The 72089-nt window shown below is 40.1% G+C and overlaps 1 protein-coding gene across 1 annotated transcript; it reads left to right on the plus strand.

Moving 5' to 3' along the window:
- Positions 1-8152: 8152 nt before the first annotated feature.
- On the plus strand, positions 8153-51465 carry LOC127142800 (transmembrane protein 132C). Its single transcript, XM_051072861.1, has 3 exons — positions 8153-8621; positions 9161-9413; positions 50546-51465. The coding sequence occupies exons 2-3, from the start codon at positions 9365-9367 to the stop codon at positions 50932-50934; spliced, it is 438 nt and encodes a 145-aa protein (XP_050928818.1). The 5' UTR covers positions 8153-8621; positions 9161-9364; the 3' UTR covers positions 50935-51465.
- Positions 51466-72089: the final 20624 nt, after the last annotated feature.

The following is a 72089-nucleotide window of genomic DNA, read 5'->3' on the forward strand; positions in this document are numbered from 1 at the left end:
TTATTTCTATACCGTCAGAACCTACAGTTCTGTAAATAAGCATTCAGCCATGTTATGAACTGTCTGCATGAATTTCACAACAGCAAGTGAAGTAAAACATGTAGTGCAAGACCTGTACCATGTTGCATGACTACATCAGAGACACTGGGATTCTACCTGCTTTTAACATGATTGCTCTTGCCAATATACAAGGTCAATCAGAGGCAGGAGCCCTGTGTTTAACTTTTGTTGTATCTGATTCCCTAACAAGCATTGGTATGCTAGTGGAGCAGTCATTACAAACTCATACTGCACAGCCAAACACTGTTTAAACTCGTGCCACTTTACCCAAAATTCCAGTGGTTTTTACGAAGTCTCCAAACATACTAACTATGTCAGGCTGAATTTTGGGGAAATGCACAAATGAAGTACCGCACATCTTGAATATTTCTATAAACAAGGCTATAAACAAGACTAAGAGTCTATAGCAACGCTAGCAGGTCTGTGAAACTGTAATTAGACATAGTGGTGCTTTAAGCTAAATGCTAACATGCTGTGCAGGCTGTCTTATCTTCATCAATTCAATCAGCACTGACCCATTTTATGACCATGTGCAAGTGGTTTGGTTGAGTTGTGACTGACTGAACACTGTGGATGGGTATCCTCCTCCATCCCCTTTTGATGCCCAAATTGCTGAAGGCTATGGCTAAATAATGGGCTGCGAATCCTTTGCATCCAATCTCCACTGGGAGACACCTCGCTCTCCATCCAGCCTACTGACAGTTGCTGATCAGTCCTGCATACTTGGAGAGCTCCTTTTCAAAGATTTCATCCCATGGGACTGTCAGCCCCAGCAGCAATGGTGGTAGCTGCAATATGGTTGGAGAACTTCAGCTGCTGTTTGAAGTCCACCAACAGCTGCCCGTCCCTTGCTGAAATCAGGATCCCTACAGATGTTCTGTTGGTGGGTATTAGCTGCTCCCCAGCTCTGACAAAGGTGATGGCCTCCTTCACTCAGCTGCTGCACTGAAGGCTCCAGCAATAGTCTTTAAGGCCTGATCATCATTATGTTGCTGCACATTAGATCTACTGGCTGTATCACTGGTCATGAACTTTGCAAGTAGAACTTACCATATGAAATTGGCCAGTCACTTGTTATTACCCGCTCTTCAGCATATAATGGCAGCTGATGACAGTTTGGCCTTGATCCACGCTCTTTCCCTGACTGCCTGTTGTTGGTAATGGCTGAGGAAGCGGTGCAATGGGCAAGTAAAGACCATGGCAGGTTACACATCATTCTCTCCTTGTGGGGGAAAGGTCTCTCTTGGAGACTGATAAATGTTAATTACTCTACCCTGACATCAGCCGAGAATGCAGCCCAGGCAGCAAGATGAGGGCCTGGTGATGGAGAGTGGGAAATTACTGAATGAGCTTTTCTTTGCACTTTTTTTACACTGCAGTTTGTATGTTTTTGATTTTGATTGTTTTCTGAGTCTTGAATAAGAACTGACTGCCGGACCAGTGATGTATTTCCTTGTATCTCGCTATCTGGTCATTAGTCTGTTTAAGTGCTTATCCCAGTTTTTTTTTTTTTTTTTTTTTTTAACAATCATGGTTTTTCTTCTGTCAATTTTCCTCACAGTATTTTATCTCCAAGTTGTGGTTTGTCATCCTTAATGTGTCCCATTAAAAGACTGATAATAAAAGAAGTGCCGGGTGTGTGTGTGTATGTGTGTGTGTGTGTGTGTGTGTGTGTGTGTGAAGAGATCAACAAAGGAAATGTGAAGGGGACAACAAAAGGACTATTTATTTGACATAGCAGCATATCCTCCATACATTTGTTCTCATTAATCAATATAGATCAGCTAACAGCCTCACTCCAAGTCTGCCCCGATGGCAGCTGCAAGGATGTAATACAGCTAATCAATACTTCAGTGATTTTGCCTGGAAGAGAACACATGCTCTGTGTGTGAACCAGCTGATGTATCCTCAAGAAATACTAATCAGAGTTAAGCTAGCATCACAAGAGGAGAAATCTTTTCTTCAAATTATCTTGTAGTCTGATGCAGCCAGCCGTGTGCATGTGTGTGTGTGAGAGAGAGAGAGCAAAAAAGACACAATTAGAGTGGTAGAGACAGACAGATTGACAAGAAGATGAGTCATTACCAGAGACATACAAATATAAACTGATCTGATATTGAGAACCACTTTGGTAAAATGTGTTTACAGTGCCAATCAGGTTGTCATCAGCAATTTCCTAATGCCTCTTTTCATAATATATGTAAGTTATGATACACAAAAAGTGTACTGATGTATGAAAATAACAGATGAGTTGGAGGTGCAAAATGTCACAATGTGAAGTTAAGTAGAGTTTTCACCATAGAGTCAGTTATTTATTTTATATTAGGACATTGTGTTATCAGTGATAAATGTGCAATTAAAAAGCTGTTTGTTTGCCACCTACATCTTTTTTGAGTATGGGTTACCAGGAAATTGATTTTGTTCAACATCATCAACAACCCCAACATGTGCCTGTGTAACTGAGTTGCAGGATTCAGCTCAGTTCTCAGCTCTGTCCTACAAAATAAATTGCACGTATGCACTAATAGAAAGCCTTGCAGTGAGCTAAATCACCATGCTTGACAACATGTTTACTTCACTAATGGTTCCCTCCAACTGTTCTCATTTCTCAGTGAATTTCAGTGACACTCTGTCTCTGACCTCTTTGGTCCTCTGTGTGCGTTGATGAATATCTAAAAGGTGCTATCACATTGTGAAGGAAGATGTCTTTCACAGCAGCAACTGATCTTTTATTCATAACATATTGCTGTCATTGCACATCTGCTTTTCAACTCTCATTCATCACTGCATTATGATACTGTTTTGTTTGTACTGCCTCTGCTGTAAGACAGGCGTAAAACACATTTCTTTTTAGATCCTTAATCAGGTCAGCCTCTGGTAATGACCCTTAATTAACACGTGTGTGTGTCTGTGAAAGAGATAGAAAAAGATTTATGATATCAGTGGTGCGTCTACTGACTCATTCCTCTGCTTTCTCCAGGTAGGTGAGTTCAGTATCTACTGCATTATGGAGAAAACAGTTTAACTGCTAAATCCTTTGTTGTAAAAACTTAACGGTGCAGCTGGGCCTCCAGCTAACCTGCTGCATTTTAACATTTATAGAGAGCAATGTGATTAATACTTCACTGAGCCTTTACACTTCAGTCCTTAAGATTCAGTCCACATCACACTTGTGGTGCTGTGTTATGATGTATGGGGTCGCTGAATGGCAGAGATGTTTCTGTTCATCCCAGTGCTGCATAAGTGACCAGACAACACCATTTAGTGAACTTCACCCAAGGAAATACCATGGTGGCTGTTTACCAATAGATGTCTACACACAGACTCTCAAGTTGTAATCCTGGCAGTATACAGCAAACAGATCGAACATGGTGTGTTATCCAAGGCTGTCGGAATGCTGTCAGATACAGCGCTGCAAGCAAATTCTTGTATGCACACTACGACATGACTGTTCAATTTAATGCTGTCCACGCCAGATGGGGAAGCTTGTAAAGTAGCGATGGGAGCAGACTGAAGAGTCACATTTACCAGACTTGAGTCGCAAGCTACTCAGAATGAAACATAAACCAGAAGAAAGCATCCCAAATAACTTATAAAAACTACATTTTATCACGTGACAGCTGCAGGTGTGGGTGTAGGGGTTGGAGGGTGTTGAACAAGCTATGCAGACTTAGACAAGTTTCACTGGCCAGCCTGTGCACACTGCTGATCAAAGCCCACTTCCTTCTGGTCACAAACCTGTGAGAAGAATCCCAAATTTGACTTTATTTGCAGTTTCCTGGTCTTAGATAATAGTGATGGAGCAACAACAAGCACAGACAAAGTAACTTACACCAAACAATGCAGGGTCACCCAGCAAAAAAGTTGAGACAAAAGATAAAATAGTTCATATCATTATTGTCATGAGTAATACAAATCATTGTGTAGTGTTTCGGTGTTTGATAAGCCTTTAAATGCATCAATCTGTTACTCCAACTGGACTTCCAGAATCATATTATTATTATTAATATTATTAATTATCTCACTGGTATTACACCAACACAGCCCCCGGTGCTGTTTTAACGCTAGGCTTTTGTTCCAAATCCCCACTTAAGTAGCAGCTGTGTGCTGCTCTTTATCAGAAGTGGGAAAGTTAAGCAGACAGCAGACACAGTTAGTCCTCATCCTTGAATTCTTGGGGGGGGGGGGGGGGGGTTTGAAAACACTTCTGATGAAGCATAAATCTCACCTTTGTGCTGCTTGTCAAAGTTTGAGTTTGAATGTGGAATGAGCCCATTGTGGCTGTTGCTGGAAAAAAAAAACTTGCTCTCTCCGACTGGCAATAATGAACTAACTGGTGCACGAGAACAAGGTGAACAAGACGCAGAACTCAAATGCTTGTCTAACTTCCACACCTCTGATAAAGAGCAGTGTGCACCTGCTTCCTCAAGCTTTTCTATGGTAACCATACATAACTGTCTCCATGCGGTGGGTGGCAAGGGTCTAACTTGCACCTTAAGAAAAAGACAAGGATTATACTGGAGATGCAAAACAAAAGACCATGACAGACACTTGACAAAGAAGGAAACATTAATATGCCATGTCACCATCATACAAAAGTCACTGACATTACTGAATATCCAAAAAGCAAAGAATATGGGAGCAACTTAATGTACCCCTTGCTAACTAGGGGTTTGCAGCCCTAAACATAGAAAGAACTTCAGGAACAAGGTACAAGACAGATGTGAAAATAGTCTCAACTATAGACAACCAACAAGGAAAAAATCTATTTGAAGGAGGCATGACACTTTCAACAACTCAGACATTAGTGATGTACATTTTAACTGCTTAACATAGACTTAGAAGCATACCATTAAAATGGCAAGACAGCAGCTCAGGAAAGATATATTTTTTTTAACTTAAAAAGTTCTATGTTTGATTTCCTGCACAAGACTTAGGAATGCAGAACTGCAGTATCTGAGAGCCAAGACATCAGCTTAACTTGCTGCCTCTGTAGCTTGTTTGAAGTAAGAAAAACCTGATGTAATCTCAGACTCTTGGTGCGTGTGAATTAGATCAGATGAACCACAGACACAGTATAAAACGGTCATGTCTCATCGCCACCTTTACATCGTACTCTAACTCCTGTCTTGACCCTCCTGTCAACACGTGACTCAACAGCTGGCAACCCACTTATGCTGTTTAGTGGGCACTTTTGCCGAATGTGACACCATGTTTAGAGTTCAGCTCTCTGGTCACGACTTTTGTAGGACACTGAGCATCACAATCTAAAGGGGCTGCCCCCTTAAGGGAAGACAGGAATGAGAGATTTTTTTTTTTTTAACATGCAAGAGAATTCTACAAAGTCAGCTCATTCTATAAACTTCTCACCATTTTGCAAGCTGAGCAGCTGCCAAGAAGCACGCAGCCAAAGAAACCTGTCCCAGAAAGTAAGCTGGAGATGCTTTGCACCAACAAGTGACATCCCATGGGACTCTTCTCACCGGGAGGTAGACGCCAGTTAACATTTTGCAGCCGGGATGCGTGTGTCTATGCCGGGTCAAGTGCAAAGTCTCCCCCCTCCCCCTTTCCTCTGACACTGCCATCAGATAATCTGTTTTAAGTCTATTTTTGCCTCTTTCATCAGTCGCTTATTAAACACTCACTGTGGGAACCGCTGGGTGAACCAGGCTACAGCATGACTTCAGCCCTGTGAAATCCACTGCAGCTCCTTGGACGTAATGTACAGTATGCTCAGGTCTTTAATTTAAGCACTTTAAGTTAAGTCTGAATTGAATAGTTCAAGACAGGTAATTCAATACGACTTACATAATGCTACAAAGTGCAAAGTACACACAGATATGTACAGGGTGTCTTCCTGACTGCAGTATCAAAGAAAAAGTGAGAAAGAAACATGAAGGAGAAAAAGCTGAATGATAGCCTTCTCTGTTGCTCAAGACGGACATTAAAACATTTTGTATTTTAGGCACGCAGCTAATGTCCTCATCAGTGGAATTTATACCGACTGCAATAAACTTTAATTCTTAGATCACTAACATTACAAGCAGGCAGTAAGGATTGTAAAGGTCAGAGCCACGGTGTCCTCAGAATATTTCTGTCTGTAAAATGAGAGCAAGAAGAAATAGAAATAAAGAAAGGGAGGAAAAAAATCACTTTTCAGGCAAGTTAAGTTTGGCAGAAGCAGAGATGATATCCTAATGAGAGCCTGATGTAAGACACCATTTAAACTAATATATTTTCAGCTGGCAACCATCTTCTGTCTCTTACTGCTCTGCTGAGCATTAATTTAGAATTATTCAACTTTTAAGTAATAACATATTGCAAGCCACATAGTGATTTCCCGTAATAACATTCAGGAAAAATAATAATTATATGTTTGGAGTTTTAGCTTGAAAATGCGCCATGCCAAGATGGAGAAAGCAGCTCAAGCCAGAAGACATCATGGAAGTCAGTATATAAAACAGTAACAATAAAAATGCACCATTCATATTTTATGTCAACTCTGAAAGTCGGCCTTATGGGAAGCTGTCCCAGAGCGCCTCCATTTGAATATGGAGAAATTCAGAATTTGCTTCTTTCTTTGATATCTCATTCTACTTGAGTGGCGCTGGCGGAACAAAGAAAGCAGGAAGTTTAGGAGAGGATGAGGGAGGGAGCTCCTCTCCTCCAAACCCATGGGGTCCCTCCACTTCTCTGCTGATGGCCTGTAATTGGCGTTTAGCACTGTTGTGGAGAGGCCTCAGCTGCAGGGTGGCTCCTCTGGCTGCCTTTCAACGTGTCACTGGTTTGTGTGTCCCATTATGGCTTGTTCACTCTTCTCTTGAGGGTTAGTGAGTGTGTACACTGGCAACTTGGGCTTTTCACCCAGCAGGGTACAGAGAAAGGAAAAGTACTGCTGACAGCTGTGCCCCATTGTGCTTTAAGATAGATAGATAGATAGATAGATAGATAGATAGATAGATAGATAGATAGATAGAACTTATGGCATTTAATATTTTCTTAACACTACTTTAAGTTGTACCTTTGTTTACTCCTAATTTATCTCATATTTTAATTTACTGCCACATCTGTTTCTAATTCATATAACAACAACAACAATAACATCAAAAACAATTTTATGTACAAAAGTCACACTGTGGCAAGACTTTAGAATAAAACTACATTTTCTGAACCCACTCTTGGTGATTACTCCACTCCACTCTGCGGCTGGCACTTACACTAAGGTGTGACTGCTGCTCCTTTATGTACGTCACTATGTTCAGCCTGCGGTTGTTCTGAGGAAGACTCAGATTTATGCAGCACTTCCCTGATGTCTGAGTCATGAAGCCTAGGGAGGGCAGCTGCTTGCAGTCAGAGGTGCCCTATAGGGGGCACTGTTGGTTCTCACGAGCCACCCAAATGGCACAACAGGTTGCACCGCTCCTTGTACTCCACTCACTGACTGGTCACTAATGATCCATCCGGGATGTAGGAGCAGTAAAATGAGAATGTATTGTGTGTTGTTTTGTGTCATTTTAAACCACTATAACATGAGTTTGGGCAATTTGGGCAATTTTTTGATGAAAATGTGCCTTTTAGTTCATTACATATAACAAACCTCAGATTTGCATTTTGTACATTGTGCGTTGTACTGGGGGAGTATATGACAGGGGGATCCAATGCCAACAATCTCTTTATGTATAGTTAAAACATTCATGACTACATCTGATAAAAAATGCAAATTTGCAGTATGCATTTTTCATTGTTTTGAGCTGTAATTATTGTCCAGCAGATTCCCAGTCGTATGCTCATTTTCACCACCCAACCTAAGATACAGTTAAACCTTCGTGAGGAGTGGAGCTCCTTTCTAATTTGTCGTCAACTTTGAACTTTTTCTTTTTTTCAACGGTGGGCATCAGGACTTTGAAAAAATGGGGAGGAAAAAAAAATTCACAATTCCCATGTGATATGAGTCGGAAATTGGATGGCACAATACTTGCTGACGTGACGCCCCCCCCCCGCCCCCTTTCTAATTTGCCAATCCAGCCCGGAGTGCGCGTCCTGAGCACCCCCCCACCCCGTCCCTCCCTCCTCCTCATCCTCCTCACCCCCCTCGGTTTCTGCACCAGCAGACTCCTCCGGTCCACCACAGCCACAGGGTGCAGGGGCTGCTGCTCGGTGCAACAGCTCGGAGGGATCCACTTCTTCTTCTTCTTCTTCTTAACACCGCCGTCTCCGAATATCTGTGCTTCTCAGTCGCGTGGAAAAGTTGGGAGGACTATTCGTTCGTTAAATACTGCAATCCTCAACTACAGGGTCGCTCGCCTCACGGATCCAGGTGATTTGGACTGCTGTGAATCCATCACTCTATGGGAAAGAAGAAGAAGAAAATACAACAGCTGCGCGTGGCTTGAGATCTCTTTGGGGGGGAAAGAACTAATTGTTGAGGAGTTTCTTTTTTGCTCTGATCCTTGATGATAATATCGCAGTCTGGGAAGAAGAGACGGCTTTATTTTCTTGTCACATGCCAATATTGGACGTGACCGCGACGCGACCGTGTATCCTGAGCAATAAGAGAAATGGTAAGAAGCAAAGAAACAACCCCAACACTGCATCAGTTTCTCAGACTTACTCCCAGTTAAGGACGTTTAGGTCGCTTTTTTTGTAGCCTCCTGACTGATTCTACTTTACAGCTGTTTATTTTTGGGAGCCTAAATAGAGCGCATTAATTAACCCCCTGACACGTTCAGCACACATTTGTCAAATATTAAACACCCCGCATGGGGGCTGTAGGGCGCGACTGGTGGCAGACGGTTTGTTTTCACGCACCCCGAGGCACCTGTTTCATCCCCAGAAATTAAGAGTTAACCCAACATGTACTGCGAGGAATCAGCGCAGCAGCAGCAGCAACGGCAATGATGTGAGAAGTTGATTCACCGAATCTGCTTTGCGTGTTCACAATTCTGGGAGTGAAAACAACAAACGTGGACTTGACCCCCGCCCCCTTCTTTTTTTCTTTCTTTTTTTTTTTTTTTTGCCTTCTTTAGGGATCAGAATCCACTGTTAACTGTTATTTATGGGGGATAATACTGACCGTGTTTTTCCATGTCTGTGATGGCAGGTGGTGTCGCACGGAATACAACAGTTTTGTTTCAAATGAGGGACCGCTCAGAGTGGATAGGTTGCGTGCCAAGTTGTGCGGCTTTCTGCTGAGGGAGTTATTCCGCGGCTTCCCGCCACCACCCCTCACCTCCCCCTACCCTCACGCCGAATAAACACACACACACACACAGAGAGAGAGAGAGAGAGACAGAGGGAGAGAGAGATGGGGCCGCTCCAGCGCGTGGGACTCGCCGTGCTTCTCTTGTACACAGGTAAGATCCCCCCGACCGCCCACCCAACCTCGAGAAACCTCAGCTAATGCCACTGAGCACTTGTGTGCATTAACAAGAATTATGGAAATGAAAGGTAACGGTCACATAACAAGAACCGCTGTAAATGCATCGACCTTTATTGAGTGACTTTATTCAGTGTTGAACATTTAATGAAATGCAAATTATTTCCTTTCAGCCAAGTGGACATATATAATTTATGAGACATATAATTAGCTGTAAGCTGTTGTGGCAGAATACAAAATGACTTGTAATATTAACACGAATGAACTGTGACAGTTGCCTAGAGAGTGTGTGGGTTTTTTGGGGTGTTGTAGAAGCACTGAAATGGGATGCAGTCAGTATGTATGTGTGTGTGTGTGAGAGAGAGAGAGACACACACACACACACACACACACACAGAGAGCGAGGCACTGCAGAGCATCAGGAATAACAACAGGCTGCAGACACAACCCAGAAGAAAAGAGGAAAAAAGTGCATCTTTTCACTAAGTTTGTGCAGTTGCACTTGGAATAAACATTACGTGGGTGAATGTGCATTTATGCATTTGTGAGTGTGTGCTCATGTTTTTGGTGGTGCCCAAGTGTATATATTGTGTATATACTGTGACAGTGGATGTTTGGGTGCTATGTGTGTTTTTGTCTGTCGTGTGGGTGTATGCGGACCTATAATTATAAAATGCATATGTAGGAAAAACTGAATCATGTGTTTCCATCCTCACTGTGTACCTGTCAATCAAAGGTGTATATAAAACAACCTCTCTCACTTGGCTATGGGCTAGCAGAAAGATAAGTCATTTTTTAACCCCCAAATCACAATTAGATGATGGGGGAAATAAATTGTTGACTGTATGTATTTATAGGAAAATTAGATATTCTTAGAAGATGGTTTTTTATTTTTGTAGTTTTGTCCATCCTTCCATTTAATTATGACAACTTGTCATTTAAAAATGTCATTTCTGAGATCTGCGGATGCTGCAACGTCGCTAGACACTCCATAAACCTGGCTCTATTAGTAACAAAAGCAATCAGATGGGCTGACAGACTGAAAACAAATGCCCAGCTTAACGTTTTTTGTTTTTTGTTTTTTTTAGGTGGGCAGAGGAGCCAAAAACTAAACTCAAGTATAAGAACAGTTGTGAAAACAGAGGTCAGTGTGTTAAAATAAATACCTAAACTTTCTGCGGTAAACACGCCTCAGATTGATTAGAGTTACTTCCTGGTTGAACTTTGGATTACCATACTTACCAGAGCTGCATGAGCAACATAGTTTTAATGTTGAATTGGTTTTAACCAGCCTGCCTTGATCATTTGACTGCTCATCTTGCTTGTTCTAATGGAATATTTCTATTCAAGGGGAACAGAATCTTCCTTTAAAGTGGAAAAACTAATTCAGGCATGTAACTCTCACCTGTAGAAGGCCATTCCACAAATATACAGGTAGGCCAAAGATTGATCCATATCTCACTGGGTTTGGTCAGCCTCTTAATCTTTGCAGGTGAAAGTGGGGGAAGGGAATTCTATCCTGTCAGTCAACTCCCTGGTGTACAGAGTCTCAGAGGATATTATAACTCTCCTGCCATCTGATTGCTTTTACCGAGAGGTTCTAGGTTGTCTCACATGCACTGACAGGCACATACTGGATACCTACACACACTCACATACTGTCAGACTGGCCATCAGGACATTTGGAAATACTCCATATAGCCTGGCATGCTATAGGATGTGATACAGGCATTTTTTTTTTTAAACAAGACAGATTGGAGGATTGTCATCTCTGAGTCAGAAAAAGTTTCAGAAGTGAAATATGACCTAGATACTACTTTACAACAAGGAAAACTTATAAAAGTTGTAGAATTTGTTATTAATGGCTTCATGAATTTATTAATAAAGAACCAACAAAAGGGATCTTTTGCTTAAATTTGGCCTCAGAATGTGGCAGCCCAAACTTAATTTGTATTTATGCATTATAGCAGTCTTATTACTATTATGTTAATATGACAACATAACTCTTACTGCTGACTTGTGAATCATGAAACCATTTTAGTATTGATAAAATCATGCTGAATGGTTGGTAAAATAGCAAACCCACATATAGCTCTCTATTTATATCTCTATAATTGTCTTATTTGCATACTGTATAGTTTTTATCACTTGTTCAAAAAAGCACTTGAAAGCCTGGAATAAAGGACACTGTGCTAAACAAGAGTGGGAGGATTCCCACTCAGTGTTTTCCTGCTCTTTTATATGTGTGTGGGCCTTGCCAGAGTGGATTGGGACGGAAAGTTGAAAAGTTACAAAACCAAAATGCATTTAGCCTTAATTTAATAATAGCTCTTCTAGTCTCTCTCTCTCTCTCTCTCTCTCTCTCTCTCTCACACACACACACACACACACACACACACCTAAGCACTCACACAACCAAAGTTGCAGTAGGCACAGACATTTGGGCAAGGAGAATTAGAGAACAGCTTGGAGTTTCAGGATGTCTGATCACCATAACTTGTTCGGCCGTGTACATTTTGTAACAATGTAAACATCAGAGTTTGTTTACTTAATCAGAGTGCCGCAGATGGCAGAAGATGCTAATGTTGACAATGGACGATTCTGCAAAACATGGCCAATACTATGTCCAATGGAATTGGCCAAAGTGTTTTTCACTTTCTTCCTTTCTATCCCTGTGAATGGCAAGTTTGGTTAAGATTAGGGAAAGGTTAGTCTTGTGGTAAATTAATTATAGTTAAGGCACAGTTAACTAAAACACTTTATGAAGCTCAGGGAAATGCAGTGTTTTGGTAATGCTAATGCAAATATTATGCACCACTGACTTGTATTAGGTGGCCACAGGATTCTATCCCTGTAATATCACCAGTCTAGACAGGGTCCACATGAATGCAATACTGCAGTGCAATAAAGAGTGGAGAGTTTATGTTTGATGGGCGGTTCTTGAATGAAAAACAGTTAATGAGGCCAATTAACACGTTCCACATGAGATCCTGGAGTGCCGAGCCCTGTAAACTATAGCTCAGTAAGCTTTGATGTTATTTCCATAATATCTGTCGATTGGCTATTGTGATAGTGATGTTAGCGGTTGGTGAGTGTGGTTGTCTCTGGTACTTACAAACCCAGTAAATTAATTGCCCATTAACCCTTTCAGTTGCACTGTTTGTTACCCTGATGCATTTCCATTCCATTCCATTTCCACTCGAGAGGTGTTGCTTTTACAACGCTAGCACCAGCCTATAAACACATCACATCTCATTTTTGGTTACAATTTTTTCATGGTTTTTGAAATCACAAATAATGAACTCATACTGAAGCACACAGATTCCAGCTGGGGACAGGTCCAACCTGTTTTTCAAAAGGTTGCCAAAAACAAAATTTTCAATTACCGGAGCTGTTACTAACAGCATCTTTACCCTCTGAGAGGCTGCAGTGGATTTCACAGTTCTGAAGTCATCCAGTGGACTGTTTTACCTCAGTTGCTACAGTGAGTGTTTAACAGTCTGCTGACGAAACAACCAAAGAACTTGAGACTTAAAACAGATTATCCCGTGCCAGTGTTGGGAGAAGAGGAGCCCGGAGTGACCCTGCACACATATTAAGGCTGTGAAATCTAAAGTGGCGCCTACCTCCAGGAGAGCAAAGTCTCACGGGATATTACTTGTTGGCTTGGAGCATCTCCTGGTTTAATTCTGGCAGAGGGTTGGCAGCGCTGCGTGCTTCTGGGAAGCAATCCTGCTTAAAGAAGCGGCGAAAGCCTATAGAGTAAGCTGACTTTGTAGAAAACTCTCACATGAAAAATTCCTCTCTCCCTCTCTCACTTCGTTTTTCAGTTGTTTTCTCCCTAAGTGGTTCAAAAGGCATTTCTATGAGCTGTAAAGTTCATTACCATAAAACAAGCATTCTCCTCCTGGAGGCCAAAAAATTGAGTCAGTCTCTTAAACATCGTGGGTCTTTCCCACAGCAGAACAAAGTATTTGAATTTCCAGGGGCAAAGTCAAAGTTTATCACGCTGAAAAGAACACAATATGTTGTCTGTAAAGAAATAGCCTTCTAGACTCACACACATTTAATAATAATTTGCCAAATCCGCTGCAACGATGTGCTATCGCTGACTGAAATGCTGTATTAGTAAGTGATGGATGAAGGTTGACTTGCCCTGTGTGATAGTGCATTTTACACAAGGCTCCAGAGAGCGGCAGAAGGAAATGCTGCACCAGGGAGCCATATGTCATATTATGTGGGTCATAACACAGAAACACAAGTTGTAATTTCTCGACCATTTTTCATTACGAGCAACACCTCTCACATGACACACAGTCATTTGATCCACTGGTGATATAAATATATTAGTAATAAATATTATTGCATCTTTAATATTGATAGTGAAAAGAGGGGGAAATGTTGATGTAACTTTTTTTTTTTCTGAGGAAGACAGTTCAAATACACCAAGAGGAGTGTTGCACAGCCGCCAAAAGCCAATATCAACCAACTCACTCAACAGAATTTTTTTTTCTTCTCAGACTAAAAGATTCCATTTTTCCAAGGTCAACAAGTCTAGAGTACTCGTACCGTTGCCAGCTATCCTTGCAGATCTTTTGGAGTCTCCGCACCAATAACCACAGCAAGTTAGTTACAGTGTTGCTGAATAAATAAAGTGACGAGAGATGACTGGTTATAGTCATGAGTGCTCAGCAGCAGTCGTTCCTCCTAGTAGTAATTAAAATAAAATTTTAAACACAAAAACACTTTGTTAAAGGTTATGGAAAAAGTTCATGCTGTCTTACATCAAGTCACAGTTAAACATTATGAACATTTTCAACAATATTTATTTTGTCACAATATTTTATCATGTTGATACAAACATGACTCAGACAAGATTATGTTTCTGTATAAGTATAGGCTATTTTTCTTCAAATTGGTAGCATTTAAAAATAATTTGTAGGTGACAAGGTTGTGCTGAAATGTCATCTCCCTTCTCAACACAACAGAAGTGGAGGCAAGTGAAGGCCTTACCATGGCAACTGTGCAAGTACAGTATTGCACAGTGTGAGAGAAAAAAATAATTTTTAGATGCAATATAAGGAAGATTTTATGAGTTGTTTATTGCAACATCCTTAAACCTTTATGTTAGGAAAGAGCCTAAGTGAAATATTAATCAGAAAAAAGTTCTCTCCCAGGCATACAGTATACGAGTTGTGCCTTGAGTGTCTTTTTGGCAATGAACAATTTTTAATTGATTAACTGGATTAACTGCTGATACACGCTTTTTATTCACCTGGCACACCTTATGTCTTTTGGAAAAATGCTTTCAGCATCCAAAATTTTAATACAAGCAGAAACACAGCTCTTGCCTCCGAGGGTTTTTTTGTCATCTAATTTGATACAAACAGAGGTGAGCCTTTGTTGTGTTAAAGATAAAGACAGAACATTTTGGAAAGGGTGGCTGTTTTATCAGCAGGGGATGTCATAAACAGCATCAGGCTTGGAGCTGACGCTGTAACTGAATTGGATATTGAGGGTTTATTTTCTTTTGATGGCTAATGGCAGTAGCTAATGTCATTAGCTGTGGAAGCTAAGTGATTGACAGGAGCTGACTTTGACGCTGCACAGTGACTATAATGTACAAGGACGGTCCAGCACTTCTCTCTGGGCAGGGAATTCAAACTAGTTATAATGGTGTGCCTTGTTTCACCAAGCCAATAAAGTGTGATCGCTTAATTAATTGTGTTTTCTAATATCTAATTTTAGAGCAATTATTGATAGTGATCACTCAAAAAAGCAAGGGAGGCTTTGGGCAGCTCAACACGTGAAAATACAGAGGCATTGAGTTAAACCTGAGAATTCAGAAAGGCGTGGGCTTTAGACAGCATGGCAAATGAAGGAATTTTACTCCTTAACTGTTTCCTCAGTCATAGGACATGGCCATTTGCTTTCCCAGAAATCCATAGGATGTAATCCACTGGGGGGAAAAAATGCAAAAAGTGTCTTTCTTTTCCCACCGGTTTTGCTTTACTAATAGGATCAAAGACAGAGAGGATGAAGAGTAGAATAATCGATATATGACAGCATTAAGATGAAACATCGCCCTGCTTTCCTTCTTCACTCTGAGTGTTTGGGGGATTGGGAATACAAGTGCGCCTAACCATGGCTGGCGAGTGAAGATCCGTGCTGATGCACCCCGACACACATAATCACACACAAATGCACGTGTGCAGCATCACTAAAGTCTTTTGTGACACATTGTAGATGCACACACAGAGACACAAACACGCATAGACTCATCTCCTTGGGCAAACAATTTCACAGCCATCCAACTGGGGAAGGATCACACACTGCGGGAGGTCTAGAGACAATTAGCATAACCAACAGAACACTCAGTGCACACCCAGCGAATCAGAGGGAAAAGAAAATGAACCTACGCAATCAGAGCAGAGAAAAAATGTTAACAGCGTTTTTGTCACTTCCTGTTTGGAAGACTGACAGAGAGAGATCACACATTTATCTCGCCTCGCTAGCTTTGGTCCCATAAGCCAGTGGAGGTACAGTACGTGCTCATCTCCCTTACAAGTCTGTCGCTTGGGCTTCAACCCCCCCTGCTGAGAGGGTCTCGCACCGCATCACTTTAAAGAAGTGCAGCACCAAAGTTTTGCAATAGGCTGTCAGAGAGAGCTGATAACCTCTTTCTTCTCCTGTGTTTCTGAGGAGAGTTGTGTCATTTTTGTGCCAGTGTTTGTGTGAGTGCTGTAGGTAACTGAGGAAGAGATGATGACAGTGGTGATGGGAGAGTTTTCTGGTATTGCTGTTATCTGCCAAGGTCAGAGTAGGAAGCTATTGCCTTTGTGTTTTTTTTTTTTTTTTTGTTTTTTTTTTTGACCAGCAGGAAAACATGATTGATAACAGTGGAAATGGTCCCGATGAGCGGCGCTGTGGTGAAGTCTTTCTGTTTCCTTTTGCTCTCCTCAGTCACAGTATGCAACTTCTCTCAGTCTTTTTCTCCCTCTCTCTTTCCATTGCTCTCCATCTGTCTCATAATTGCCTGGTTTATCTGAGGGTCTGACTCTGGTTAAGAGCTGTTCCTCACTGATAGCTTCATGACCTGGTTCATCAGATGTTAAGAGATGAGAAAATATCCAAAGTTATTGTGTCTGAAGTTCAGCCTAGCACAACAACCACCAAAAAAAAAAAAAAAAAACCTCCATACACAGACAGGTGAATTTTAATTTCAAATTTGATAGACACTTCGGAATTGAAACCTGAGGGGAAACTATTCCACACCTTTAGGAATGTGGCTCCCAAACCAAGACTCAATTCCCTTACCAATTTTCAGCAACACTGCCTCAAGAGAGGTAAACATTGCTGAGAGCTCTAGCCAATAAAAAAAAAATGTATTAGCAATAGCACTTCCATCTTCCAAAACCTATATCTGTATAGGTGTTAATACTTTCATGCAGTAAGCCAAGTGACGGCTCAGAGCACTTGAACCATAGTGATAAATAGAGTGGAATAGTTTCCCCACTTTTCAACTTTAATAATTGTGCTGTTTCTGCTTCAGATTATCAGAAATGTGCAGATAATTCTGATAGGCCATGCAAAATAAAGCACTGACAGTTTGTACTCTGTATGTTAATGTGCTAGCCATGCACAGTGCGCAGTTGCTGCAGGACATTTTAATAGTATATAACTTTGTGTAGGAGCAGGCTATAGGGTCAGACTCAGCTTCACACAGTATACCAAGGTTTTGTGGATTGCTTTTCAGTGGCTGTATGTACGCACGGTTTACTTAGCTGGGTGATACATTGGCCAGGAGAATGAGACAAAGATATTGATCGATCAACGGGCTTCTTGCCAGACCTGAGCACAAAATTGTGAGCAGCCTTAAAAAACTGTTATTGGTCAATTTCTAGTTAACATTAAATGTGCTGATGGCCGGTTGGTAAGGCCCTATTAGGTCAGAAAATTGCAATCTGTGCAGCAGTGGAACAGATGTCACCAGAAAATGAGAAAAATCTGTTTTTGAGCTTCAACAGTTGAGCGTTTCGTGTGTTTGTGTGTGTGTGTGTGTATATGGGGATTTATGGACACGTGTGTATTAGCAGTGTTGACATACAAAGTGTCGGCTTCTCAGCTGTGCCACCGCATGCCAAAAAAAATTAATCTGTAATCAAATTCACAATAATCAGAAATGTGGTTCCACACATATGGTCTCTCTTCATTGTCACCCTCTCATCCTCCTCATCAATTTACCGCCTGCCTTTCTCCTCCCCCCACCTACCATACTCCCCCTCACCTTCACATCTTTATCATCTTTCTTCTCGCCCTCTCATCTCCAACAACCTTACGCTTTCCCTCTTCATTTACTGTTTTTTTTCATCTTGTGTTCTCACATCTTTCTTCCATCACAGAGCATATCTGATTAGACAAATAGAAAAATATAAGTTTGATTTCAGAGACAGATTTGACAGCAAGGTTTCTCCATGCATCAGTATAATATCTAGAATTACTACCAACCAAAAAGCTAAAAAAAAAAAAAAAAGTTACTGTTATCATCTTCTTCCAATATGTTTTATATCAAATGGTGCAAAAGAGTTAGACATGTGAGTTAATAATCTGAGTTAATAATCACAAGGAACATAGTTGTACAAGCAATGTGTTCTATGTCTCAACTATACCTGGAAGACATATGATAATCAATATATAACTGCTAAGACCCCTAGCCATCATGTACTTAACTTAATTAATTGACGATTATACAGAGACTGGAGACTGATGGCAGACAGTTATAAAATCAGACTATCAACAAATACAAACACACGTAATGATGCTCTGTTTAACCACTGCTGGTGTATCTTGTGTTTGTTCTGTAGTACTTTTCACTCTTAAAATCTGTAAGTTTAAATAATCCATTAATTTTCCTCCGTCAGCAGTTCTCTGCCTGTTGCCATCAGTGACCTAGTGTTTACACTCTTTGCCCAGCACTGTTATGATCTGTTTCAGCTATGCTGTAAATAGTTTCCTTCATTTTATCACCCTACGGTGCAGTGCCCATGGCCTCTGCTGGCAGTATCTACTGACCTGTTGGTCATGTTTTCTTTCTGTAATCCATGGTAAGATCTTTTATCCACTTTTCCTCTTTGTCCACTGCATCCATTGCTCTATCTCCTTGAACTCATTACTTTTACCCTCCATCCACCATCTGTGGCCTTTACTTCTCTTTAGAATTGAATTACCATGGGTAACCACACCAACCAACATGAATTCTCACCAGAATCAATCTAAACAGAAGATGAATGACCAGTCAACTGCTTGTTTTGCCTGGTTGCGCTGGCTCAACCAACAGACAAAGTGAAGAGGGGAGAGCTGAGCTCTGATTTTGCAGTTCCCTACCCTACGTATCAAGTCCTGCATAGAGACAACAAAACCTCTACATCCATTTTTGAAGCTTTTGCCTCATCTGTATGCTATTCTGACATTTGTCAACACACAAGAGATTTGACAGCTTTGGAAAACTGGTTGATCAGATTACCCTAAATATCAGCTCACTTATAGGCTGTAACGTGTATTTTCAGCGCTTTAATCTACGCTTAGCAAGTGCCTACACCCTATCCAAGGCAATGACAGTGATTTTACGATGTCTCTTATTTAGCCATCCTGTCCATGTTTCCCTCATGAGCAATATACTGTGCTGCTCTGAGCATGCCCAGGGCCAGATCTGGGCCCAGTGCCTCAGTAATAGAGGATAAATCAGTTCTTAAAAGGCCATATAGGGGGGGAGCCGAAATGTATCCAAAGCCCAAGGATTTAAACAGAGACACGAAATCCCCTTTGTTTCGCTGTGGGCATGAAGCTGAGTGAGTGAGCCTTGTGTGGGCTCCTGGTACCAGTCTGGAGCTTCTTGGGTGCCAGCATTTTCCAGCAGGTAATTGGGCCTCTCTGAGCCAGTGTGTGTGTGTAAGTGTGTAATCTCCATGAATACAGTAAGAATACAGGCCCCTCACTTTCCAAAGTAGAAGTGGAAGGACATATGCCATTTTTATTTAAGGTAACTGATGAAGTAGACAGGTGGACTGATGTGGTCCACTTATGTCTTAACACTCACAGCCCGAGGTGTGATTTCTATCAGCACTTTCATTTTCTTTAGCTTCTCATCCTCTTGGTTAGGTCCCCATGTGGGTTTTCTTGATGGATTCCCAGGAGATTCAGAGACTCCTATTGATTTTCACTTTAAATAATCTCATATAAAAACAGGTTAGGGGATATATCATTGTCTCTACTGAATCTTTGCGGAGCAACCACATGGTTTATAGAAAAGAATACAAAAAAATGTCATGCTCAGACTGACTTGACAGGTTGCCAATGCTCAAATTTCATGATCATGACATTTTTTGGACCTGATGAAATTGTATCAGGAGCCAGAAATGTTGAGAAATTTTGCAATACACTGATGTGGAGTAAACAAGACCTGACAGGACAGTATTTTACACGTTTGTCCATGTGATACAGTACAATCTTTGCTCTACAGTATATCTCGCATGAAGGGAGCAGGATCAGATAGCTTTTCTCTGTGCAGTGACAGCCTATCATACTCAGTTATCTGCTATTGCAGATGTGTAGCCTTTGTTTAAACCAAAACAGTCTTTTAGAAGAAGCAGATATCACTGATTTAGTGTCAGATGCATACAGTATAAGGCATATTGCAGAGAATTGTGAGAAGTGTTAGGATTGGTAAAAGCATATCAAGTAGGGCTGCAGTGATGATTTTCATTATTGATATATTGTTTTCTGAGTTAATCCATTAATGAATAGAATATCAGAAAATGCTTATCGAAGGTCAGAATCTCCACTTATCCAGCAAATGACACCAAATTTTGTGCAGATATTCATGGTTCCCAGATGATGTATCCACGTGACTTTGGAAATGCCCTGAATGATGACAGTAGTATTAAGCTCAAAGCGCTGCTGTGCCTAACTGCTGGCTGTTAAACTGCCTGCTGCTGATAAATGTTTTGCCAATGGACTGTTGCGTATGGGTTATGAATCGCTCTTGAAATATCCTGGAGTAGAAGCAAATGTTTGCAAATCCTTAAAAGCCAAAATCTATATGGAGAAAATTATTGAAGTCCTCTTCAACTGGAGTTGCTGAGAAAAAAAAAACTATAAAAATGCTACTGAGGTAAAACAAAAGGAACAGAATCCTTAAAGCATCAATAGCAGATAAAAAGTGAAGAAGCGAGAAAGCAAAAAGCAACAAATGAAATCAGCCTGACATATACAAAATACATATTACCTTTCATCATACTGAGAAAAAAACTTGAAGCCTGATAACATGAAGCTGTTGCATCAAACACTGCCTCTCTGTAGTCGAGTCATCCTTAAAAAATGTTTGCTCTGTTTCATTTGTCCTCAGTGTGTACTCGTAAATATTTACCTTGCCTTTCTTGGGTTGGATTTCCTCACAAACTGGGATACACCTCCAATCTGTAAAGCTAATTACTACCACTTCCATCCCGTTGTTGTGCAGGGCAGAAATTCTTTCATATGTAGATTTGATTAAATTATTCCAGGGCAAGCTCATTAGACTGGATTTACATTTAGAGATGTTTTTGTGCCCCCGCACCAAAAACCCTCTCGTGAGGTCTACAATCACAGGATTCTGATGACCTGACATTTCCTGGCCGGCTTTCCACCGCCGCAGCGCGGCACGTTCGCAAAGTCGTGTCTTCTCATCAAAGCTGGGAAATGGCACCACGCTGCTTTTAAATTCATGGTTCACTTTGCTGTATTAAACACTCTCATGGTTTTGTAATGGGTTTAGCTGGTTAATTAAGTGGGTCAGAAAGCAGATCAAAGGCCTCTGGTTGATACAGTCAGTATTTTGGACCATATCGCCTGTGTAGAGTCAAGACACCAGATTTGTGTCAGTCAGTCAGGGTTAGGAGGCTTCATTCATCTGTTTATTTATCTATGAATAATTAATTTGTGCATCTTTTTATTTGGAAATTTAAACGTTACCCAGAAATCTTTACTTTTTCACAGAGAACTATCATCATTGCATCACAATTTCTATTTGTTTAAGTTTATTTTGCTTAAGGGCTTGAGCCGCGCTGCGTATGGATAAATCTGTAGAATGACTGACTGTTTTAGGTTAGCTTGTTTAAAGAAAGCAGTGGATCTAATCGTAAGGAAAAAAAAATTTAAGAGAGGTAGCCATCAATCATAAACCCCCGTTTCTCCTGCTGTCAAATTACTTCCGCAGCATCACGCCACCCCCGTCCGCAGTTTTATAGAAAAAGAACACTTTATCTTTCCAGCTGTCAGAGGAATGATTATGATTATTGATTATGACGTTAGTGTTGCGGTATATGCCGGTTAAGTTCCACCGTTCCACAATTTAGGGATGAATAAGACCCTGCACACCCTGCAATGCATGCTGAATGCAAAACATACAGGATAAGGTATGTGTATGAATATTAACATCATAAATTGTTGCTGTATATCCAGTTGCTTGCAGCTTTTCTTTCATAATGATTTTTTTCTTTTTTTTTTTTTTGCTGATGTGATATTACACAGGAGAATAATAGTGGTAGAATAAAAGGGAGGATTGAGGGCTTATCTAGCTCTGCAGGTGTGGTATTACAGGCTCCTCAATGGGCATCAGACTTGTGGTGTGAAGTATAAGCTCCCTGCACTGTGCAGAGCATTCTGTACATAATCCCAGTGCACTTTCCTCATAACTGGGAGCTGGGACAAAGTGAAGGGCACACAGTCTACTGGCATCATTCATGACACCAACAAGCGGCCACTGAGAGGGGGGCATGAGTACTTTTTTTTCCCTTTGGGGGGGGTCCTGTGTGGTTGTGATGGTACTGTAGCTCTGCACTGCCAGGGAGAAACGCTCCACAATCCCATGTAAAGACAGTATCTTTTGTCCTATCACTGTTAAATAACACACAGAAAAGAGAAAAAACACACTAATGATGAGCTGATAATGTTATTAGAGGAGAAAAGGCTTAGGTAGACTAATTTTACCTCACTCTGAAATGGGTTCAATGTGGCCGAAACTAATATTCCCCTAAATATAGTATTATCTTCAAACAGGCTCATTATATATCATTAGTGATGTAATACATTTAGATGGATCATCCTTCAAAGCACTGCAGGAAAGTGAAATGAATATATTTTCTTTATGTATATTAATCTATTTTTGTGCTACACAGTATTCAGCTCGGCTAATCAAAAATCAGTCCCAAACTTGCGTTATGTACTCATCTATTTCCATTCCACATTGTGGTGAAATGAGACAGTGGATCTGGACCACTGAATATTCAGTGAGTCTTTGTAGACTAATTATAATGTGTGTCTTCATAAACTTGGGGACTACATGCAGTGACTGAATAAGGCAGAGCAGAAAATAAATTGATTTCTTGCTTTGATGCAGTTGTGTTGTGTGCACAAGTGTCTGATGAGGGGCTGTGTGAAATACAGAAATCTTATTCCTTCTTTCTTTCTTTTTTTTTTGTATGATAATTTAGGCCAGCTACAGTACACTGCATTGTGCCGAATCCCTGCCTCAGCACAAGAATTGCAGGAAATCTATTCTAGGCTGTGATGAAATTAATGGAACATTTTATTGGTGCAGGTCATGTTTGTGGTGTTGCAGCATTGTAATGAAGAAGAATGTTGAGGAATGTTGAGGAGGTGGAACATTAAAATGCCCCTGGCAGGTTCTGGCTATTGAACGGGAAATAAGTCCATCATGGGGAAAGCTTGCTCAAAACAAGTAATGATTAATGTGAGTTTGGACGTGTTTGCACACGTTCGCTGATTGAGTATATGCAGCATGTGCGAACAAACACAGAAACATCATGATATATGAATACAAATATAACCAAATGTGCTCAGTCTTATATAGTTACTCAAGCATTCAGGCACCTCGCCCCCACATTTATGCAGACACACACAATCCAACATATACATAAACGCCAGCCGCAATAATAGGTGCCAAGAGGGTGTACTTTGTGGGCATGTGTCTGTGCTAAAATTGGTCTTGCATCTGACAATTGTAAATTACATACCTCACTCGTTTAAGTATTTTCTACCAACTTGATCAAATTGAACTTGGAGGTTTATCTCTGCTCACCTTTGAAACAAGAAGACAGCCTAACAGACAAAGAGACGCTCACGTGTGTCCATCGGCATAAATTGAAACTTTAAATGGAACTGAAAACTTTGAAACTGCTGCTTTTAGCAATTTTACATCAGTTAATCATTAGCACATTAATGTTGAGACATTAGCATGATTAATGCAAACAAATGAGACCATTAGATCTTAGCCACTATTCGCCTCTGATTTGCATTTTAAAATGTGAGTGAAATACAATGAAGAGGCTGGTTAAGTTTTGAGCAAGCAAGGAAGTGAAATGATGAGTTGTGACTGGGTTGAATATAAAATGTATAAACACCTGATGAAAACATGACCCTGGGTCAGCTGCACAAATTACATGCAAGGCTACCAATAACCAAGCAAACAAATATCAACCTGCCAGTATCCTATGTTGCTTCTTTGCAGCAAAGTGGAGGTAGACACCCACTAAAGAACCACATCCAAGCATCTTAATGAGCCCTGAGTGCTGGACAGAATAACCACACTGTCTCTGCCACCAACTACACACTGCTCCAGGAATATTCTGATTCATTATTATACCACTCACACAGCTGCTCGTTACATATGTGACATGACCCAGGTGGAAAGAGTATTGGAAAATTGTACTCAAGTAAAAATACTGTTATTTAAAATAAGATTTACTCAAGCAGAAGTAAAATTACTTGTGTCAGATAAAAGTACAAAGTAAGTCAGCCAAAATGTACTCTGAGTAAACGTCACTATGTTACATTTTTAAAAGGGAGGTATTGGGAACCGTAAAAAATGTTATATGGTGATAATAATGATGTATGATAAAACTATAAAGTTAAAGAACATCTTTAGGCTACCAGGTGTATTGGTATTTTAATGCATATATGCTGTTCCCAGGTGAGAACTGCACTGAAAGCAACCAATAAATTCCACTCAGGCTCTTTGCAGACTGTGCATACGACAGATAATTACAATATACGCTCAGCTGGCAGTTTATTAGGTATATCTAGCTAAAACCAATGCAGTCTTATACAACAATCCTGCAATAAATCCTGCTTTATGAAGGTTATGATGTTCACTTTTTATTGAAATTGTTTTATAGAGGTATTGATTCAACTGTATGATAACTGTAGTTATGTAATGCAGTGTGTGGTGCTGTTGAGCTGTATTGCAAAATACAGAGAGTCTGACTTTGTTGATATAAAGTGGGAAAACTGGGATCTACAAAATAATATAAACACCTGGACACCACTGTCAATAGACTTAATGTAACCATCTGAATTAACATTAGAATAAAGCAACATATAAGGCAGAGATATATATAGAACATGAACTCCACAGCGGCCGCAGCAAACACAGATAAAATACCACATTGCTAGGCAACACAGCAGTTGTTGATACTCTCCCCTGTACAGTGAATTACAACAGTCAAGTCATTTGTTGCACACATCTGTCTGAATGTCCACAATCTCTCTCTGGCCTTACTACACAGTTTTCAAACATTGAGCTGAATGAGCTCGGCAGTCACAAAAAGGATTATCAGAAACAGCAGAAAGGTGGTGCACAGCTCACTGACGGTAGAAGTGAATATAGAAGTCACAGCTGAAGGATCCATCATTAGTATTTTAGCATTTAGCCTAGCCAGACCCAGCATGCACCTGCTGGGCATGCAACATGGCAGGTGTATTTGATATTTACACTTGCAGTGGTCGCCAGGTGGTGCATTAAATCAGTGATTGATTAAGGCAGATGCAACCTATGCAAAGGTAATGCTAATCTTAACCATGGCTGCATAAATACACCGTCCTTAATTTAGTGCGACGTCCTTAATTTTGTGAGCTGCTCCTCTCTGATCATGGATCTCTGCCCTCCAGCGGCCACAGACCATGATGCTGCAGACTCACCAGCAGCTTCTTCTCTGCTGCAGCCGCTGATTTGGCTCTTTTCATATGTTGTGTTCTGACAGGATTATGTTTAACTTTGTCATGTGACTTTAAAAAAAAAAAATACATTTAAATGTAGGGAAGTACAATATTTAAGTTAAAAAGTAAGAGTGAAATTATTGATTAGGAGTAAATGTAATTCATAACTTCTACCCCTGGATTTTTAAATTATGACATGCATACATCATTTGAACAGACTAAATGAAAAAGTCAATGTTGTTATTGTCTGTGAATCTGACTTAAGAAAATGGACTAAAAAGGCAGTATGTCGTTTGTGGAGGATGGCGAATTTGAGACAAACTGAAAATGTATGTAATAAATTGAACAATTTGAACATGGTAATAGGAGATGAAAGTAATCTTGCAATGAGCTTTCCACAGTATTGTTTTGTTTCACCCTTTAAGGCATTTTTGGTGTCCTTGGCATAAAAACTGTTTGTGAACTCCTGAGATAAAGGCTCCCAGCCAGAGTTAAAGTAAAGTCATAATTGATCTGGCCAGTAGTGTTTGCTGTCATCCCCTGGATCTTTGCCCTGTTCACTGCCCAACTACAGTATATCACCAGGAGCAAGGAAGGAAAAGATCTAACAGTGGCACATATAGTACATTTAAGCCTACAATAATGAATGAGTGGAAATTGACTCATCAGCTATTTTATTATCTGAAGAAACAATAACATCTACATCACTATTTTCAGCATTTACCTCCCTTTATCTCTCAAGAAGAATGAGCTGTGACTTCTCTATACAGTAGAACAGCTGAAACTGGAGTGATGGGGCATCACAGCGTACTGATGTTGCTGAGTCAGGTCAGTCTGGATCGCCAGAGGGCATCCAGTCAGAATATTGAGGGTGTTCTTGTGTTAATGAAGGTACTGTCCACTACTTCCTGTCAGAGGACTTCTTGTTGCTTTGTTGAGTTTGCACAGATGGCAAACTACTACAATCAAACTGCGACTCAGCACATTACAACTACTGTAACCAGAGCTCTTGAAAAAGTTGCTTTATACAGGACTTTACAATGGAAGAGAATATTGGCTGCTTCAAGAAGTAACTCATAACACACTGCTTTTTGTACTTGCAGGCAAGAAATGAAATTCTTGTGTGAGTTATTTCAGTCAGGATAGAACTTTAAGCTGGAGCACGGTCGCAGGCTAATAGGTGCTCATTCCCTGCTGAGCACTGGTTGTCATGAAGTATGGAATTTGGACAAGTAAATGCATGTTATTGCATTCTTTCAGTTTTGTACCATTGGGAGTGCTTAATATGCTTGTGGTAAGTAGCCTAGTTAGCAGCGAGTAAGACTTTTAATTAGCCAAATATAGCAAAGTGTTTTTTTAACGTAAACATCTCCAGTGGTCAGTGCCATTTGGGGCAACTCAAAATGCCAGCTTGGGAAACATAAATCATCACATCTGCCTTTCTGATATTTGGGAGTTGACAAGTACAACTCAGAACAGCATGTTCTGGACAGTTTAAGAGGACCGAAAGAGGACATGCCAACATTTCTATGCCGCTGGACCCTGTGAACTTTAAAGTGATGGTCTGAATGTGTTGATTTGAGGTAGTATGAGTACCACCAGTAGTGATCCATGGACATAAACCTAGGCTAGAGACCACCCCCATAACCGGGGGACATTAGCGTAATTTAAAGAAGAGCAGCAAACAGGGGCTGTGGCAACAAAACCATTTCAATCCACAATGCACCCGGAAAATGTAGAAATTGAAACCATCCACAACAGAGAAGACATCTTTTGTGTACTCCCAATAATTGATTTGGCTCTCAAACCTCACTCCAGGGCGTCTGGGAGGATGTAGCAGAGCCTATTTATTTCACATGCTGCTATTCATGTAGTAATTTTTCATGCTATCAGCTAATGCTGCTGCCTGCTAATCACTTTTATCACAGGTCACTGCTGTCACCAGCTGGGGATTAATAAACAGCATTTGGATGCTCGTTTTGCTCGTTCGATGTAAACGTTAACATCCTAACCTATAGTGTCAGACAACAAAAACAACACCTGACCCAGAGTGTTCAAACATGTGAACAAACACACACACACATAAATGAGCTGCCCCTCGCTGAATGATCATGTCAGCAGTGGTCCCAGCTGCTGATAATCGAGAGGATGTGTAAATACCATCTGTGAGTCAGGTGAGAAAACTTTACCTTTACCTGAGTGTGTGTTGCAGGGAAATGACCAGCATGCTTCTAACAGACAACAGACAAATGCCCAGAAGCTGCTCAGTGACCCGTGAAAAGATATGACAGTGTCATAACAGCCATCTGGTCTGCCTATATTGGTTCTATTAATATATCTCCTGACTAAGCAGAGGTGGAGACGAGCGGGGCGTGTGGTATAGCTACATGTCAAAAGCTCCTCTTAACTCCTCTAACTTTTTCTCCCTCTGTCTCTCTCATTCTCTCTCACACTTTCTTGCCATCTCGCACACATGCTTTACACACATTTACTTTCCCCTCCACCAGCTGTCATGTGCTCAAGCTGATCGTCCACAGAGGCGCTGGTGATGACTCAGGGCCCCCGCACTGAGCGTGGCTCCCCAAAAATATCTGGAATAGAATGTCTTACTGTGTTCCTCAAATATTGAAAGATTTTTCTGAATACTTCATATTTTTGTCGTGCAGCGCTTTGATTTTGAAGGCTTGTTGAACAGCAAAGAAATAAAACTTTTCCTGAAATGCTGAGGAATGACACACTGCTGGTGTGTTGTCTGAGATGAAATCAAACAAGTGGACCAGACTTTGGGAAGGTTCTACTTGTACAAACAAAAAATGAGTTGTTGAGATAAATAAAGGAGACTAATTGTGTAAGCAGAGCTATCAGCTCTATCTGTAAATACATATATTGAGTTGTTAAAGGTTAGGGTTGGGAAGGGAAAAGGAGAAAATGTGGGGAGTCACCTCAAGACAGTCAGCCAGTTACAGATCCTGTTTGTGCCCTGTTCTCAGTTTAATGCAAAAAGCCCTCAGCAGCTTCATTATTTTCCTTACAGTCAAACTTTTATCATAATCCATTTGCTTATGGGCTTGTCACCGGAGATTGATTTTAGCGAGAAGACAGGAGGGGGGTGAAAAGGATTGTAACAGGAACCAAAACAGAACTGTGTTTTTGGTGCACCATAATTATATTTCAATCATGCAAATGAGCTTGGTTTTGGTAGTTAGAGGGCTGTTGGAGTGTGTAATTGAAAATGCAAAAGATTGTCTCGCATCAGAATGTCGAGGAATGCGCTGGCTGGCTACTAATCAGATTTGCCCCCACGTGCCGTGCACACTGAATCGCTGCCTCGATCTCTCTAGAATTGAATCGTTTTATCTTAATTAACTGTGCAGAATCCATCCAGGTTTGCGAGAATGCCAATTTCTTTCACTCACCCTCTCTCTTTTTCCAGTGTGCACATAGTGAGGAAAAAAATATTCAGCTCTTCTCTCACTTTGATAAATATTTCTGGGGCAGACCGTGATATCGACTAGGAGCAGTGATCGAAGGATGGGATGCTGTCAGTTTACTGTAGCTGCACTGACTGTATCTTAAACAGATTGTCTGCTGGTGGCTGTCAGTGGAGCTGCAGTCATTTTACTTGATAGCATGTTGTGCTGCACCTCCTCTCCCTTCATCTTTCCTTCCTTAACGCACGTGTGTGTTTGTGGGTGTATTTTATGCTCTTCACTGCAAATGAAAGTGATGAAAACTCCACACATTCAAGTTCAGAAGCTGAAGAAACAAAACTTTTCCCCAAAATCACATCGGTGTGAGATTCTTTACAACATGTAAGCATCATCTGTTTGTGGCGCTCCACTTTATGGCTGCACTTTGTCTTCTCTTTATTCTCTTTTACCGGCAACAGCTTTCCATTAATATCACTCCCATCAGTGTGGTTTTAGAGCTGCAGGAATGTGTGAGATTTGTGTTTTCATTAGTATGTTCACATCCCTTTGCAAGCACTGATCTCCCGCTGTGAACTTTTACAGCCTGACACGCAATTAGAATACCAAAATATAAGAGAAAAAAAACAAGGCAAACGAACATTGATTCAAAAGGTAATTCAAAAGATGGCTTGTTCTTTAGAGTTGATATTAAATGTCACTTCTTTTGCACCTACATATCTTTACTGTTTGATAACCTTGAGACACTGCAGATAATTTCTACAATAATGAGCAATTAAATTAAATCATGTTCCCAGTCTGATCCCACTGCCCAACACTATTTGAACATGTAATTTCACAGCTTTAATTGCCAGCAGCAATTAAGTAGCCTCTGCTAATTGCTCCATTATGGACATATTTAACATGAATAATGAGGAATTTAATTTAAATTCTGTTTTGGTCTTGCCCATAAGATAAATTCAGAGGGGTCATTTTGTTATAGCAAAACTGGTCCAAAGGCAAACTTTCCCCTCAAGCATCTATATAGTGCTAGTGTCCACAGCTCTTATTTTAATTAGAAAAATCTGAATTTGAAATGTAGAAGTAAAAAAAACAAAAAAAACACTTGGGCTTTGGGGGTAACGGGTTGGACAAGGAGAGATAACAGAGAGAAAAGAAATGGGGGAAAAAATGAGAAAGAGACTGCAGCCTCCATGATCCCAGTATGATTATTATACAACACAACCCTCCCATTTGTGCTCAGAGCCAAGGTCACGCCAGATGATTTTAACAGTAATTCTACACCTGGTTTGACCATCCCAGCATCCTGGGCAGATTACCCTGTAGCGTGAACAGGCTCAAGACAGAGTGCGGCACTGCGGGGCTGACAAGATGTTTTCAAACATGTCTGATTTTATCTGGCTCACGTAGTGTGAAGTGGCACAAGACTCACTGAGGATGAAATCTGAGAGCAGCATCGACAACAGATAATCAAGAGGTTAGACACAGGGGCAAGAGATGAGAACAAGAATGAACTGGATGTTTAACAACAACAATGCTCACCCATGCAGACAATTTACATCATCAAGACTCAAAACTCTGCTTGTTTTACACACGACAGGTTGCATATTTATCAGAAACAACATGGAAATGGTGAGGAGGTTTTATCACCCCAGTCAGTAATTTTATGCAGTTGCAAATAATGGCAAATTGTGTTATACACCATTTCCTCATCAGTGTAAAACTCTCAGTAATGTCACTTTCAAATACATTTTTTATGTAAATAAGCTGTAGCTTTTGTGAAATGAGGCTTGAAACAATGAGAGGTGTAGGAGCCCAGATACAGAACTGACATCATTAAATTACATTTATTTGTCAGATGCTTTTGTCCAAAGAGACTTAGATTTTTTCACTCACAATTTGGGGTTCAGAATCTTCCTCAAGCGCATCTTTACAAGTGGAAAGCACGAGGTAGAGATCAAACCACCAACCTTACAGTTAATGGATGATCCGCACCAACTCCACACAACTAAATAACTGACATAAACCTAGTTCGCCCTGAGTTTGGAAATGTATTACCTGACTTAAGAAAGACCAGACCAATGATTTAGAATGCTACAGTCTACTGCAGACAGACTGTGTATATTCTATGGACTACTACTGGAAGTTTTCCTTGAGTTTGCCAGAGGTTGTTAGATGCTGCGTGTCAATTTCAGTTTACCTCAGCATCAACTTGCAGAGAATCAATTCCACTGTCAATATTTTCGTATTAGTAATGAAACAAATGACAGTGTAATATTGCCCATGACAGACCAACAGAGAATAATCAGCCAACTCCGTAGCTATTGTATATGTAGCTTTTTAGCCTCTTTCAGCTCACTGTTTTGTTTTATGGCCTGAACATTTAATTGTATGGTCTTGTCTTACTACTGTTATATACCATGAACCAAACCCTATATAAGCTTTAGCACATGCCTAACACCAACAGCATACAAAATTAGCAGCTAGCTGGTGAAGAAAGTTGAGCAACTAGCAGCTAGTTGGAAAACTTTCTTGTTGTAGGTAATCCATCACATCTTGATACCTTTTGTGTTTGTCAGAGTTACATAATCACTGAGTGGTAACGTAGGCAATCTGATAAACAAGACCTGAAAGTGGACTGCTAAAACTTCAACGATGCTGTCATCTGCAGACACGCAATAAAGGCTCATTGTGAAAGGATATGTAATTGAGGCTTATTTGAAGCATTAAAAATGGCATTTTACCATTTCAACAGACAGAAGACTACAGACAAACAACCCATGTACCAACTTTTCTTCACATCTTCGGATTTAAAGAAATGGTAAAACAAAGCTGTTCTTTTTTGGAACAAGCTCTGAGTGAAGCTGAAAATCAGGGATGCGTCTTGCATGCCTTTGATGCCTTTCCCACACTTCAAGTTTGGCTAAATGAAAGACAAATGTGTCTAATTAGCCAGGCAGCAGGTGCAGTAAAATGGTTGGTTTTGGCAGTGGGGAGCATCTCCTCTGGCGGGCTGTAAATATTGACTGTTGTAGATTGAGTGTAGTGAGCAGGGTGCAGCAGGAAAGGCAGCTGACCGTGACAGTAGCTGTGACAGCCACTATACACTTCCTCTCAGCTTGCCATACAGAGTCAGTGTCGCCTGTGTTTGGGGACGGATCCACTCTTCTTCAGTGTTTGTCTATGCATGAGTGTGTGTTTGCCTTTGTCTGTCTCTCTTTGTGGTTGTATGTATACAGAAAGGCTTTATGGCAATGCCTGTGGTGTTTCATTTTAAGTAGGTTTGTGTGACTGTGACATTGCCCCATGCACACTGTACGTCTGTTTTCACTACACATAAAGCGCATGCCTGTACATGTATGAGTCAACATGCATTTTTCTGTGTTTGCCAGCATGTGTGTGTGTGTGTGAGAGCGAGAGAGAATGTGAGTGACAGGGTGTCAAGCTGAACTGTAGAGGGGTGTCACTGCAGAGTCTCTGTGATGTGGTGCTGACGGAGACCTGAGGGAGTCAAGTTCCAGTTTCTCCAGGGTTTAGCTGCGGGCTGAGGTAGAGAAGGGAGATGAAGAGAAGAGGAGGAAGAGGAAGAGAGACAGATGGAGGAGGTGAGGTTGAAAAAGACAGATAAATCGAATTCATAGGGAGGGAGGGAAGACAGAGGAGACAGATAAAATAAGAAAAAAGCTGTTTTGATCAAAAGTGCTCATATTTACTCTGCATGAACTCCCCAAATGAACTTTATTTCAAGATGGGTAAAAACCAGTGCACTTTATGAAATGAACTGAAATAGATTTAATTAAGTGTCACCTGTAAAACCGGCAGAGTGTAATGATTTATATTTCTGTTTAAAAGAGCAATGCTGCTCAAGACCATGCCCAGCTGTAAATGCCATACCAGAGGCCTATCTGAATCTATCTGCAAAATTGAATATATTTTTTTAAAAATAAAACACCCACATTCAGGTTGTCCATGTATTATTCATACATCTAAACTCCATTCAAATATGAGCTCTTTCAATTCAACAAGGTACCTGAAAGGCAGAGAAAATGTGTGTGAGACTCACGAGCTGTCTTTCGCATTTAGCTGCCGGTGTGCTGCCATAATCAATCACACTAAAGACTCGGATGGTCTTAATCTGATCTCCTGTTATATCTTCATTAAGCCTGTCCTCTTGATGTTGAATAGTGAAGGCACTCTTCAGTCTCCTATATGTCAGCAAACACTAGTTCTGAATGTTTGCCTTACAACGGAATAAAAGCTATCACAGTTAGATGTCAGGACCCAATAATTACAATAAAGACTGTTATCTCAAATAGTATACTTTTTACAATGTGTACTTAACTTGAAAGAGATGTCAATGTACATTTAATGTCTTTGGGTTTTAGACTGTTGATCAGACAAAACATGTAATGTGAGACATCCTCTCCAGCCACTTGTTAGTTGGAGTGTCAACACTGCAGCTGCTACATTGCAACTACTCAGAATCACACTAAACTCACCACCTTGCTCAGCTGCACCTTCTTTATTTGTGCAACAAAATGACAAATGTGATTTCATTTGTGAAGCAGGATTTAATGGGTTTCACCCAGCGCTGCACTGGCTCTTTTTCTGTCACTAACTAGCAAGAAAGGAGAGAAAGTAATGTGTTATCTTGTATATTGATCTTTTTTTACTGATGCCACTGGCAATTCTCATCTCAAGAGAACGCAGCATAAAATCATACTTGTGTCCTCATCTAATCCAAGTAGCAGTAACTATACAACACACTGATGAGTATGTGTGTCAGTGTTGTTATAAATGTAAAGGGATGTTGTCTTTCAGTTTCCTCTGGCTCATTTATCATTAGTCTCCTCCGGCTTTCTAACCATTACACCGTGAAAACAGTTAATAAAAAGTGATTCACCTGCTCGGGGGAGGGATGAGTAAAAGCTATATCTTAACTCTGAGTTGTAGCAAACTTTTAGGGTGCAACCTGCATAACTCCTCCACTATGTTCATTCAAAAAACCCATAGACCCATGTTAATGTTTATCTGACAAGGATCTCAAGGTAGACATAGCAAAATGTTACATTGTCTGATTATGACATAGAAAACCAAAGTTCACATCTCATTTCTTACCTACAGTCAATACAGTTTCTTTGAACCATGTCCACCATCGTTCCCTAACCTTAACCAAATACAATATAAAGGGTAAGTCCACTTATTTTACACATCAACATCTGTATATGAAAAAAGTTTTATGAAGCCTTCTGTGGCTCCAGTGGGAGCTGTATGAAACCTGATCTGTGTTGTAGAGTTAGAAAGAAGTGAGCTGACCAAACATCTGTAACTTGCTCCTCATCTCTGCTTGAGGCTAGCGGCTCAAGAACTCATTTGTCACTTCTATCATAACACACCAGACTCTCTGACTGGGTAGGTCAAGTAGTGTATAGTGGCAGTGTAGGCCAGGTGAAGAAGAATGTGTGGAATAAAAAGGATGATATCTTTAGCTGTATTGCATCTGCTCTGATACTATTGTTCACTGTGCATCCTGCAGTGCAAAATCTGTGGAGTAGATGGGTGGCAGGTCAAAAATACTGATTTATAATTAATTTCTGTAACAATCATATGCATTTGGGAAGGCACTGACAAATAGTGTCATTCTGCGCCAGGAAATGCTCATATCTGTCATTTTTGAAGCCATTAACAAACAGCATATTTTCAGCATTTAGTTTGGAGGCATTACTGGTCACTGTCCTCTAGGAAATTTTGATATGCAATGAAAAAGATTGAAAAGAGATTAAAAATGATTTAAAAAAAATAATCAGTAGTTGCAGACTGAGGTCACACATGCAGTTAAATTAATTAAGTGAAAATCTGGCCTCATAGGTTTCTCTTCCTTTCTCTTTTTCCCCTCCTATTATTTTCTACAATAGTCACCAACAGATTTGCTAGTTGAAAAATTCCTGGTCAGGAAACAGTAAATGATGCATGAAAGGAATGGAGAGAGAACTTGAGCAAGAGAAAGCAAGTAATAGAAGAAGAGAGAGAGGTTTGTGTATTTTTTAGGTGATATGCTTGTTTCGTTACTTGGAGAGTGTGCTTGTGAGTGTCTGTGAAAGCTCAGAGATGTCCACTGTTAATTTCGTGTCACTAGTAAGATCAAGAGAGACTGGGACTATGTGAGTGTGTATGTGTGTCTGTCTGCAGAATTCTAAGACCCCCCTTGAGCTGCCCAATATTCTTTTTCATATCCAAGCCACTGAACAGTGTGCGCTGTCAGCTCAGCAGCAGTGTGTACTGGTAGGAACAGACACTCCTCTACATGGCCCACTGATCTCTACAGGGGGCTGAGCACAGATCTGGAACACACACACACACACACACACACACACATAAATCCTAAAAAGCAGGTCCATATTATGTTCTGAGTTATTCATCAATGCCCACATTTTCACAAACACTCATAAACACCACACATTTGGTACATGCATTAACCTGTGCACTGTATATCTACACACAAACACAGCTCACACACACATACACAGAATCTCCATTCCTGAGCACTGCAGACCCCTCACACAGAAAACGGTGTGACCTTTGAAGCCATCTCATCTCTGGCTGAATGAGGAACGTGAAACATCCCGTGTGGCTCAGAAATGAGTTCACAGTTACGCCGAGTTGAGAATGAGAGCCCTAGAGAGATTGCCCAGCCATGAACAGCATCCTTGTGGGGGATTTCAAGCCAGCGTTCTGCAGCCATTGACAGACTGTAATATGCTGTGATAGATGGGCGGTTTGCGCAGTAAGCACAGTTTAAAGCTGTTGCCAGTTTTGTAAAATATCTGTTTAAAATATTATATGTATTGTCCTTTGTTTGCTAGCTTCCTCCTCCTGTCTCCACTTTTCATCTTCTTGATGACAAATTGATTTGCTGAATAAATTGTGAAATTAGTTGACTCACAGAAAATTAACCAACCACATTTTTAGAATAGATTCTGAATTTCAGTCATTTATCATGTACAAATGCCAAAAAGTTGCCTCTCAAATTTAGGAATGAACTATTTTTTCTAGTTTTATGTCATTATAAATTGAATAGTTTTGTGGTTTTGACTGTTGGTCAGATAAAACCAAGACTTTTAAGATGTCACATGGACATATTTCAGTTGTTGTAGACCAAACAATAGATGAACTAAAGAAAAAAAAAAAAAACTAATGCAGCCCTGTTGATCCACATTGTTGGTTAATCTCTCAGAGGAATTATAGTGACAGCTCAATGAGTTGTTATTGTTGCCTATTCAAATTTATTCACACTGTCACAATATTTTTTTTCTTACCTTCTTTCTCAATTACAATTCCTGGGAAAGTGACAGTGTTCCCCTTGCTGTTACATTTCCTGAAGGTAATAATTATATATACAGCATAAATGCTTTATTTTTCTCTTTAGTTTTCTCTACAGTGGTCTTTCACATTGTTTGTGTATTTTATTTTATCATTAAGAAACACCATAGCAAGCCTAATCACTCCATTAACAGGCTGGCTTGTGTGTTTTATTTGCTTGAATCTGTGTCACTGGATTTGAGCTTTGCTCAGGGACTAGTTTTCTTTCCCCTCCTAGATCATTCCTCCTAGCCGTTAAAATTTCATGACTGTTGTCTCTGTGTGACAAAGACCAACTGTGCTTTTATCTTTGATGGCTCTTGCTGCTGAAGTGTGAATATAAAAACAACAAGAGCTTGCTAGTGGCCAGGGGAGCTGTGCCAACCTGCCAAGATTTGCAAGGCATGATGCCCAATATGATGCTCATGAACTGCTCAGCTGGGTTGTTAAAACACAACTAGCCATTGAATGTGAGCCTTAAGTAAAGACATTGCCGGTAAATCAGCTGCAGTTACTGATGAAAAAATAATACCTGCTTTGTTTTTTCCCCCCTCAGAGGACCTCCTGTCTTGCTTGACTGGCGACCCGCTCTGGTTTATATTTCGTCCTGGGAGCCATGATCAAAGTCAGGCAGAGTCTTTGTTTTCACAGGGCCTGCGTGAATACAATGAATTTGTCCAGGGCCACACACTCTGTGTCAGATCGATGCAAACCAACATAAACGAGCAAGTTCTCCTTTGCTGGTATTTAGTAAAGGTCATTAACTTTGAATGGAGAATCATTTTGGGTTCCCAGTTTGGTTGGAGATGATAATAGGCGACTTCGATATTGATCTGCTCTCATCAACAGAGTGCTTTTCTCTAAGAGCCTGCTCTGCTTTCTGGACACTCAGACATGTGATATGAATACCAATGTATGTAAGCACAAATCCGCTCATGCACATGCTAATAGAGAAAATCAAGAGAGGAAGTATAAGTGTCCTCATTAGAGTTCTTGGTGAACCACAGGCCATTACAGCTGTGTGATGCTTTTCTTGCTACACCAATTTCTGTTCATGTTAAACCATCATTTTTCTTATCTCAACAAACAAAAGAGCCAACATCTTCTACCCCTTTGATAAACAGGTTGTTGTCAATATTGAGAACTGAGGAGAAGGTAAGCAATCCCCAGATTGCTAGGTTGATGGCATCTGGCTGATGAACAGAACACAAAGGTAGTCTGTATACGCTTTTTAGTGATTTCCAACAATACCAATTGATGTGGAAGTGCCAGGCTGTGATATAACTGTCACTGTGGCTACATGTTGCTACATGACATGAAAGCCTACACACACTGGAGAGTTGAAAGCTTAGGAAAAACTGAAGCTGAGCTCAAAATACACATGAAAAAAGGGGGAAAACTGAGACTAAAATTCAACCAACCAACAGCAACAAGTCTGTATACCAAGAACTCAGCTTACTCCACATATTAGTTGTTCCAAGGTATTGCAAAAGTAAATAATCACCAACAACAAGATCCATCCTCTGGGGATCACTAATGTTTTTACTAAGTTTTATGACAATCCATCCAATAGTTGTTAAGATATTTCAGTCTAGATCAGAGAGGCAGACAAATTGACCGTCATGTTCCATCCATAGATCCAGTTGACATCTTTTGAATGAAGATGGAGCCTTTCAAGATCAGCAGCCATTTGTTGTACTTCTGCTTGAAGCATTTTCAAATTGGATTCAGCTCTCAGCCATAATGGCCACACTGACCTTTACAGGATTGGCTTGTTTCAGTACATAATGCCATAGTGTTTCATTGCATTTAAGTTCAAATGTTGGTTATATGGTTTGATCACAGTCTTACTGTGGCAGAAAAAGAAACTTGAGTTATAACCTTAAACCAATGCTTTGCCTGCGTAAATATTGTCAGTGCTTAATGCATTTTGGTTAATATGAGTTCATGAACAATTAGATTTTGGAGGTTATCTCACATGAGGGTACGGGTGGTACAAAATGAAAATTTACTTTACCCAAGTAAAATGTCATTATGAAAGTTGCCCGGAAGAATAGCTTGGTTATTACCTGCATTGGGCCTATCATTATGGCTCAATTATGGCCATTGTTGTAATCCACTGGGATATTTGCAAGACCACTTACTCTCATCTATTGCTTTTTTCTTGTCACTTAGTGTGGGTAATAAATTGAGCTTGCACTATTTTGTGTCAAAGTAATTTCAAAGATACTTAAATATATATTGAAAGAACCACCTATCAAAGAGCCAAAATTACATTCTGTGAGAAATAAGAAAAAAAAAGTTTTCTGAAAGACATTTCCTTTCCTTAATGCATGAGTCAAATATGTGTTTACCAATTAATACTAAATAAATGTTCTAGTTTCTATTTTAGTTCCGGTACATCTTATCTGCAAAATTGTCAGTGTTATTACCATTCTGACACACACACACACACACACACACCATTTTTTTTTTTTTTGAATCAAACAACCCCTAACAATATTACCTCCATTAGAGGAAACAACAACTCTCCAGCTGATACTTGTAAACTACTAAAAACACACAAGAAACAACCCTGTAAAACTTGTATTATCATGCTCTCAAAGCTGCAGTGGTTGTATAAAGGGTTCAAGGGTATCCTGCTAATGTGATGCATGGTGATAAGGCTTATTTAAGATGTTCACCTGGTAGCGGGCTCTCAGGTATCTTGGAAGTGAGTTTTAAGGGCTTTTTCCACTCAGCGAGGAGTCCTGCGTAGAGTTTTAGTCGCAGTGTTTCAGGTATTAAGAAGGGATTTAGGGAAGGGAAGTACTGCTCGGCAGTCTGGTTCCGCTGGAGGTTTCTTCCTATTAAAAGGGAGTTTTTTCCCTCCAATGTCACCAAGTATTTTCTCATAATGGGAACTGTTCAGTTTCTCTCTTTTTCTCTAGTATTGTAAGGTATCTGTAAAGTGCTTTGAGATAATGTATGTTGTGATTTGTGCTATACAAATAAACTTTGATTTAATTGAGTACTTAAGTTATTTCTTTAGTTAACATGTGGTTTAAAGACAGTTGAGTGTTTTTTTTTCAAACCTACTACAATAAGAACCTTTTTCACATTCAACATTCATTCATTCATTTATTCTGTGTCCTCAAGAGAGAGAGGACACACTGAAAGTGCAGCCACTCATCATCATCTCCACACTGCTGCTGAACTATGGGGCGCTCAACACTTGTACATCCTTATTCTTTTTCTACAAGGTAATTTACTTTTGCCACCTTCACTGTACCATCAGACTTCTCATCCTCATTCAAGGAAACTTAAACTCGACACAGGAGTGGGTCTCTAACTACCTCAATAGCCTTTCCTCTGCTGTGACTCCCACAACCTGTCATCATAGAGGGCCCCTAGAGTTGTCCTTTTGCTCATGTGAAATGTGGACAAGAAGCGAAAGAGGAAAATACTTGTACTGGATAGAAGAAGATGAGATAACACATGGTCTATCTCTTAAGATTTATTCTAGGTTTATTCTAATTGCCTATAGGGTGGGTAACCTTGAGTATCTGTATCACACATATTTCAAACAAGAGTGATGTACCAAAGAGACACAGTTTTTTAAAGACTGCCACGCTGATGTAAAAACTTTTATGATGCATGGCATCTTATTTTATGACCGGCTATAAAAAAATGAAGAAACTCTCTAAAAAGCTTTTTCTCAGCAAAAACCCAAGGCAATCGCGTGGTAATTATCTGACTAAACCTTTAACGGCTTCTGTTAGTCACAAAATCTGGCAAGAGAAGGATGGGGCTGACAAATAAAACTAGGTCTGAGCATTGAGTGAAAATGATAGACAGCCTTTCTCTTGGCATCTTTATTTCCATTTCCCGCTTATTCCCCCAACCACTAAACTCACTCAAAGACTTGAAATTCTCCGTGGCACTTTTGGGGGAGGATATGGATAAAGAAATGCATGCCGTGAGCGCTGCTTGCTGCAGGGAGAGACCTCTGAGTTCATCCCATTTCAGAGTTTCTGAGCAGCAGTGAAATGACTGTCTGTTCTCTCCCTCTGCTCCTGTTGGAGCGTGCAGTGGACTTCCTCAGGGCCATGAGAGACCAGGCTCTTCTCTTCCATGCCGTTTACCACCTCGCCGCTGTCAGAGGCGCACAACTCTCCTCCAGTGCCACCGATCAACACAGTCCAGTGTATGTGTGCATCTCACTACATTGCACTGACTACACACCCAAAAAGACTATACTTACAGGTATTACAGTTAGAGATTTAGAGGCTAAACTTTATAAATGTTTGACCAGTGGGGTGCATGCCGGCTCAAAAATCTGAATTTCTATTGATGGAGTTTGCCTGAGGCTGCATTACAGTCGTCTGCGAGGAGTTCTATGTGTATTCATGCTTAGACAGTCACACTCCCACACACACATGCATAAATGTGCACAGAGAAACACATAAATACATAATACAATAGAAAGAATTCCACTTTTTCATACATTTGCAGCACAAGTATGCCTGTTAAGACTTGCATGCGCACAAATAATCACACAAACATGCGGTAGAGGCACACATACAATCCATATCTCCTTTCTCCCAGACTTTTTCTTTTCGTTGTATGTCTTCATTGCAACGTCGGATCATGGGATTTTCTACTCCTAACCACATGAACCTCAACACGTATGCTGTCACACGTACAGCCCTCATTTTTATTATAGCACGCACACACACACACCTCACCCCTACCCCTCCTGACTCATGTTTACCACCTCCCCCCACCCCAGTATGCAGCAGATACAGATCCTTGATCTGTAACAAATGTCTTCTGCAGGAGCTTTGTGCATTTACAGCTGCCCACAGACTGCGTCGCTAACATCTTTGAATACTTGAATATAACTATGTAGTGAAATGTCACTGTTGTACGTTACTGCTCTCCAGCACTGGTATGTAGCAACTGAGATTCAGTTTTTTTTTTTCAACCTCGCTGTTCAACCCATCACATATCTCACAGATATTTAAACTCAAGAGCACGTCTGTAACTCAAGAGACATTCACATACCTTGACTGCCCTCTTTACATTTCTACAAACTGTTATTACAGAGGGCCCAGTAGAGTTGGCCTGCCTTGTGTGATATGAGGACAAGACAGAAAACCCACTTATAAAGGAAGATGAAATATCAGACTGTCATGTCTATTCTACTCTACATGGATAAATAAACTCAGGCTAGAGTACTTTTTGGAAGACAACTGTCGAGTGCCCTGTAGTGTCCTCTTATTATCTTTATTTATCGCACTGTAGCACCTGTGTTCTTATTTTTCTCTCTCAAAAAGCGTCCTTGAGTGTGGAAATGCTTTCTGAACATTGATTTGGCACAGCTCACCCACAAGCTTTTTTTTTTTTTCCCCTAATCCTTTTCTATACCTTTTGCTTGGACGGTATGTCCTCAGTTATTGGTATGAAATCATTCCCGCAGAGCTGTCTGTGGCGTGGGCAGGTGCTTTATACACAACAAACTAATGATTTATGAATTTTACAAGGATCTATCAGTTGTGAATTTGCAGATGTTAAGCAGGAATAATTTCTTATCAATAAACACCTGCCCATCACACTGCCAGTAACCATAATCGTTCATATTGACTATCCTGGATGTTAATTATCTTTGTCTTAATACAATTTCATGCTTTACGCCATGGGACCCTCATGGACTTAACTGTTAAAATAGAACTGTGTTTCAAATAAAAATAATATTTTGTTAGAGAGCTATAGAAATTGTGGCACAAGACTATATCACTATTTGACATTGTATTTACAGTAAGTAAGACAGTAAGCGATTACACTGAATTCCTATCCTATCTCTTTATCTGAACATAATTAATATTGTGGTTTGCTTTATTTGAGTTCCTGGAGCAGCTGCAGTGCCTGATGTCCAAGGCCCATTGACTTTCTTACAATGTAACCTTGCTGAAAATGCCAGAACATTACTCACCCTGCTCCTTTTTGCCAACTCACTGCATTATTCTTACCCACTTAACCGCATCTGATTTTATATATTTGCACAAAGAGAGAGAGAGAGAAAACATCCCTAGTGTATAATACACAGAATACCTGAAATGGATTCACTTGGATATGATTACCATGTGCTGAGAGTCATTGTTATTTATGACACAGGTCTTCCCCAGGTCTAAGCACCCCACCGCATCATTTGTCAATGTCACTACTTTTATTTGACTCACTTTCAAAGTGTGGTTACCTCACTGAGAGGTAGAGCTGGTCACATTCATGAGCTCGCCGAGGCAATCCTGTGCTTTTAAATGACAAGAGCAGAGCCCACATAGTTAAAGCTGAAGCTTTCGATTACCCCTGTGGGTGCCCTAGTAGGAAGGCTAACTGCTGCTCTGTTCTGCTCAGCACATTTGGCCCTGTTCCTTCAAGAGCTCTCGTCCCCTAGTTCATCTCATCTAAACAACCACTGGCTCCTTAGTGACTCCCTGCTCTGCCATTCACCTCCTCCCTTCCTGACACTGTACAATGCACAACACTAGGCCCACAGGCAATGGACAGAATTGAAGTGTCATAAAAAGCCCATTCATGTCCCAAATGTGTCTTCGAGGTAGAAAGCTTTGAGTGTGTGTGTTTTTTTTTTTTCCTCTCTGTACAACGGGCGCAGTGCTGTTCATTGCAGTTGCTCAGGACCCGCACCAGGGAGATGTGATGTCTTGCAGAATGAGTGGGGAAAATGTTCTTTATGCAGAGAAAGAAAGAAGAAATGTTTCAAAGCTTCCAGAAGTTTTCCCCAGTCAGGCATATCTAATGCCCAAACGGGAGGTTCATCTTTTTTATTTCCATTAGCGTTTCTTTAAGATCGCTATAATACTGAAATACATTATTTCCGAGCGAGCAGAGACGGAGGATGGATTTTAAATGTCAGTCTTAGCAGCAGTTACCTTTCGGATCTAATTGAGGCAGCTTGTGGTGCAACACTCTTTGCTGTTTAAGAAAGCTTACAAACAACTCATTTTCAGCATTGTTTAGACCATGTAATATGTAATTACTCTCTGCATCTCCATTCCGGCAGAAATCAGGAGGAAATATGAGCTCTTTGTTTTTTTGCTGTGCCTTTGACGATGATGTCGAACTTTTCCATTTGTTCTTTACTTCTGTAACAAAGAGCATAAAAATGTGCCATGACTTACAAAAAAATACAATGCTTACCTACTCAAGAACACCAAATAGTCCAGAGCACGATCAAAGAATGATGAACTGCGTTCTCTAAAATTGTTTTAATTCTCTTTTGGGGCTCTATTGGTTCATTTATTTTACTTAATTAGTAGTTGAAGGATGGCACAGGCAGAAAATGATCATTATTTCAAATATATTAACATAATTCATAAAGGCATAATTTTTTTTGTGTCTTGGCCACATTCAACATTATCTGTACTGAACCCATAATCTCAGAACATGTTAAAATACCCATTTTTAATATGCAAATGAATAATCAAGCCTTTGTGATGAATCATTCTTTATTGCTAAGTGATCTACATTTGCTGCCAGCGGCTTCATTTATGGGATTATGGCTGCCTATGTGAAAGTGTCGCTCACTCTACTTCTTGCAGACCAACAGTCCCAAAGGAGTACAGCATGTGGGCCTGCTAATATATCTGTACTGATGTGATTATGTGTGTGGTGTTGTGTGTTTGAAAGGTGAGATGAGAGGCAGGTGCTTGGGAGAAAGAGAGATGAGAAGCATGCTGTAAATTACTTAGGTTAAGACTCAGAGACTTTATCGACAGAAATGACCCAGGGGCCATTTTGGAACTAAGGAGGCCATACGATTTGTCAGAGATGAAAACAACTCACATTTTGAAGAAAACACAAGGCCCTGACTTATTACTGATATCTGTAAGGTATATAAGTCCTTGCTCCATCCATCTCGGCTAGGTCACAATACTTCATTTTCCCTCATTTCTCTGAAAGGGGAAAATATGATTCCACCTATTGATTGCTGCATAAATGTGTTGCCTAGTGATGAAAGATGAGGTGTGCTTTGCTTTTATGTGATCCGATTAACCTCCAGCTGGGAGTGGGCTCTCTGCTCTGTCTTGGTTCTCCTGCAGTGTCAGGGTGCATGTGATGGGCACTTAGAGCGATTAATGCTCCTGTGTGTTTTGTTTGTGTTGAGATATCACCCAGAACATTTCACTAACCAGGGGATTATATTGCTAGCCACTGAAAATGGTTCCATATCAAGTAATCTGCGCTGAATTTAAGAAGGCACAGGTTTTTAGAATATGATATTGATTGTAAGACTTATAGATAATAAATATATACCTATCAGACATTCTTCTTTTTGGTTCTTACAAGTAAGGTATGTGTTTTGCACAGAAAAGATGTATATTGAGGGCGAGTGTTTTGCCAGACTTTCAAGTCATTATATCTACTGCTTGATTAAATTTGTTAAAACCACTCCTTAGTCAGTACAGCAATTAAAATAGTTTTGGGATCTTTCAATAGTTTAGTTAATTGTCATGCTGCTCAGTGGTTTTAGAGATGTTCAGCCTCCTCTTTTCCTTTTGTGTAGACACAAGACTTTATCAGAAACTGTCTTTGATAAGGTTTTTAAACTTCTTGACTTTGCCAATGGCATTTTCTCCATCTGAGCAGCAGCTGACATTTCTATCCAGTCCTCCAAGAGCCCAAAATACCCTTTTCATCCCATTGTTCTGTAGAAGAAAATGAAAAAGTTACCTCTCATACTGACCATCCATTGATGGCGACTTCAAGGTCCCCTAAGCAGTTCCTCCACAGAGCAAGCTACCACATAGAGCAAATGTTTAACAAAAGAAAATGCCACATAAAGATCACGTCTTAATGTTTTACCTTGTGGACTTATGAAAATTTGGGATTTCAAAAGCTTTTTTAAATGTCAGTATTGGAAGACACAAAACAAGATGTGCTTATACTCTTTCAAACAGACTGTCAGTAGAATAAAAAGCATTGGCTCTTGATACAAATGAGGGGAACAAATAACATCACCAAACAGCATGAAAATGGAATGCAATGTGTAGTTTAACACGTGTCTAGGAGAGACTTTCTTAAATAATGACATTATTTTTTCTTTTATGAAAATTGCAAATACTTAGGTATATCTCTGCTCTTTTTGCAGTTCCTATAGACTCATATGAGACAGTTTTGTTTAAAAGTGAAAGTTGAAAGACACAGTTTTACAAGATGTTGATGTAAACCAACCATTTAAGCATGAATTTTCACAAATTCAACTTTCAGAACAACTACCTTGATTCAAACAGTAGGACTGTTGTTACTTAAAATTATATTACTGTAAACAAATTCAGTGAAAAAAAAAAAAAGTTAACAATGCATTAAACTGCCTCTCAATACTTTCAGCTTATCTGTGACTCTCACCACCAAGCCTCCAGGTTCCAACAAAATCCTCCAAAAATCCCCAAATTCACAAATATTCTGCTTCATTTTGAAACAAAGCTATCCTAGCAGTTCTGAGAGGCTACAGATGCTAAATGGTAATTCAAGCATGGCAAAAATGCTAACTATGATAATGCTAATATCCTGATGCATGGCAGGTATGTTTACGATGTTCGCCATCTTATGTCAGGGTGTTAGCACATTTTGACCTGATGGTGGTGCTAGATGGAAAGTTAAGGGATCACCAGAGTTATTACTTCATGCTGAGGGTAACAGAAATGTCTGTGCCAAATTTTGTGACAATTCATTTAATAGTTGTCAAAAAAATGAAAATACTGAAAACTACAAATGCTAACGTCATGGTGGCCAAAAGGTTGATAAATTTAATAAGCAAACAGAAATACTGTATTTATCAAGGACTATTTTTAGTAGTAGGTTGAACTAGGCACAAGGACAGTGTCTGTTGGATTGGGCACAGATGAACTGAGCTATACCAGGCTTTGCTTGATTGTAGGATCAATTTATTTCAGATTTTTTTTCCATGGGACTTCTTAACAAGAAGAAAAATAGAGTACTGCCAGCCTTTTGTGCCTGTCGAGGACCATAACAGAGACTGTTGGGAGCAAATGTGTGGATGGAGAGACAGACATAGATTTATATTTCGCATGCTATCCCTGTCAGTGGCCACTTGCGGTTGTTTTTCAGTAACAGACAGTTGCATCAGCAGGTTGGAAAGTGGTGAACCCTTGTGCAAGTGCTTCTAAAATTGGCTACAGCAATGTTCTGCCATGTTTGTGATGGCTGTGGAAGAAAAACAAGTCTAATTTTAAACTGAATCCTACAATGAGGGAGGCATGTGGGTCATGCACGTAATCTCTCGCTGTTTGACTTTCTCTGAACAAGGAGAATCCACCACCATCACCACCTCCTGCTTTCCCATTCCATCCCCTGTTGCTGCTTGTCTTTCCACCTCCTACCTTGATCACTTCTCTCCCTACAGATCTGATATAAGAAAGTCAGTTTGATTAATGTATTATTGAAGTTGAGCCAACTTAATATGTTTGATCAGGGAGTGGTTGTAAGATGCACACATGGTGAAGGATAAAGATAGGATGAGAGGAGGAGGAAGAGTAGGAGGAGGGATGGATTATATTTCTTGGGTGAAGTTCTACTCAGGTCGCCAGGGATGAGAACAGGTGATTATAAAACAAAAAACGGTTTGATGTGAAGCCACACATGTCTGACTTGGGGATATAAATGCTTTAATACCATTTTAAGAGTTTATTTTAGAAGTTGCCTGCTGCATGTTGTAGGAATGCCATGTAAAATGTTTTAACTGCATTTTAATTTGGAGTCCCATGCTCATGTGGGCCTCCTGGCTCCAGCTACATGAATATAACATCAAGACATTAAATCCTGAATCTAGCATCTGTCTAATGATGAGGCCAGTCCGGCTCAGCTGCACGTTTGATATGATCAGACTCCTCAGTCCATGTCCTGGGGGGTTGGCAGTGCCAAGAAATCCTCCACAAGAGTTTACAGCCAGGATTTACCACAGGGGTTAAGTTATCTGCACAAATCATTCCCTTTTTCATTTGCAGAAACAGTCCTGCAGACATGATTTACAAGTACAGTAGCAGCAGACATGAAATCCAAGGGCAACTCGGGGCTACAAATCACACTGGCTTTGCCTTTATATTTACAACGTCCTATTGGTGTCATAGAGAGGAACATATTCTAAATCTGAAGTTACAAATTACAACATTTTTTTCTGCTGTAATGAGGTATTTAGTTTCATCTGTGTCATAGTAAGTGGAAACTAGCACAGTATGTCACAACTCCCGGAGAAAAAGCGACAGGCAAATCCTCTCACTGTGCTGTAAGCATGATCCAGCACCAACTAAGCGCCTGCTCCCCTCTTGACATTGCTCTCCGTTTTGTCATTTTTAAGGTTAAACATCGTTTCCTCAGTCAAAACTGTGCACTAGCAGTCACTCACTGTGTACTGTCTCAGTGAGGGTCTCTACAGCCTCTAGTATTCCTCTCCATCAGGGATGCAGCGGCAAATAGACATGCAGTTTAACACTGGTGTCGGAGTAGTTTTGAAGAGGGTGCGCAACATGAATGCAAACCTAAAAGCAACTGCTTAGAGGATAATGCAACTAATTTATATTTATGATTCATTCTTATTTTCATGGCTTTGTTACCCATATCAGTGTCAGACATTTTACAATTAATGCATATGATTATAGAGAGGAGAGGTCCGTAATTAGGTTCAGCTGTGTGGCTGTTTTTCATTTATGCGGCCAGCACAATTTTCATAGCTGTGGTGGAGACACAGGCAATAGCTTCAACATTTTTTGTACTTATTTTTGAACAAAATGGACCTGGGTGGGTGATTTTTGATTGTGTGCCACTGAAGCTTGAATCCAAGTCCTGACCTGTATAATACACAAAAAAATATACCTAACTACTCCAGAATATTTAGACTTAAAAGTTAAAACAGGTGAAGAGGGATCGGATATTGACTCTCAAGTCAATTCATCAGGCCACCCATTAGGCTGGGTTACAGTCACAGACAGCACCTCTTAATAAAAGACATCTCTCAAAGACATACAGATGAAAAGTATAAGTATACATATTGTTGAATGTACAGCAAACTTAATTCAAAGTGAACCTCAGATGTAGTCATTTTAATCGAGGACAAGATTTTTATTTTAATCTTAAGCATTTAGATAAAAGAAGGGTTCTTGGGAGGTCCTCATTTCCACCCACTGCTGTGTCAGAGCTTGGGTGGGTCCTGTCTGAAGTGCTGTTCTTGTGCCTGACCCTGGTTCTCTCCATAAGGCGAGCTGGTCATTGCTCTGCCGCCACAGATTGTCACAAATCACTGCCACGCCACGACTCTCACAGCACGCAGGGTCCGGGACAGAAAATCAATGGGCTCTCATGGGCTACTCCATCAGTCCAAATATCTGGAGTTTGATGGCAATGAGAAAGAGATCATTGGAGAGGATTTGCAAAATGGAGCAGGGGCAGGTTTTAGGTCCATGCAATGTCTGGTGAGGTTGGATGGACATGCTGGTTGAGCGTGCTGTCTTGTATAACTGTATATATCCTAAATTTTTTTTGATACTGGTACTAATATGATACCTGTGTTTTTTTAAGAATACTAAACTGATATTTTTTCCAATACCTTAGCACAGAGGTTTTCAAACTGTGAGACATCTCCCCTGGGTTGCGCAGGAGAGTTGAAGGGGAAGCAAGGAAGGAGAGACGTGAGGCAAAGATACCACATGAGGTGAAAGGGAGCAGGTGCAATGGGAATACAATGGGAAGTTCATTATTGTAATTTGGCTCACCAATTTGACCTGCTTATCAACAAGGTCAGCAGTTGCAGCAGCAAGACTGGCTGTGGCACGCAGCTCGTTGAGGCAATTACAGTACTTAGCACTCAATTGCAGCACTTTGATTCTTGATATTCTTCCTACTCCTCTTTCTTAGAGTCATAACTCAATCAAATCTGAACACATGGACATGATATCACACATTTACACACACATTCCAAGAATACCAATATCATTCTGTGTCCATCATGAATAAACTTCCATAAATCCATTTAAAAATCACACTTGTTTTTAAGTTTTCTTCAGTATCCAGTGATAGTTATCTGCACATGCATGGGTATGCTACAAACAGGAACTAATAGTTCAGTATTATTTTTTTGATATTTAACTCAATGACACCACAGTAACAATATAGTAAAATATCAAAAGTTACCAGACACCCTGATTTAGGTCAGGAAACATTTGATGGAAGAAAAAAATAACACACTGCATGCTAGGGACTAATTGTCAAGGTATACTGTTTTTGCAGCAATAAAATTTTGTACAAACAGGAAATAATGCATTATGTGAGCCAGCTCACATCAATCACACTGCAGCATTGAAATGCCACTGCCAATTAAACTTCACAAAGAGAAAGTAAGATTTCTATCCAAGATCTTCCCTGAGCTGTCTTCACCAGCCTCCACAATTTATTTTTATGCTGTACAGTTGTGTGTAGCTCCTGCTTTTCCATTGTGTGCTGCCACTGTGGGCTAAAGTGCAGATCAACAGCACCACTGTAAAATGTTGATTCTGTCAGTTTCCAGTGTGAACACACCATAGAATCAAAACCTGATTAGAATTACTAATGCGGTGTAGAATTAGAAAACAGCTTAAGAATCTGACCCAGAATTTGATGACAACTTTCCATACTTGACAGTAGTGAAGCACAAGAGGAGGTTTGAATGACAGAGGAAGGAGACAGGAGATCAAGTCACATGAGAAAAGGAAGGAAGAAATATAAGGAGAGAGAAAAACAGATCGAGTTAGTGCGTCGTAATGAAAAGGATCGAGAGCAGGAGGGAACGTGGACAAGCCTGATAAGCAAGTGACTCAGAAAGACGCCAGTGTTGTGAATTGAGTCTAACAAATTCTTCTAAATAAGAGCAGCGGCTCATGAAAGTGATATCATATGGAAATGTTTCCAATGAACCATTTAACATTCACCGCTAGAACTGACTGTAGATATGATTGCCTCAGGTTGCAGGCAATGCATGCAAATATTATGTTAAATGTGAAGTGCCACCGTCCAGGTTGTGAGCTATTTCCCCCAATTATTCTCATTCTGCTCTTTGATTTCACACCTATCTCGGGTGTTGACAAGGTTTAGACAATGAATTTCTTCATACCGCCACAAGTAAAACAATGCATAACCACAAGTGTGCTGAGTTTTTAACTCGGTTCTTGAGACAAAGATAAACAGGTAGTCATGCTCATTTTCTTTCTCTCTGTTTCAGTGGTGGACAGCAAGGTGATCCTGGAGGGCCTGCAGAGGTATGGCCCCACGCCAATCTATCTGCCTGTCAGCTACCGGATCCTCAACGCTGAGTCAGCGTTCTTCCTACAGGAGGCGAACCAGGACTTAATGAGGAACTCCAGCCTGCAGGCTCGCACGGAGTCCTTCTTCATCCACCAGGCCAGGCAGATGCCCTTTGTCAATGCTAGCTACGGGCCACTGTCTGTACAGCAGCCCTGTTCCTCTGGAGCTGCTGCAAACCTTGCCAGGGTCCTTCAATATGCCCTCCTTGACTTCATCATCAGTGCCAATATCAACATCATCGCCGCCTCTGTTTACATTCAACTGGAAGGTCCACACTTATATTATCAGCGAGAGGATTCACCCTAGTTGGCCAAAGGTTCAAGTGTTGTTCTACATTGCAGGGAGGGACTGGGATGATTACAGCGCCATCCACAAGCTGCCCTGCGTCAGGATGTTCGCCTTCCATGAGACTCAAGAGGTGCGTGGCACATGCAGGACTAAAAGGTGAGTTGGGGATTTGTGTTGCCGAGCTGGAACCACTGGCCAGCTGGTTTAGCCCTCCCACTGTCAGGCCAGGGAGGCAGAGGGTTTCTGAGCAGGCCCAGGGAACCCCTGTGGAGCTCTACTACATGGTTCAAAACACTGACAATGGAGACTGCAACTCAGAGGACTCAAGAAAGGGCAGTTCTGTTCACACAGACCAGCCGAGGCCAATGGGTTATTTTGCAGGGCATACACCTATGCAGCGCATTGGGAGTGTCAGGCTGTTTCAGCCCCTATCGGAGCTCAAGCTGGACAATAACTTCGTGGTGATGTCGCCTTCCAAACCCATCCGGCAGAGGGAAACGGTCTCGACTTTTCTGGCTCTGTCCACGCTCTCGTCAGTGCAAATTTTCACCCTCAGGTAAGTAAACCTTCACCTGGGAGAACACAGTTTACTATGCTGCTCGACTAATGTCCCGTCATTACCAGAAATTACTGGTCATCACATGATTTTAAAGAAAGCACCAATGATAGATAAAATGTATGAGAATGCTCCACAACCACAGATCTGACAATGCATACCAACATTTACAGTATACCTGTCACTTAACTGTGAAACTGCACTGAGGCATACAGCAGTGCAATTTTCTCAAGGCATTCTTAGTCATTGTGTGTCTGAGTCATATACTGAGATGAATCATGCAGGGTATAACTAATCTAGCACAATGCCTCTTTGTTTCTTAAATACTTTACTGTACAGAATGTAGGCAACACAGTTGGAGTACAGCCATTGTATGTCTTTCTTTCCTACGACCAGACACTGTTGCAGTTTGGAAACTTTACCGATAGCAGCATGTTTAACCAAAAACATAATAATCTGCACATCTGCAAATCAGCTCAATCTCCAACATTTGAGATTAGGAAATGTGTGTATGATAAGCCACACCATGCTCCAGTCAATAGACGATGTTGCCATGACGCTGCCCAGCAGCTGTTGGGTTATTTAGCCTGTTTATTTAGGTAATTTGTCTACTAATCAGAAAATCATAATACCACAAATGAAAAGAAATGTAAACAAGACAGTGGCAACTAACAGAGCCCTCATGCAATCAATTACCTTGGCTTTATTGTGTGCACAGACAACACAGACAAACATCATTCAGATCCTTAACGTGCTTTGCTGCTGCCAAGCAAATGCTAATTTCAGATGGCAGACATTTTTTAGAGATAACTGGATTTCAATGAAAAAGAGAGAACTTGCCACACACCAAATCTTGGCTCTGGACCAGCCTGAAGCCTCTTGGTATTTATTTAAAAGTTTTCTGCAAGTTGAAGCACAAGCAATTTCAGTGATGTTAAAGTAAAAAATAAATAAATAAATAAAAAACTGAAAAGTGAGAGCAAAGTTTGAAGAGTTTATTTGTGGTATTATTTCTTGTGCTTGCAGTTGACAGGCTATGTTCATGATGTCATGGTATGACCTTTATAGGAGTTTCTATTAGGAGAGATTAACTACCTGCTGAGATTTTAATTGCAATAGATAAAGTGTTTTGTAGAGAAAGTTTGTTTGTGTTTACTGTAACCTTTTCAAATCAGTTTGGAGAGATATTAGACTGATATTGCTGCATCTCTTGACAGTCTGGTGGGACTGTTTTGACTGGATAAAACCTTAATTACACCTTTGTGTTATTTATGAAAACTGCTTCATGTACTCACCTTCAAAATTGCCTGTCTGTGGATTTTTTTTTTTTTTTTATCTGAGGTGATTCCACACAACAACAACAAAGAAGGTATTGATTCATTGAGCTTTGTCTCATGCAATTTAGTATTCAAAGTGACTGTAATTGCCCCATGTTGTTTGATGCAAATTAAGGTGTGAGGAATATGCATTTCCGCTGGGCTACTTTTATGCCTGAGATCTAAATCATGGCAGATGAAACAGTTAGCAGCCTCAAAGTGGAGCTGTGACAGAGAGCCTTGGCAATTTGTCAACCTTGGGTAAGCAGGAAATCTGCCAAAAAGCCTCATTGCTTTTTCTCTCACTCCAGTGATGATGAACTCCCATGAAGTATTAGTGCTCGCAGTGTGTGTTTATCACATTTGTCAGCATGTGCGTAAATGGAAGCTTTAAGCCTTTTTTGCACCAGTGTTGCACCCCGAGATCATTCAGAAGTTAATCTTTTTTATGTTTTCCGCTGGGATGGGGTGGACTTAAAATTCCACCAAAATACCTCATTAGCAACCAAAAGATTAAACCTCAAAGTGCTTGAAAAATCACAGGCTACTTTACAGTGCTTGACTGCCAGCTTACCATCCTCTGTTACTGGACATCCGAAAGAACGCTGTTGATTAATCTTGTGTCAGCTGTTGGATTGCCTGATAATACAAAACTTTACTTTCAAGCGCCCTTTAAGCACTTGATATCCTCCTGATGATGGTGTGAATTCGAGTTCTCTTTCACTGGAGGTGGGAGCTGGAGAGCGTGTGCATTTGTGCTGATCGACATTCAAGACGGACGTTTTTTAAGTTGGAACGCAGTGTCTCAGCTTTACTCTCTCTCTCTCTCTGTATGTTTGCAAACTGTCGACCAATGTTTGCCTATTCATCGGTGTGGGTGTGTTTATGGACAGCTTACATTACAAGTAGCTTGAGTGTGCTTCTCCCAGCAGCCAAGGCATCATTAACTATTTATATTCTCTGGAGTTACTCCCCTCTCCATTGTCTTTCTTTCCCTCCCTTATCCATCTCGTCCCCTCTTGCACCACACCAACTTGTGACAAAAGAATACTGAGAATCTCTCTGAACAGTCTATGCTCCTACATGTGCTGCTGTCAGATAGAATCAGTAGATTTTTTTACTCTCGAAGTTTGACTCTTTTTACCCATTCCTGGGCTTTTTTGATAAAAACTCCTAAAGTTTTAAGGACTGTGGGGAAATAATGCGGTGCTTAATCCTCTTAATTTATTGTTTACAATCAGATTAATTACATTTGCCTTGAATTTTTCGAATTCAATGTGCACGCTTTACAATTACTCTCAGCAAAACCTAAGGTTAGACAAAACATGCCTGAGTAATGCAGAGTTTTGATTTTGCAGTCAATTTAAATGGCTTTTCTTATTGTCTGACAAAACAGTTTCCTTCTTCCTCCTTGCTGGGTGAGGTGGATTTCCAAGGGCTAATAATCTTTAATTTAGTTCAAAGATGCATCAATATAAATATTAATTTATTAGTGTGCTTTGTTTGTGAGCACTATGTATAATCAGCAGGCTTTCATGCACTCATGTCATTTGGTTTATCTGAATAACTAATCAGTCTTTTGGGTCACGGTGGTTAGTGTAAGCTTCCCTCTGATATCTCCTCCTGTGCAACAAGGCTGCAGTGACCCAAATGCAAAGCTGTGATTTTATGCACAAGCCAGGGCACAGCCAGTGTTGGTGGAAGAAAAAAAACAATTTTGTATCAGTAAAAAAACGTCCATAATTCAGCTAATAAATAAGTACCATAAAAACAAACACCAACAGCCTTCCTTTTCCTTTTCTGCTCTAATGTTACCCAAAAATCTGTCTCCTGTCAGTTGCTACTTGCTGCTTTATGGAGAAACCAGGTCACTGCAATGCATGTTAACACTTTTTCAATTTGACTGTTAATCCTGCAATGGAAGAAATTTATTGACTGATGCTATCTTGGTCTGTGGTGGGACAAATAGAAAAAGAAAAAAAAAATCATGAGAATAAAATCTATGAATGACTTTCCTTTCTTTCACTGGACCAGTTTGGAATGCTGCTGTACTTTTGAACTTGTTAATGAATTAATGACTCAAATGTTCCTCATTACAGGGTATCAAATATTTCACTGATATTACTGAACTCAATTAAAACCAGAAGCTGTAGAGTACTGAGATCTTTGTTCTTAAAACAAGGCTCAGGTTGCGGAGCAGTCATGGTCGGTTAAGGTTTAGGAACAAAAACTACTTGGTTAAACTTAGGAAAGGATTATCATTTGATGAGTACTTCTTGGGTTAGATGATCTCCACTGTTATGGTTAAAATAATAAACACACAATTAAGGTTGTGGAATAGTAATGGTTAAAAGAAACAATGATGATTTTAAGTTCAAAATGGGAAATGAAAGTTTCCATCCATCCACACTAACCTCCTCCACCTAATGTGAGCTTTATCGCTCTTTATACCACATCACCTGATTTCCTCCTTTGCTCCTGTCGTAGTTGCTACAGCCACTAGAGGTCACCTTCAAAAAAATTTAACTATGGGTCATAACCAGCTGCTGGCATAGACGACCAATGGGATTGTTTTTTATCAGAGGACAGTCAACATGTCCAGTTTGGCTTACTGTTTTCTTTTTTAGGGCAACATTTATATGAAATAATTTGGTCTCATTTTGCCTTTTTTTTTAGCCCTTTCATTTTTTCTCTGTATCTTTAGATTTTAGCGCTTCACTCACGCTGCTCTGCTTTTCTCCACTGATTTTCAAGAATCAGAATATTCTTTGATTCTCTCTGGACTTTCCTAGGAAACAGCTGTCATATGATATTATACTGGACATTTTATTACTTCTGGCTGTCCACTAAAAGTTATAATTTGGAGTTGAAAAATCCAGCATAACATTTGAATGATAACATTTAAAATTTATCCTCAAGTTATCATATATACCAATGCCAAGCTGGATCTTTATCTTAGCTGCACGGCAAAATCAACACGCTTAACCCAAGGGCTATTTTGTTTCCTATTTTTTTCTTTCTGCCTTATTGTGTAATTGGCTGTATTTTATCTAATTTACACTAATCTAATGTAATTATTTTAATGTAATTACAGCCTTTTAATCCCTGCCACTTGGAAAAACGCACGCGCACACACACACACACACACACACACACACACACACACACACACACAGTGTCATGAATATTCACAAATGTGCTCATAATTGCAGACACATACTGAGACTCACACATGCATGGACCTGCTCTGTGCCAACTGTAAAGTCATGGTGTGTTTGTCAAGCTAAAGGTTCCCACTGGAATCAGTAATTCCCTGCTCCCTGCCTCATTAGCCATGGAGAGAGTGGTGTAACAGGTTCGAAGAGGGTTCTCCAGCTACTCCTTATTCAACATGCAAATGAAAACACCATTTCCTCCTGAACAAATTAACAGGCTTTTCAAAAGATAAATTGCCCCAGCTGTATTGTAATTTTGACTAAACAATCCGACATATTTCCACAGAACCCACCCCAAGGGGCAGTGTTACTGATGAATGCAAATGAATTTCTAATATCTGAGAGTGTGAAGGTATAAGTATGAGATTCTTCATGCTGTGCCAGCCCAAACATCCAGCATGAGTTGTTTTATTATTCAGAGATTTAACAGGTGAAGGAGGAAGGTTCAGCGTTGGGCTATGAATAAAGAAGTGGATTTAGCTGAGGCAGGTAACAGCGTTGTTCAGATGTTATGTGGACATGATGCAGTGCTTCATGTCAGCAGATTCTGGTCTTAAACATAGTCAGGGTTTACAGGTCGTGTGACTTGGCTGATTGTTATTGGCTATTGTTTGGTGAAATATCAGCAGGAGAAAAGGTTAGAATAAAGATGTTCTCCTTAGTGTATTAGCCTTATCTTGACTGCACTCCTCTGTGATTCAGTTCTTGCTAAAGGTCACCCAAGATAGGTATGTCTCTTTTCCATTTCCATTTCTGTACTTATCGGTACTTTTTCTTGTATTTTATCTGCTGCTGTGTCTTGGGTTCCTTATGTTGTTTAACCTTTCTCTTGCAGTACATGTGCTCTCCTTTTCTGTCATACTCTTGCTTTCTCTGAGTTTGACATGCTGCTCCTTTTTGTGCTAGCAAAAACCTCCTCTGTTTTACGATCTAAATATCCAGAAGCCTCATGTCTTAAATTAAAATTAAAATTCTGTCTCGGTGTAAAGTTCAAAGTCTCCTTACCCTCCTCTTCCCTTCTTCACCCAGCTCCTTCTTTCCTCTCGCTCAGTTGGCCTGCTCACCAGTGTTTACTTTGAAAGCACTCATTCACTCATTAATAAGTAATTAGTGATTTGCGGCCTGGGGAGACTGTTCACTATGTAGATTCTGCTCTCTGTTGGGCCCCGCCACCACAAAGCAATCACCAGTTCCCCTGCAGCAAGTAATTTGAATCTTTGTATTTTCTACCATAATGATTTTCCATCACCTTTCTTCTCTTGAATTTGTGTCTAAATTGATGAATTTATTGGACATTGGAAGCCCCAGAATGTACTGCTCTGCCACTTCCCTGCTACCTGTCTTCATTTTCTTTCTTTGCACTTGCTCTGTCCATCTGCCTTTGGAACGCCTGCAGGTCCCAGAGGATTTTTTTGTGATCCCACAGCTTGGCAGAGGGTCATAGGAATAGACCGTACCATTCAGAGTGACACATGCCTCCAAGTCTTTGAGTACTGACAGGGTCAGAGGTCGCTTCAGTTTTTCTCTCTGGTTGCTTTGGACTTGTGAATGTCTTGCAGGCTTTTTATAAGGGCAGCAGAGAAAATGAAGGAAGCTGGAGTGGGTCTTCCCAAGAGAGTGGTGCTCCATGTCTGGTCCAGTGTTAGAAATACTGGAGTGCATATGGTAGGTCAGGAAGAGTATCTATCCATCATAGTTTTCAACTTGTATCAGGATACAGGTCCACAATATCATACAAAAAAGGACAACTGAATAATATTATATAATATATTATTAATATATTATTATTATATAATAATAATTTTGATGTACCTGTATCTGACGCTTTTATGAGTTTTTGGGTGTGTATCAGTTAATCTTGACACCAAGAGGTAGGTAACACTGTGCAATAAGAAAGGCCACAGATGTACACTACTGGCACTGAGGCTGTATAGATGAGTTATTCCTGCAAATATGCTTTTGTTTGACAAGATTCTAAAAATATTTCAGATTTAAATATTTACAAGCATAAATAAAGACAAGCAAATAACATATTGTGCTAATCCATCCAGAGGGACTGAAGTCTCTCAATAGCCTCTTTCATAAAGTTGCCCAACAACAAAATGGTCACTCCAATTATGTGTTGAGACAGCAAATAGCAACTAACCTTCCAAAACCAATTTAAACCAGGTGACAAATGAAATATGTTGTCAGTGTTCGACATTTTGGGACTTTGTTAACTCACAACATTTCTTAATTACATTTTTGACTAGGTGCAATTACCCTTGCATATTTGTAGTATATAAATCTAATTTCTAGGTTGCTTCATTCATATCATAGTACAGAGTCAAGGTAAGAAAAGCCCAAGTAGTGACAGTAATGTTACTTTGAAGTGGCTCTGATTAAAAGTACCACTGACTTTTATTTTTAATCTAGACTTTGAAGCAAAGTCCATGGCTCTGTCCTGACAATTTAAAAAGTTTAAATGGTATCAATAGAATCTTAAAATGAATTGCACTGATCGCATTCAGGTGGACACCTAATGAAAATCGTTCAGTTTGGAGGTTAGTCATTGCCATTAAGCTGCAGGTGTGAAAACCTTCATGGCGGAGACAAGGGGAGTGTAAGAGAGAGCGAGAAGAGATCAGAAATCACTAACAGACATAAATGTTTCTCAGATACACAAATCTAAACTGAGGAACTATTTTTACTTGACTGATGCTGTACATAAATCAGAATAAAATATCTCTAATTTTCCAAAGATCTCAAACCTCTTTGATATAAGTTGTTAGAATTTGTTTCAAAAATTTTTACTTTTGAAAACCGAAGCGCTCTCTTTGGCCCTATCAGATAATTGCCCATAATAGCACATGATTGGTAAAATTTGAGCTCGTAGTAGACAAAATTGGAGTTATTTTGCCACATTCAACAACTACACAGCTTGCATGGGGTATTGATTGCACACACAAGGCTAAGAATCACAGAATCATGTTGTCGTTGAATACTAACTAATCATTTCCTATTAAAAATAATGAGGTGCTGACATTTTACCATCTATTACAGGGGCAGATACCCATTTCACAAAAGCACAGAGTCATGCTCTACACTCAAAAAAAGGCAAAAATAAGTGGAGGGAGAAGCAAACCTGGAAATTGGCTGAGACTTTGATTGTCGAAACAGCATGACCTGCCTCAATCAAAAACTTAATACAAAAGCTGCTCTCCAGCCATGATGCTAGTTTTTGCTACTAGCCATAATCAAGTGTGTATTTCTGCAAACCCGAACACATTAAACTAAAGCAAAGCTGACAGATACCTCACACTGAATATTATAAGATTTTCCTTTATTCATTAACGTGCATGAAGTAATAATTTGTAATTAAATCACCACAGTACTGATGTGCTTAACACTCAAATAACAAGACTTCCACAAATAATCAATGGCTGCTCTTAAATTTGTTCTCAGACCACTACCATTATGAATTGAGGCATGATGTGTGCTGTACAGATTGTAAAGCCCTCTGGGACAAACTTATGATTTAGGGCTGACTTGACTACCATTACAGCCATTATGTTCTGAATGTACTGTACAGCTTATGATCAGACATCGGCCTTGACATCTAAACCCTCAATCCAAACAATCTGAACTGCAATTGAGAATTACAATTTTGTTAAAGCCAAATGGGACACTGCTCGACACATTTAGGGCTACACTTAAAGATTAAAACAGATATTACATTTGATCAGAAATCTACTGGAGTACCAATTTAATGGCCCCGTCAGGAGCCGGAGGACATTTTTTTCCTCCTCTGGAAACGCTGATGCAATTCCTTAACTTATCACACTGTTGTTAAGATCTTCAGGCAACACTTCTACTCCAACTTCTGCAACACTAACTACAGCTCCTGCAATGTGAGTTGAAGATGATATATGTGGGGCTAGAGGCAGTGACAAACAGGGTGGGATTAGGTAGTGATGCAGTCCTGGCAGAATAAGCTCTGCTGGCTAACTGTGGGTTGGTGTCTCTAACTCTCTCCCAGACAATCATAAGCTTGGCCTTCTAATCACTTGTTTATCCTTGATGTTTCTCATAAGGATTTACTTTGATTAGTTTGATCCCACAGACTTGACAGCTGTAACACAAACTCAGAATCATGCATATTTTAATGTGGACTGGAGGCAACGAACAGAGAGAGAGAGAGAGAGAGAGAGAGAGAGAGAGAAATGATGAAATGCTGTGGTTGCCATACATCGGGAGCCCGTTTTAGAAACTGCCACAGCCACAAAAACAGACAAAATACACTAACTCATCTCAGCTACATAAGAAATTGCTTCACCCATAGTGGGGTTAGAAACATGTGCAAAGATTGAAACACAGTCAAACAAACAATAAACAAGAAATCAGACTGTAAGAGACGATTTAAAAGACAAAAACTAAGGAAAGCAGCCAAAATGATTTCTCTACTAAGTAAAAAGCATTTGTTGTTTGCCCTACAGTAACAAATGTGCTTGAGTAATGACTTACCCCATGTGAACTGTGCCACAGCTTCTGGTTTTATTCACAAAATTTGAATCATTAAAACTTCATCTGTGTGGAAACAAGGGAAGGGACTTTTGAGCGACTAGTCATTTAAAAGCGAGCACTGTCCAAGGCGACAGCAAAAAGATTGCTCAAACTAGTCTGTGGTTTGCTTTGGCTGAAAAAAATCAAAGGACCCATGTCTCTAAATAGCAAAGATCTGTTTGTGTAGTAGAAGGAGAGAGCTCACCAGTGCCTCATCATGGCAGTTGGCCTGGTGTTAACTGTGCGAGCCTGATACCTCTGTGCCTGTTGACTGAGGGTTTGTGGCGCTTTTTCTGCTGTGGCTCTTTTTCTGCTTTGGCTTTCTCCCTCTTGCTCACTCACATTAGTTGGGCACTGTAACAGCTTACATCAACGTCTTTTAAAGGCGAATAACATGTAACAGAATTACCATACTAGTGCAAACTATAGACATAGTGACTGAACAAGACTAAGATTCAGCCACATTAGCTTGTATTGTATTTAGGCACAGCATTGTTTTGAGTGCTAACATCAGCATGATATTCATTCTATTCTCAAATCCTGTGGCTGGCATAAAGGAAATTGTGCTTCATAGAAATGTGCGATCACGAAGGGCAGTCAAGTCTTTACTTTACGCAGTATACAGTGGGTGGATACTCAGCTTTAAGGAATGATAAATGATGAGAGAGTGGCCACTGAACTGAATGTGCTGGCAGGAGGTGCACTACTGTGGCCAACACTGCAAAGAGCAGTCACTGAAATTCACCTTGACACGGAATCCACAAGCAGCAATTGTGCAGAGGAGTGTAAAACAAGACATTCAATTTTTATCGTAAAATTAGAAATGCTAATGGTTATTTATTGGTTTTAGAGGACTATCATCACCACCAGAAATTTTAAATTTTGTTGTTTTTGGGGAGCTCAGGTCCCACCCACCCCTTTCCCCTGGTCTGGACCAAGTACTGGACTGACTGACAGGCTGAGACTGCCAGCCCCTGGAGTCATGCTGCTAGCGTAGCTAATAATGTCCCTAACAGAGGTATGATGATGCAGCTGTTACCTACCATTGCTGCCATGACTACCAATAACAACACTAATAATATTAAACCTGAAATGGAACATGAGATGCCAAAGGCCTGCCAATTTGAAGCATTTTAGCTGGTCATTACAACACCACAGGGACAACTGTTCCAACCTGTTTCTTTCAGTGGCTACTGCCTACGCCAGCTATAGTCTCCCATATTAAAGTTGTCCTATCCATCCAACTAGATCTGGTGCTGACTTTGCTGAGCTATAATAATGCCACCCTATTTCCTCCTTTCCCCCAACCACCTATATAGTCTTAAAGCAATCAACAGAGCCTCCATGTTGTACACAGAGTTTCAAAGTGTCTCCAAGTGTCACAGTAGGTAAATTTTTCTTTACATTTACTATCGCTATATAGCCAATGTTAGCTGTTAGCAGCTGTTTATGAGCCTATTAGAGACATTGTGATTTCAGCATTAAACTTTACTTGCCAAGAGCTGTCTCCAGCATTGAACTATGCAATGCTTGCTTCTAGTTGTATCTATTTGTTCTTCTTAAGTTAACATGCTTATATGCTAGGCCTGGCCCAGCCAGCTTTCCGATAGTGACTCACTGTAGTGTTCAGACTACTGCTCCTGGCAAGAAACCACAATTTGCGGGTAAAGAAACCTTACAAATAGCCCCTTTAAATCACCTTTCCATACAGCAGGACTTACTTTTTAAAAGATACTGCTAACAGATAAACACGCAGACAGAAGAACACAATGGCCATTAATCTAGAAAAAAGGCAAATGATAATAACAATAATCTCTTTTGTATTAGAGAGTTTGTTGAATCTGTATTTTAAAAATATCTGACACATATTTTTCTTTTTACATCACTGTGTGTTTTCTTTAAACTGTATTTTCTGTAGCCAGTCAAAGTTTCAGACTGTTTATGCTGTTTATGCTCGGTTGACCAAGAGCAATGCCTTTGGCCAAGGAGGTTTAAGGCATTTTGATGTCTGTAAGAGACCCTACATAGTCTCTAAGAGTGACAGTATCATTCCTGGTGTCATACATTTCAAAGCACTTCCTCGGCATTGGGAATGATAGTTACATTACAGAATGTTAAAATTCACCTTCTGCTCTTCCAAAAATATTGCTCTTTTATGTGTTTTGCTTTCATTCCCAGAACAGGTCGCCTTCCAGCAGAAATATAGAGTTTGAGGCAGTGACAACAACAACAACAAAAAGGCAGTGACAAAGACCTAGAGAGAGCAACAGAGAAAAAAAACCAAGTGACAAACTGACAGAGTCTGGGCTTCTGGGGAGAATCATTAGACTGATATAATATTCAGCATGCAGCTTGGAGCAGTGCCTTTGGCTTGGCTTTAAGCTGTGTAGTGTTGGTCAGTCTGGCTGTAGCTGGTTGGGAGGTCAGCCATTGATCTGCAGATATAAGCTGGTACTTTGGATCCAAGCCTTCATCATCCTGCAGGGCTACCACCACTGTGGGTGGATAAGCCTTGATCTGCTCAGGGGTTTGGATTTGAGTGTGTGTGTGTGTGTGTCAGTGTGTGTGTGCACACAGGTTGAGAGAAAGATGCAAGTGACTGTTTGTGTGAGTCCGCATATGTCTACAGATGTGGCTGTGTTCTGTTTGTGTGTGTGTGTGTGTGTGTGATACACATGCTCTGTACAATTCTTTTTTAGTCAGTGGCAGCCCTGCTGGGTAGAGAAAGAAGAGAGTGAAAACTCAAAAAAGAATGACAGGTTAAGAAAAAAAGTGAATGTTGCGTCTTTGTGTGTGTGCAAATTTTGAAAACAACTCAAACTTAGGAAACTAAACCTCAATTATTATCTTACAAATTAAATAACATCTAAATGACAACTGAAGCAACATGAGAAAAAACCTCACAGGATGAAATTCAGAAAATATTTGATCAGAGGGACGGTGATTAATTGACAGGATGAAGTTTACCACAGTTGATGCCGTCTATTTGTAATGGAGAACTGACGAAAGAGTCTGGAATCTGAGACATTTTTGACTTGACTTTATGGGCTGTAATTTGAAAAACTTGAATTGTCTGTTTTCTTTCCTAGTGATATCAACCTCCATTGTCTTTGAGACAAAACAGGTTTCTCCTGTTCAATGCCATTCAGGTTAATGACTCAGCTGTGTAGCTGCTTCTTCAAATCTGCTTTAGTTACTTTGAAAATGAATGTTCTTTTCATTTTTTTGTTCAACCCACATTGGCCTGAAAGTGCGATGCAACTTTCCCTTTAGCATAAAGATTGAAGATCTTACACAGTAAAAAAAAAAAAAAAAAAAAAAAAACCTCCACTAAGGCCAAACAATCCTACACATCTGTCAGCACAAAAAACATCAAGATCCATACATTATTTCCTGAAAAATAGAGGAAATTGGCCTGGATCCACCCCTTTAAGTGGGTCCATACTAAAATTAACTGGTACTTTTGTGACACATTCCCCACCCCTCCACAAACTTTGGTGCAAATTGATTCGGTACTTTTTCCATAATCATCACAGGACACAGGTGAAAACATAACCTCCTTGGTGGAGGTAAAAGTAATCTGTGGCAAATTAGAGTAGGTGTTGATGTTTAAAACAGAAAACGTATTCTAGATAAATGAAAGCCCTGGTTTTGGTTTTGACCATTTAATATATACAGGATGCATGGTTTTATTAGTCAGGACTCAGGAAACAGAATCTTTCCCTCCCAATTTCCATTATAGGTTAAGTATAATTTGAAGTACTACCTGAAATACTCATTAACAGTGTTCCAAAAGTGATGCAACTATGCCCTGTGGTAAAACATTAAAGGTCTTGGATAAGTTAAAGTTGGGAACTAATTTAACAACTTTGAGTTTTCTTAGAATCACTCTGCCATATGCCAAAAAGTTTGATAAATGAAAAAATATTCCTTATTTGTCTGAGATGAACTGATTTCAGTATGCCACGCTGCTAAATTCCCCATCATTGTATCGAGAGTTCCCCTTTCAATAAATGGATGAAATCTCATAAATGATAGCTTTTTGTTCACAACAGGGCTGTCAGTATGATTAACCTTCATACAAATAGAAAGGCCTGCCCACAAAAAATTCAGTTATAAAAGCTGAAGGTTGTCTCATTTCTATTTCTTAATCGATGAGAAACTGAATTTGAAATGTTTCTAAATGTTTCTGAAAGACACTTACTATGGTGATCTAGTATTAGATCATTAAGAAACACATATACTTACATTACTCTGTTCTTCTTAATGTTGATTGGTAAAAGTTTCTGTGTGCACTGACTTAAGGTTAAAAAAAACCAAACTTCTAAACACTATAAAATGCAGCAATAAATTGTACTTTAAATGTTTTCCTATTTGACATCATATTCACATTTTCAATTGCTAATATTTCTTTCTCTAGGCTCTTTTAAGGGATGACAACCTTGAAAACATTACTTAGACAATATGTCTACAAGAAATAGGTGTTATGCTGCCTGCCTTAGAGATGAATAAGTACAGGGTGATAGACTATAAATTGTCTAAAAGAAATAGTTTTATGCGACAGTGATTTCTGCTTTTATGTAGATGATGTTAAAGTTTTTTCAGAGGAAAGTACTCTTTGAGTCTGAATGACAACATTTTATGGCTCCTCATTTTCAAATCTAATCTAACAGAAAATGGTCCCTTCATCCTGGAGTAAAGCTCCCTTTGTGTTTTGCACAGCAGTCTCTCAGCCTCCACTGTCATCTCGTGTTGGGCACTACAGGTTCAAATGCTGCTTCACAAACCCTGGAGGGAGCATATTTCACTATGCAGATGTACATTTTCTGTCTGCTCTCCTGTCATTTTACCATTTATGTAAAGGCTCGCGAAGTCCTTGACGACCATTTCACCCTATTCAGTCTCCAGTCAGCCCTTTTTCTGGAGGAGATGTGGCAGTGTCACTCCACTTTTCTCAGTACAGACAAACTGTTGTGGCCCCAAGGACTCACTCTGATTCCCTTTGTCTCTCTTTCTTGACATACAAACTGACACAAAAGCACAGGCTGTGCACTCATACAAACACATCAAATCGCTTTCCCTGCTATTTGCAACAGCTTTAGTGGCTACTTGGTGTATTCATGAAAATCATGAAATGTGCTTCAGTCCATTTACAACCCATCTCCAAGTACAGAGTCACAGCCCCATGTCCACACTGCCATGACCATTCATGTAGCTCATCCTGATACTTTTTGTTAGAAACTCAGTCAGCGGAAACACAACAGCAGTCTGTGTGCGTGTGTGTTAAAAGGCAAGGACACACATTTTGATTTGGGGGTCACAACTGATTGGTTCAAGTTGGACTGACTCTGTTCCAGTCTGGCTTAGTTGGTCCTGACAGTCAGGGGGTAAAATCATACAGTGTGTGGTGTTACGTGATTCTAATCATTTGCTTTCTGATCCAGTTGCTGTCTGTCTTTGTCATTAAGATTTTTTCAAACATATTCAAAGTGGCAATGGACAGTAAGTTTAACCAACATGATTTGCTTAAGTTATCAAACAGACAATGAATTATGTTTGTTTCTGTCTGCTAGCAGTAGCATCTGCAACATGGCTACTGCTATCAGCCTGGCTACTGTCCAAAACAAGAAACAACAGTAAGAATCCCAATTTGAGCAAGAAACCCTTATCTCAGTGTTATGATAAAGGCAGAGTAAAACACCTGGTTGTACTAATAAGTAGGCAGATTTTGTTACTTACTGAAATGCCAAACAAACAGTTAAATAGTGCTTTGTACCAAAAGCAATATTCTATAACAGAATTCATAAGGTTTCAGTGCAGAGCCACAGCTCACCTAAAGTTCACCTCAGTCTTACAGAGTTCACTCACCTTCACCTTACTGCAGAGTTTACAATCCCCGGTCTCCCTCCTCACCTCACGATCTGATCCAAATTTAGCATTTTTCCTCCCATTTTTCTCACAAACTCCAGCATAAATTAGCAGGACAAACTTTTTTTTAACAGACTTGGGTTGGGAAAAAGTTGTTATGTTAGAGGCGTCTTTGCAGGTCTCAATAATCATAAGATCTGTTCACAGTTTTAACGAGTGAGTGGGGGAAAAAAAATAAAACAAATTGCAGACGTGTGTGACTGAACGTAAGCACACAAACCTCTTTATGGGTCATAAAATTATTTTTAAAAATCTGTGTGATGATACATTTCGATCTGTTTGTTTTGGTCTGATCTCTGAAATTTACAGCCCTGTTTTGGTCACTTCCCACTGGTCAGTGTCAAGGCCTGAGAGTGAAATGGAGTGGAGTGAAATAAGCAACAAAGCAGAAAGAATGAAATGCAGTGTTTCTGACAGAGTGACTGGCTGAGGCTGCAATGTGTTTCTTTCTTTTGCTAAGTGCCTGATGAAGGACTTTCAAGCATGGCCCAATTTTTGCAAAAATGGGCCATGTTTTCAGTGTTTTCAATGTTTTCAGTTTTGGCCACAGTGTATTAATTGCTTGCTCGGTGCTTAGGTAAGTGCTAGTTAACAGACTCAAGAGAACATGTTAGTATGTATAACAGCAAACACTATCCTCAAAATGTTATGATATGTTGAGCATGGCTTTGTGGATGCTGTTAACAGAACACCTCACATCATCACTGACTCCCCTGTTGTGCACAATTAGCCTTTTTAGATGTCATAGCCTTTTTTATGATACTTTTAAGATAAATAATCTAAAAAAATAAGATTATGATCTAAATTTTCTGCATATATTCCTAAAAACCCATATCACTCCTAACAGGAGTTGTGAAGCCAGCAAAGACCCATGCAGCTAGCTCTGACCCTTGCAGCTAATGTCACCTGGTTCAGACCAAAGAAAAAAAACGTTTGCAGTGTTGGGATTTTTAGTTCTGATTCATATGGTTTTCACGCTGATCTTTAACTCATTCACTGAACAGGTTCATGACTGTTACCTTGCATCATCAGCGCTTCATGTGGTGAAATCAAAATCCAGTGACTGACAGCAGGGCCAGCAGCACTTTCTGGCACCACGAGTGGCTGTATTTATGTTCTCTGGTGTCACAAAGAGTTCACGAAAAAATAACGGCTTCTGTCGTGACTGCAGCTGGACTAATAAAATACTGAGGAATGACAAAAACGAGGCATGCTGAACCATAATATTATGGGAGAATAGTTACTGTATGAGCACTAAGTTTCACTCATGTCACTCACTCTATCGGGAAATTCTAAAATACACAAAGTAGGGAAGTATCAGTGGTAATGTGAATACATGTTACCTTGGTTACCAAATAATCTAATATCAAAATATAGGCCATACTTCACCTATGCAGACAGAGAGATCACTTCCCCAACAATTTACAATCAGCAGATGGATTTAGTAGCAGTTTAGCTTTTGAACATGGGCTCAAATCACATAGTCCAATGATTGGTACCCCACGGTCTGTTTAAAAAGCAAATTCAGAACTTCTTTTTCAGGTGGTCTTGTTGTTTGGTCCAAACAGCTTTCAGACCAGCCCAGATAAACTCAACCAAAGAGGTAAATGCACTAGTGTTTGTTTGAAGTGTTCAAAATAGGTAAATTCTTAAAGCAATAGAAATTTGCCATGACAAATTATTTATGTCACAGCATTTTTGTCAGAGCTATATTTCAAAGCAGAGTGTTGTAAGTGTTGCATTTGTTCAACACATTCATTCAATAATTTGCAGCATTAAATAGCTTAGCTTTAGAAAATCTAAATTTAAAAACATATTGTACATAGTACTAGTAGTAATACATAATGTGTGTGTCATAAAAGTTTCAGAAAGTATAAAGCTGTCATATTTTATCATAGCTTTACAGTTTTTGCTTACGTCAAGGTGGTTCAGACCTGAATGACCACTTGTCTTTGTTCGCTCTTTCCCCTCCTCTGGCACGCAGTGTTTGACTGTGGTGCAGAGGAACAGACCCGGCACTGTCACTCCACAAAGCTCAATGCAGACAAGCTGTGTTGTGGCCCAAGGGAGTCATGTGTACACACACACACACATATACACACAAACAGAGAGAGAGAGAGAGCAGCCCAAGGGAGTCCTCTATGAAGGGATCAGTGTAAACATCCAGTGGCAGTCGAGGTGTTGGTGGCCGTGTGAAGTGGAAGCGGTGCTCAGGGCATGGCGCTGGCTGATAAGCACTACTAACGTACAGGAAAGAAGTGAGTTGGTCATCCCTGTTACAACACCGGCAGCCACCCGTTCGCCTAGTGCCATATTACCGCTGCATCACACTGAGGAGAGGCTCAGACTCCTGCAGGGGGAGTGAAGAGTGAGAGTGGGGTGGGGTGGGGGCATGACACCAGCAACTTATGGTACAAGTTTGAATGACATAATATAGAAAAGACAACAACCATTCACACCTACAGGCAATTTAGAGTCACCAATTAACCTAACTTGCATGTCTTAGGACTGTGGGAGGAAGCTGGAGTACCCATAGAGAACCTATGCAGTCAAAAGGAGAACATGCAAACTCCACAGCTCCAGGCCCAAAACGGTGCTCAAACCCAGAACCTTCTTGCTGTGAGGCAACACTGTTAACCACTGCACCCTATGGTTAGATTTAGGCACAAAAATTGGTTTGATTTGGTTTAGGAAAAAATAATGGTTTGGGTCAAAACAAGTATTTCTTTAAGATTAGATGACTTTCGTCATCATGGTTACATGATAATAAACATGCAGTTTAGGTTGTGGAATGGTCATGCTTAAAGTCCATCCATCCGCTACAACCTCCTCCTAACATGGAACTTGTCACTCTTTATGCTATGTGCAAGAATACTTGCTCTAATTGTAAGCACTGACATGACGACAGCAACAAGCAAGAAGTCACAGTCAGATTATGAGCAAATATTTGCTCTCTGGGACTGAAATGAAATCTTAGAATTTTGAATAAATCTGAAAATATTTGCATGTGTTTTTCTGTGCATATGAGACTGCCCTGAAGTCCATGGTCAGCTTGCACATAAGCCTTAAATTTTACCTAAACTTCACCCTGCCTTCGGCTATGTAAAGCATGCACTTTCCAGTGGGTGCAAAATAAGCTACTGCAGCATCTCTGAAAAGCACACAATGAACAGTGCATGATGAAACCATTTTGTAAGGATAAAGTTGTCTTGCATGGTTGTTAACGCAGTATATACATGTTATTAAGTTTTCTTCAGTTTACTTCATTGCAGTTTTACTGTCTGCTAAGCAATGGGGTTAGAGTGTCTGATTTTTATTTCATTAGTTGATTTAAATTTTTATTTTTGTAGTTTTACACGAATGTAACGCAAACGCACAAATGCAAATCAATAGCTGCAAGAGGTACCCAAGAAGACCAAAAGTTACTAGTGAATATCCAGACTGGTAACTTTTATATCACTCCCACCATATTGAGAAATCAGGATTTGAACTGACTCCATACCTTTGACTTGCTCTAGGCTACATCCAAAACCTGTGCTGACACAAATACATGCCATGCTATTTGACTTTGGCTTTGCTCCTGAGGAACAAGAGAAAAATACCACATTATTTACTTTAACACAGACACATAGTGATGAGGAGGCTTTGTTTTTCTTTATGGATCTACTAAGTCTCTGATCTGTGATCAGGTCCCTGAGAGGGAAACTGGGAGAAAATTAACAAGTTTACAAGGGAAGCAGAGTCTGGGAGAGTAAGAAACAATACATTTTTACAATGTATTGTTGTTGATGACTGATAACAAAACTCCATTTTGAAAAGTACTCAAAAAATCTAATAAAAAATATCTGTATCTGTAAATCCCCATTTGATTTTCAAGATTTTTAGGGGGGGCTTGCAAGGAGACAGGTGAGGTAGTGTTTTAGTCAAAAACAAACATTCAAACAGAAAGTATCTTTCTCTGACTTGTTTGTATCCTCTTGTAACAAAAGGCAAGCACAGCAGCCAGCAGAGATTAGCTGTTGTTTTTCTGTCCAGACCCTCATCAAAGTCGAGTATTCAACCCCTGAATCATTCCTCCATCTTCTCTTTGATTGCCTCTCTTTCTCTCTGTTGCCAGCACTCCTTTCACACTCCTCATCTTTTTTCACAGACTAACACACACGCAAATTTTACCCCACCCCACTCCCATCAGATGACTGTGTAGGGACCTGGGTCTTTCCCCTATCGCCTGTACGTAGTGGAGCCTCCTGATGGTGTCTGTTCAGCAGTGTCCAGTGGTGCAAATAATGGAGTGCAAATGGGGCTAATGTACTGGTTGACATGGCAGCTTTTACAGGTCAGGTCTGAAATGATTTACCTATAATTTCACATCTGAATTTTCCAATAACCTGCATGTGGCAAAATGTAGAGGAGGGTGTGGACTTTTCAAATAAATGATTTATTTTGTCACTGGAAGGGTGAGACTATATGTGGAGTATGTGTGGCTTTTCTCAGCAAGAGCCAATTCTTGTACTTTCTGCAAACAATTTGTGACACTATTGTGACAGTTTTTAGACGGACACTGTCTGAAATGTTGGGTTAGCATGGTGGCTGTCATCTTTTTTGTCACGTTGCCACTCGAGCACTTACTGTACTGCCTTCCCACGGCTTCACACAAATGTCACAACACTGACAAATACAACAACAGCACATGACATTCAAGTCCAAGAATGTACCCCACTGTTGCTGTGGCTTATTCAGCTCACTCACACCAGCAGATAGCATTTAATCAATGGCATCAGGAATATTGATGGTCCCCAACGTCAGGACAGCTGAATGACATACTGTGACATTTGACCCCTAATCTTGATCACCTGCATCACCTGATCAGACATCTGCAGGCTCAAACCCACAGTTACCAAGTCAATAAATCATTCACAGATGAAGTCAGGAGAGAACATACATTTAATCCCTTCTCAGCAGCCCTGGCTCTCAGCACCATTAATGCAGCAGACCTCATCAGTCCTAGCTGGCTTTTGTGTTTGTCCCCAGCGTGTCACATCCTTCAAAACCTCCCACAACAGTGTATTCATACAATTTATGATCTAATTAGAGGGCATAATGAATAGTCAACCATTTGTAACGATCATGATTAAAATGTTTTAGTGATTGCCAAAGATTAATTGTTTCAGTAATGGCTTCAGATTGATGTAATTTGCATACATATGACAATTATTAAATTTTTGTTCCTCCTCTCCTTGAAGTGCAAGCTGCAAAAGACGTTTTCTGACAGTATCGTAATCTTTACTAAAACTTTAGTATTTATAAAGTCATTGATATGGCTATCATATCGGTTATCATACAATTGTCATAAAATACTTGAACACCCACAGTGATATTGGCATGTCTTTATGTTAACAACTGTATAGCATGTGCATGTGTGTAGAAACTAAATAATCTACAGTCATGCTGGCAGCTCTGTGATTCTGTAATGAGGCACAACAGCTTCTCACAAGAACAATACTAGCATGTAAATGTTTTGGGGATATAATGTTTACCATGGCATGTACACATTCTTGGCTTAGTGTGTTAACATGCTAACATGCTTTTCTGGAAAACCATAAATGTCTGTACGTG

This window comes from Lates calcarifer, linkage group LG9 (assembly GCF_001640805.2).
Source record: "Lates calcarifer isolate ASB-BC8 linkage group LG9, TLL_Latcal_v3, whole genome shotgun sequence".
Lineage (NCBI taxonomy): Eukaryota > Metazoa > Chordata > Actinopteri > Centropomidae > Lates > Lates calcarifer.

Excerpts from the sequence above, each read along its gene's own strand:
- LOC127142800 (XM_051072861.1), top strand. The coding sequence starts at position 9,365 with ATGGGGCCGCTCCAGCGCGTGGGACTCGCCGTGCTTCTCTTGTACACA. Across the intron at positions 9,414-50,545 it reads CGTGCTTCTCTTGTACACAG|TGGTGGACAGCAAGGTGATC; the intron begins GTAAGATCCCCC and ends TCTCTGTTTCAG.